Source organism: Silene latifolia, chromosome 3, assembly GCF_048544455.1.
Source record: "Silene latifolia isolate original U9 population chromosome 3, ASM4854445v1, whole genome shotgun sequence".
Lineage (NCBI taxonomy): Eukaryota > Viridiplantae > Streptophyta > Magnoliopsida > Caryophyllales > Caryophyllaceae > Silene > Silene latifolia.
In genome coordinates, this window is record NC_133528.1 from 14,932,701 (window position 1) to 14,983,527 (window position 50,827).

Here is a 50,827-nt window from a genome sequence, read left to right on the forward strand (position 1 = left end):
GATGGGCCCATTAACCGTGCCTGGGCCGGGCCAAATTTTGGAGGTGGCACGATGGGCCGGCACGCGGGCCGCCCAGCACGGCCCACTGCCAAGTCTAGATACGACCCGATAATCAGTGACTCGAACTCGACTCGATATGAACCCGACCCGTTATTAACCTGAATAGGTTGATGATGCAACAATGATTAAGCTTAAATTTGAAGTAATGTGATAAAGTAATAAAGTTAATAATGACCAATTCAACTGACTTAAAATGACCTAACCCGGTAACAAATCGACCCAAAATGGTAGGCTGATGAGCTGATCTAATACAATTCAAACCTGATATAATCTGGGTTGAATTAATCCGGTTCAAACCCAATTCGATTTACTGGATTACCACGTGTAATGTAAATAATAAAGCACCCAAATGAGGCAATGATATAGGAAGGAATCACGAGAATAGACATGTATGGCTATGCGTACTCTCTTCCTTTACGTCCGTGATCATCCGCACACTTCGCAACTCTTTCCTCCATTTTTATTAGCATCAATTTTACAAGAAGGTCCCTCATTAATTTCAACACTTTCTTCCTTCTAATCATCTTCTTCCGCGTGTTTATTACTCCCATTATTATTATTATTATTAATTAATCATCATTTGTCTTTTCAAATTATTGCATTTTTCTAATCCATGCACTGTTTTTCTTCTGATTTTTCTCCTTCATTAAACTTTTTTAAGCTTTTGGAATATCTGGGTGTTTGTGATTCTTGAAAATTTATTCAAAGGAGCAAACTTTCTGTTGATAATCGTTGTTATTTTATCTGGGTAATTGCTGAAATTTGTGTTTTTGGAGGGAAATTTATAATAATTTACTGAAAGGAGGAAACTTTCGGTTGATAATTCATCTTATTTTATCTAGATTATTGTTGAATTTTGTGTTTTTGGAGGGAAATTGTTTGAAGTTGTCTCCTGCTACATTCATCACACTTGAAAACTCTTTGGTATGGTTTAATTATGCTAATTATGATTTATGAACATGTTGCATTTTTATTCATGTTGTTTTGATGATTCATCTTTTTGTTAAGTTTATTCATGTAAAGGAATTTTTCCGTGGGTTCAATCTTGAATTGTTTCGAATGATGATTCATGTTAGGCTTTGTTCAGTGACATAGCCACATAGGGGTGATAGAGCCAAAATTTGAACACCTAATTTTGTATATAAATACTCTATCCGTCCTAATCATTTGTTTACGTTTTTATTCTTTATGAGGGGTATTTTAATCAAAGGTGAACACATGATTGGGACCGAAGAGAGTATTTATTATACTTGATCAATGAGTTGTGGGAACATTTTTGCACAAAGATATATATGGACTTAAATGTTTAGTGGGGGCACCAGCCCCCTCCCGACATAACTAAGGTCCTCCACGGGATTGGTTGCTGTTAGCAAGGGGATCATTTGTCTGTTTAAGTTGGCTAGTTATTGAGATTATTTTGTTCTAGTTTGCATCTGTGATTGTGATCATGATGATAATCCGAAAGCTTAAATTTAAGAGAGATGTAATTATGGATATTGTACAGTATAGTAAGCTTGATTGTGGCTGGTCTTTATGATTAATATGAGGTTTTTGTTTATGGGATGGTGATCTTGCTATTGAGTTTAAGTTGATGAGCTTGTAATTGATCTGTAAATTGTACTGCATGTTATTTAATTCTAATCATGGTGTTACAAGTAGGGGTGTTCAAAAACCGGTCCAGACCAAATACATACCGGACTTTATTGATGTCAATATTACTTAACACACGGGGAGTATATGGATTTACAAGAATTTAAGCATCTGAGGCTCATTGATGTCGATATTACTTTATTATAGTAATGTAAATTAGTGATGATCTTTGCTGATTAACAATGTCATTATAGTTATTTTCCTGACATTTATGTTCTTTGGCATTTGACAATTTCAGATGTGCGGAGTTAGTATGGCGTAGGAGTTTGCAAGGGTCTTGAGATGGACAGCAGGAGACAAAGATTTAGCCAAACTTGTCCAACTTGAATGAATATCAAATTTTGGAACATTTCTTAGGATCTTGAATTGCTTACATACATACTTTATCCTGGTTATTGAGTGTTGTTGTCGTTAGCTATGGCATTTCAATTAAGTTCTCTACTGTCAAGCAAGGAGGGCATGTTCTCCACCTCCGATCACGCTTCTGTGGTCTCAATGAATTTGTTCGTGGCGCTATTATGTGGCTGCATTGTGATCGGCCACCTTCTTGAAGAGAATCGATGGATGAACGAGTCCATCACCGCACTACTTATAGTGAGTTGTTCATTCTTTGTGTTGATTGTCTTCGTCAATCTTGAAGATTTTATCACGGCTGTGGTTAACTTGTGTCGTCTGGTTTTGATATTTGTAGGGTTTGGGCACTGGGGTTTTGATTCTGCTTATCAGTGGAGGAAAGAGTTCTCATTTATTGGTGTTCAGTGAGGATCTTTTCTTTATCTATCTTCTTCCGCCGATCATATTTAATGCTGGGTAAGTTGGTTTTCATTGTGAAAGCTAACTGAAGTACTATTGAAATATATGTTGTGATTCAGCTGTGTTAGTGGGAATTTATGTGTAGAGTAAGACTATTACCCTTAAGCATTCTTTTAAGTTTCGATGGGAAATGCATTTTGAGATGTGAAGTAAAAGTAGAGATAAACTTTTGTGCTGGAAGTATAGTTCTGTATTTTCAGTTATTCAATCAGATAAGGCAATTTCATGCTACATGACATTATGACTGGTTAACGGCTGATGTGGAAAACGTTGGTTGTTCGAAATCTCGATTATTAATGGACTATATTTGGCTCTGTTTCATGACTTGTTTGTATTTATTAAAGCTTTTCGTTTTTTCTCAGTTAATTGTTTCATTGAAACATTTCATTTAGTTATTGATTTCATTGAATTGTAAAAGACCTTATTACGGAGTATCATCTTGCTAAAGCGTAAATTGGCCAGTTTCCCCTTATGTACACATTTTTTTTCATAAACATTGTTCCGTTGCTTTAGTTGGTAATTTTTTATAAATCCGACATGAGTATGTCTACTATAATACTGACTCTTCAAGGAAGCTCTGGTTTTGAAGGTCAAATCTTTTTACTGACATGATTTACTTCCTTTGTTCTCCAGGTTTCAAGTAAAAAAGAAGCAATTTTTCCGTAATTTCATTACTATTGTAATGTTTGGAGCTCTTGGTACATTGGTGTCTTTTTTCATCATTTCTCTAGGTAAGTCTGACACCATATATCTGCTTTCTTGTAGTCTCATAGTTGCCTCTAGAACGTTTGCATAGAATAGCTTTCACTAATTGAAGTGGTAGGAACTATAATATCTTGTTTTTCTTCTTAAGAAGCCTCATATACAACTTCCTTAATATAAATCGTAACTCTTCATTTATTATGATTTAGCCGGGGAGTGTATAACTGTATACCTAAGAAAAACATGCTTTGTCTGAGCAGTGATAATTAGTAGTACTAGATGTGTGTTTAAGATGCTTACTTTTCACGAGTGTTCATTTGCGGTTCACGATGCAGGAGCTATGGAGTTGTTTAAGACGTTAGATATTGGCTTTCTGGAATTGGGGGACTATCTTGGTACTTTGCTGTCTGATGTTCTCGAACCTTATGCTTTCATTAAGTTAGGATTATATTGATTTTTGTACTCTCTTTTCAGCAATTGGAGCAATATTTGCTGCGACCGATTCTGTTTGCACATTGCAGGTGAGTAAATATCATACCTTTGAAAGAATTTGGAAGCACACGTTTATTGCATAGGAGTTAATATTTGCCTCTGATGGACCAGGTGCTTAATCAAGACGAGACCCCTTTGCTCTATAGTCTTGTGTTTGGTGAAGGTGTTGTAAATGATGCCACATCGGTGGTACTCTTTAATGCGATCCAGAACTTTGACCTCACAAATATTGATCACAGAATAGCATTACAGTTTTCTGGCAATTTCCTATATCTATTCTTTGCAAGCACACTTCTTGGAGCAGTAGTAAGTCTCTACCTCCTTTCATAGCTTTGTTAGTTTGTTACTCGTGAAATATCCTAGTTTCTACCCTTGAGCATTTGGCTTAGCTGTTCGGTACTTTTAGAGGTCTCAGGTTGGGGTTAAGACTGGGGAGGCCGGGAGGTAGAGCTTACCTGGCTTGAACCTGGGTTAAACCGGATGGTTTACACCCAACAAAAGTCTTTACTATGGAATAGTTTTTCTCTGGCGTGGTTAGATGATAGCTTTTTCATTTTGCAGACTGGTTTGCTCAGTGCTTATGTCATCAAAAAGCTTTATTTTGGAAGGTATGTGTTCCTCGTATTGTATCACTTATTCTCTCCTTACCTCATAAACTTCAGTGGTCTTGCTGCATGAGATTGAAGTTTGTTATCACTTTTGTAATGGTTGTCTATTAAACAAATGTCCTACATGTAGATCGTGATAATCAATCAGTTTCTTGGTTTCTCTGTGCATTTCTGACAGAAGCAAGAATCTAAACTTCAAGAACATAAACTTAATTGTAACATTTTTGCTTGCATGCCTGTATTACCAAATGCTGTATTATACTGAAGTTCATTCCTGTCCTTTATTGTTTAGTATCGTTAAGATACAAATTGTTTTTCCACCATCTGGTAGCATGTTCGTTTATTTCACTAATGAAAGAGGTATGCCAACCTAGCGTTTTATAAATTACCAGAAACCTTTTAATACAGTTAGATAGTTGTATGCTCGTACTTGACTTCAAAGTTAACTGTTTAAAACTGTCTTTTATGTATAAGGGCGATGAAGGAAAGTAATGCTTGACTTTCATTGATATGTAAAACGAGTATATATACAAACTACAAAAGATACGCTACGATATACTATCGAAATACTAGCCTAATTACATGGGCTATAACTAGCATACAATATTTACGAGATAATAAAATATTTGCATATTATATTCTAACACACCCCCGCAATCGGAACGGGAGGTTCACGAACGTTGAGATTGGTTCGAAAGTCATCAAAGAGGACCGAAGGCATGCCCTTAGTAAAAATATCAGCGATTTGAGAGCGAGATGGAACGTGATGAACCCGAACTTCACCTTTTGCGACCTTCTCACGAACAAAATGTATATCAAGTTCAATGTGCTTCGTTCGTTGATGTTGAACCGGATTCCCAGCAAGATAAATGGCACTAATGTTATCACAATAAACCAACGTAGCCTTGGGAATAGGATGGTGAAGCTCAAGTAAGAGGTTTCGGAGCCAGCAGGACTCGGAAACAACATTGGCTACACCGCGATACTCAGCTTCAGCGCTGGAGCGAGATAAAGTGGGCTGGCGCTTAGAAGCCCAAGAGATCAAATTATCACCTAAAAACACGCAATAGCCGCTAGTAGAGCGACGAGTATCAGGACAACCCGCCCAATCAGCATCAGTATATGAGGTGAGAGTGTCCACCCTTGACGGACCAAGCCATAACCCGTGAGAAAGAGTACCTTGGACATACCGAATAATTCGCTTGAGAGCATTCATATGGGTGTCCATGGGATTATGCATAAAAAGACACACTTGCTGCACCGCATAAGAAATGTCGGGACGAGTGAAGGTAAGGTATTGTAAGGCACCCGCAAGGCTGCGGTACAATGACGAATCAGGACAGGGAGTAGGAGATACCGAGCTCAGTTTGGGCTTGGTATCAACCGGGGTCGAGGACGGCTTACAAGAAGACATACCCGCGCGTTCCACAATTTCAGAGGCATACTTGGATTGTGACAGAAAAAGCCCGCGTCCATGACGCTGAACCGCAACTCCCAAAAAATAAGTCAAAGGACCAAGATCCTTCATAGCAAACTCAGAACTCAAACGAGACATAATCGATTGACGCAAAGTATCTGAAGATGTGGTTAGAACAATATCATCTACATAAAGAAGTAAGAAAGCAAGGTCTTTACCATCTTTGTAGATGAATAAGGAATGATCACACTTACTATGCGAAAAACCAATTTGTTTGACGAAATCAGCAAAACGAGTATACCAAGCTCGAGGGGCTTGCTTTAGGCCGTATAAGGACTTGCGTAATAGACACACATGATCCGGGTATCGAGAATCACGATAACCCATGGGCTGGTACATGTACACTGTCTCATGAAGAGTACCATGCAAAAATGCATTTTTAACATCAAGTTGACGGATGGACCAATTATGAGATAATGCAAGACTGAGTACCGTACGAATAGTGGCCGGTTTCACAACCGGACTGAAAGTCTCTCCACAATATTGTATGCTAGTTATAGCCCATGTAATTAGGCTAGTATTTCGATATTTACGAGATAATAAAATATTTGCATATTATATTCTAACAGGCGAGATTTAACAAATTGAATTATCTACTGTTAGTTAAACTAACTTAGTTTGATACTTTGCTACTAGCCTGCTACCTTCTGGCTGTGCCATCTACTCAGCTCCAGCCAAATTGGTATAGCTATGTTCAGCTGCTGGCTGGTTACGTGCTTACGTGCTCTGTAGGAAAAAATATGCTTCACAATTATGTGCTTACGTGTTCTGTAGGAAATGATTATCATCATATGAGCAGTTTCTAGACCTTTCATCCTCTCCTCTTTTAGGTGTCAATGAATATATCTTTGTAAGTAAGTCCTCTTTGTCTCTAACTGATACCTAAATTGCAGGCACTCCACTGACCGTGAGGTTGCTCTCATGATTCTTATGGCTTATCTATCTTACATTCTTGCCGAGGTGACCATTTTATTAGGACAAAAGTAGTGTTTTTTTTTTTGTCAATTGTCATTATGTCAGTTACTGATTATGCTTGTTTCCTGTAGCTATTCTATTTGAGTGGAATTCTTACCGTATTTTTCTGCGGGATTGTCATGTCTCATTACACATGGCACAATGTGACTGAGAGCTCAAGAGTGACAACCAAGTACCTTTCCTTATCTTTCTCTCTTTCATTTTTAAAGAGAACAAAAATTTATATGAGGCGATCTCACATGTGAGACCATCCCATTAACCCTGTCACTTGATGAGGAATACCGAATACATAATGATCCAGCTCATCCTGGCTGCAAGACGCACTGTTTAATGATAAACCTACTCAAGTATTCATTTATTTGTGTGATTATGGTTAATCAGATTTATGGATCCCTTGTTTTTCTAATTTCAGACATACTTTTGCCACACTGTCGTTTGTTGCTGAGACTTTCATCTTTCTGTATGTCGGTATGGATGCTTTAGACATTGAGAAGTGGAGATTTGTTAGTAATAGGTATGCGATTATGCGTATGTCTTAAGGGTGATTGAAATAATCTGCAAACTATCAGATCAGCTAACTGTTACTTTTCTGTTCTTTGGGTTCCTGATCTCGCTGCAGTCCTGGTACATCTGTGGCTGTGAGTTCCATCTTGCTGGGTCTTCTCATGCTTGGGCGAGCCGCTTTTGTGTTTCCGTTATCCCTCTTAGTGAATCTCTCCAAGAAAAACCCCAGCGAAAAAATCTCTTTCAGGCAACAGGTAACCTTTTTCCTTGTGTGTTGGAGATATGTTGGTTCTTATCATTTGATGTGAAAGTATTTACATTCCTCGCTCTAATTCTTCAAGGTGATCATATGGTGGGCTGGTCTCATGAGGGGTGCTGTCTCTATGGCGCTTGCTTATAATCAGGTACGTACGGTTCATATTTCAGCCTTCTTACTTGCTACTCTGTCCATATATTAGATTCATTTCATGTCCACGCGGCACATGGTTATAGAAAAGGGCAAGTGGGAAGCACATATTTGCCACGTGGATTGAAAGTGTAAGTGAGCGCGCGGATAGATTCTTGGGTTGTGGAACCAAAGACTTTTGACAGGCTTTTTTTGTGTTTTTCGCCTTTACGGTCAGAGTTCTCCAAAAGTTGAAACTTCCCGAGTTAGAAATATAGTGAACCTAAATGAATGGAGGAAGTATTATGGTTTGATTTTCGAAAGATTCCAAACGCGCAGTAAAGCTCAAATCATGAGACCAGTGCTGAGTTTAGTGACTTCCTTATGCAGTTTACAAGGGGAGGGCACACAGAGCTAAGAGGCAATGCAATCATGATAACAAGCACAATAACGGTAGTCCTCGTCAGCACAGTGGTAAGTTTTCATTGTTATTGTTGTTACTTTTATAATTTTCTCAGGTGATATTATAAGCTTCATTGATGACTGGTTAATTGCTTTGTATTGCATCTATGTGTTTATCTTTTCTTTTAAGTCATTCTACGCGTTTGTTCAAATTATGTGAAAATATTATGACAAAATTAAATTAGGTGGATGATGGAGGTACAACATAAGTGACGTGTTTATCTTTTCCTTTACGTCCTTGTTTTAGTACAAAAATCTTGCCTATCTCGTAATTCGATGCTAAAAATTCACATCTATTTAACGAAAGCAATTGACGCGAATTGTTACAAAATCAAGATTGATCATATATGGGACAACATTTTTACGTTGATCGCGAGATATATTTGGTAAAAAATCAAAAATGATATCAACTTCGACGCACATTAACCAAAACACTTGAATGCTTGTGTTTTCATATAGTCCATAGCCTTCATATATAAGTTTGTTCTTATTGTGAACAAAACATTAACACATTCACAACAACTCTAATAGAACTTTTCATTAGTACTAAATCATGGCACCTAAAAATCATCCAAAACATAACAACAATAGTGATGCGACTATCTTGGCCGATTTTCATCGCTTAAGCAATGCGATGATAAGAGATGCAAGAGAGCTGAAATTATATGATGGGGTGGATTCTTTCATCGTATTTCAACACCCACTGACTCGCAAGTGTGAGATGTGGCCAAGCGTTGCAGAAGCTGGACGCTTGGCCACTCTACACCGAAACCAAAAATATTTGAAAATCCGCAATGGCGAGGCATCCGTCATCGACGGAACAAATGGTGAAATGTAAGAAGAAAAATCTCTTTGTGAACAAGGATGAAGGCAAGCACAAAATTGGGGATACACATGTTATTTTAAAAAAGTAATTTAAAAAAATTATGAAACATGTGCTGATTATCCAAATTTCACAATAAAGAGTATACATTTGATATTTGATATATTATTTGTGTTTTTTCTTTCTACTTCAAATTTTAGTTGGTATATTTTAATGCCTATAATTCAATAACTGCATGTAAATAAAAATCAGGTAAAAAATTATACAAAATTATACACTGCATAGGGTAACATTTCACAACTTTGAATTGAATCCGCTAAGCTTAATATTGTTAAATCTAGATCGTGATAACATACTTCATTCCACAACCGGCCATTCTCTTCCTTTTGAAGTAATAAGATGGGGATTTAAGCTGGAACATTAGTTGGACCATTGTGGTTACATTTCATCATAAAACAAGAATTTGTATTCTTTTATTTTCTTTGATATCTTTCACTTTAAAAAAAATGGTACATTGTTTAAAGAAAAATAATAAACAATATAAAAGTTGAGAGGAAACAACTAGGGATGTCAGCGTGGCGGGTATAAGCGGGTACCAGCCCGCACTCGCCCCAATTGGGGTGGGTATGGGTACGGCTTTCGCGGGTGGTGCGACGGGTACGGGTACAAAAATTCCATCCGCCATGGGTTTTACGTCATACCCACTAAATACCCGCCTACCCCCCAATTATTAAAAAATATATAATACATTTGTTCCGGGTGTAATTCCAGAGCAAGTATTGTTACCACCCGTCGCTTGTTGAATGATGTCTTGAGGTGGATTCTCCTTTGGTCTTAATCGTTCCTCTCGGCCTCTCCTGCAACAATGAACGAACTGAGGGCTTGGCTTTGTGCCAAGCGTACCCACTCCGACGCCCAAGTCAGTAAACTTAAATGTATAAGTTGTATGCTAATTGGCTAGGAATATATTGTAGAGAGATAAGGAAGATATTACCAGGTGAATAGTGTATTTAGGTTTAGTTGTGGATTAGTTTGGATCCTTTCCTCAATGAAGGTTGAGGAGTATTTATAGGCTTTCACCTTTTGTCACGTAGTGGCCAAGTGGCTAGCAGGTGGAAAGACCGTTCTACCCTCGGCCGATGGACCTATGGCAGGCCGACCGAGGGTTCTTGGATATGAGTACGCGGATATGTGCCCCGGTTTACCGGGTTGTCATCCGAGACCAGCCGACAGCCGACAGTGCGTCGGTTAAATTTGTCTAAGTCGTTGACTTCTTTGTGGATATCTTTGACCTTGCTCAATATGTTGACTTGGTCAGCGGTGCAGAATATGCCCCATCAATTTGCCCCCAGCGTAGTCTATGCCGTGGTATGGGCTCCGATGTACGATTGAGCGTATATTCTGCGCAAGTAATTTGTAAAAAATTTTCTGCATCGGCTTCTTCTGCGGCGGCTTCTTTTACCTCGGCTTGGTCTTGCTTAGGCCGTACCATATCCCCCCTCCACATGGATGCGTAAAGGGCATCCGATGTGGAAAAGAAAAATGACGCTTGCCGAGACCGGGGTTGAGAGTGCCGGTAGTTTTTGATTGCCCCCGGCCGGCGCTGTCTAGCTTGGTTGATCATGTGGCCGGCGGAGAACAGATGTTTGGGAATTTGTTGAGGAAGGTGAATAGGCGGAGAGATATGAATGGGCGTGTTGAAGACGCTTGGTCACTGTTGCATTGATTGACGTTCAACTGTTGCAACGATTGACATCCCGTGGTTGCATGTCCGACACGTGTTTGCACGCTGATTGGATGACGCTTCATGGGCTGTTCTCTGATTGGTCCTTCTTTATGGGCTTTTCCCTATAAATAGGGCAGTTGCCCCGTGAAATTGGCCACCAATTTCATTCTCTCCAAAATTTTCTTCTCTCTAAACTTTCAAAGGCTTCTTTGTCTTCTATTTCTCAGAGTTGTTACTCCGGCGAGTGTTTTTCTTCAAGGTAAACAAACAAATTTCTTCACTTTTATTTTGTTAAATAATTATTGCTGTCATGTCTTCTGCTGACGCCGGGACTAGCACTTCTGCGGCGGGGGGTTCCCCGTCGCGTCTTGATGGGGAGGAGATACTAGACGCCATCCCGATAAGGCTTGGGGGCCCTATGTCTCCTTCTCCCGTAGTCGATCCACCAATTTTGGAGGGACGGGAGGATGAGGATGACGACGCTGATGAGGATGAGGGGATTCCTTCTGTCGGTAGGAGGTCGTCTATCCCGGATCATGGCGAGCCCGCACGATCGGTCTTGACCGTGCTTGGTCCCATAAGTTCGCCAGTTGTTCCGGCGAAACATTTTTCGGAGGCCATTTCTCCTTCGGTGAAGGGTACAAGATTGTTATCCCTAAGAAGGGTCAGGCGGTCTGTTGCCCTCCACCGGGTCACACCGGCGTGTACATCAGGCACCTGGAATATGGGCTCCGGTTTCCTTTGAATGAACACGTCGCGGCTATTATTAGAGCTATGAACGTTGCCATGGTCCAACTGCATCCGTTGGCAATGAGGACGGTAGTCGGCTTTGTGTGGCTCTGTCTTTTTAAGGGAGAGACTCCTTCATCAACTTGTCCGCCGACTTCATAGTCTTTCACGTCGATCGCCAGGTAAAGTGGGATGGTACGGCGTGCGACGGAGCCGAGGCTATGCCTCCGTGAACAAGCTTACTTCTTGCAAAGGCGCGGCGGCGATGGGTGTACGTCCAGTCTTGGGAGGACTACCCTTTGCCTCGGTCTTTCGAGCCCTGTTTACTTGCGGTGTGAACCGGGAAGAGTATGAGGAGTGTACCTCCCGGAGTAAAGTTAAAATGGACGCTTCGATGGTCTCTCTTGCGAGGACGAGAAGCGGGCGTCTGCAACTTTTTGATCGAGAAGGGATGGGCGCCCCGGCTCGGATCATTCTTCGGGATGAGAGCTCTGCCGCGTCGGCCTCATCCGGCCCTCGGCCCGGGGTGAGTGGGGTCGGTGTGAGGCCCGTCTTTGCCTGTTATGCTCCTGTTTTTAGAGCTATGTTTTATTTCTTTCATGTAATTCTTGTTTGGTTTCTTGCAGACCGGTTTGGCCAGGATCTGTCCGAGAGTACCTTGAAGAGGTTAGGCCTTGATAAGGACGGGAAGGTCGTTGAGCAGCATCCTACGGCTGAAAAAGGTGATCGTAGACCGGCTCCCAACGAGCTTATGGACAAACAGCTGAAGTCTCTGGATCTGACGGCGGCCCAGGCGCGGGTTCTAGGCGGCGTGCCGAAGAGAGCGAAGAAGGCAGCGTCCAGGCTGGAGAAGGCATCTGGGTCGACTCCCTCTTCGACCCCAGTGGTTCAGAAGGAGCCTGTGGAGGTCATTGATATTACTGGGGGTCGGTGACCGTTGCTAAGGAGCCACCGGTTGTTTCCACCGTTGTTGGGGAGAAGAGAAAAGAGCCTCCGTCTGCTTCCACCGTTGCCGGGGAGAAGACTGACTCAGGCGGCCCTCGAACGAAGAGGGTCCAAACTGGTACGGATTTAACTTGTGGTTCGGATTTAGCTGGTTCGCTGGACATCCCGGATGACCGGCTTTACGATGTGTCAACGCAAGGTGACATGGATGCTCTGTGTAAATTTTTTGTAGATCCTCCTTCGGCAACCGCCGTTCTTACTGAACGGCAATCAGGGAAGCAGCCTGAGAAGGCGAGTGGCAGGAACGTCATCGTTGATTCCTCAGCTCAGCAGACTCCTGCCTCCGAGCTTGTGGCGGAGGGTGTGAAATTGTATAAGAGGATGGCCAAGTGGACCCAACAAGCCTGCTCCTACATCACGGAGCAGGAGAAAACCATGGCCCAGGCTGCGCCACTGATCGCAAAGCTTAAACTTGACCTCTCTGCGCCGCATGGGGAAGCGCGAAGGCTAAGTGGATCTCTTCGGCGCAAGAAGCGCGTGGAAGATATTGAGAAGTTGCTAGCGGCCGAGAGGGCCAAGGTTGAGGAAACCGACGCCGCCACCGCCAAGATGATGGGGAGCGGGACGGTACAAGGACGGTTATGACGCAAGTGGTTGCGAGGGGAAAAGTGGAAGGATATGTTCCACAACCAGGCGGAGGCGCTCAGGGACGCGCAGGCTGCCCTTGCTCAAAAGGAGAAGGATATTGCAATGCTTCAAGATGATCTCCTCCCTAAAATGTGCGTCCAATTCCGGGACCAGGCCGAGGAGGCGACCAGGGAGGCAATAAGAAAGCTCGTCCCCGAGGGCTCTTTCCCGTGGGATAAATTTGAGCAGCTTTTGGATGAGATGGATGAGGCTGCGGAGGCAGCGGCTGCGGAGAAGGCGGAGGCGGCGAAGGTGGCTCAGGTTGCTGAGGACAAGGCGGCCTATGATGCCAAGGTGAAGGAGGGTGACGCGCTAAAGGCACTTGAGAGTGTCGAGCCCTCTTCCGAGCCAGCCACCGAGGATGCTGCTGCTGCTGATGGAGGGCGGCAACAGGCATAGGGAGACGGGCGGTCGTCACCAGACTCCCCTGGCGTCTCGGATAGCTTTAGCTGTTCGGGGGCCAATTATTGAGCCTTCTCTCCCTGCCATCTTTTGGCGCTTCAAATCCCAAGTCTGTAACCTTTTGTTTTTTTGTTTCCTTGCTTTTGTAAAGCTTTGGTAGGTAGAGTTTAGGCTATCCTTATGGGGACGGCCGTCGTTTGTACTCTCCTTGCAATCATTTTCAACAGTTTTATCTTTTCGGTCCTCGGCTTGGCCGGGACGTTGGTTACGATCCTTTACTTATCTTCTTGCGTTGTTAATTGAGTGCTTTCGTTTTTACCGTCGGCATGGCCGAGGCAGTTAGAATGCATATCTCAACTGTGTAACGTCTTTAGCATTTCTTCTAGCGTATCGGTCATTGTGTCCCCGTCGCTCTCGGCTAAGGCCGAGGTAATCGGGGTTATGGCTCGATAGCAATTCTTCTAGCGTACCGGTCATTGTGTCCCCGTCGCTCTCGGCTAAGGCCGAGGTAATCGGGGTTATGGCTCGATAACAATTCTTCTAGCGACGGTCATTGTGTCCGTCGTCGCTCTCGGCTAAGGCCGAGGTAATCGGGGTTATGGCTCGATAGCAATTCTTCTAGCGTACCGGTCATTGTGTCCCCGTCGCTCTCGGCTAAGGCCGAGGTAATCGGGGTTATGGCTCGATAGCAATTCTTCTAGCGTACCGGTCATTGTGTCCCCGTCGCTCTCGGCTAAGGCCGAGGTAATCGGGGTTATGGCTCGATAGCAGTTCTTCTAGCGTATCGGTCATTGTATCCCCGTCGCTCTCGGCTAAGGCCGAGGTAATCGGGGTTATGGCTCGATAGCGGTTCTTAGCGTCACGGTCATTGTATCCCCGTCGCTCTCGGCTAAGGCCGAGGTAATCGGGGTTATGGCTCGATAGCAGTTCTTCTAGTGACCGCCTGGTGGCAATTATGGAGAGGACAAACACTGATGGAAAACTTGGGTGATTCATTTGCTTGTCATGATCGTGCGTTGGGGTGCCCGGCCTCATCTCTTCCACCACTTTGTAGGGACCCTCCCAGTTGGCCGTTAGTTTGCCGTGAATATTTCCTTTGTTGGTGGCAGCCGACTTCCTTAGGACTAGGTCTCCCACTTTTAAGTCCCTTTTGTGGACTCTTCGGTTGTAGGCTCTTTTCATCCAGGTTCGATATCCGCCAAGTTGAGGCGTCTTCGTATCTCGGCTTTCTTCGACCAGTCTAAGGAAGCTCTCGGGCCTTCCTCGTTTTCAACCGGGTTAAAGGTAGCCGTTACGAACGTTGGCACCGTTGCTTGATTGGTAGGATCGCCGGAGCCGTAGACTAGGTGGAAAGGGGTGTACCCGTTGCTTCTTTCTCCGTGGTTCGAAGGGACCACGGGACGCCGGGTAGTTCATCGGCCCACCTTCCCGAGGTCTTCGATTTGTCTTCTTCAAACCGTTGAGGATTGTTTTGTTGGCCGCCTCCGCCGCCGTTGCTCTGTGGGTGGCGGACGGAGGAGTACGCAAACTTGATGCCAAGCTCCCTAACCAGTTCATTATCGAGTCGCTCCAAAACTCTCGGCCGTGGTCAAATACCATAACTTGGGGTAATCCAAAGCGAGTTATAACATTTTCCCAGCATTACCTTTCGACGCGCTGCTTTGTGGTCTTCGCAGATCGCTACTACGGCTTCAACCCGTTTGGTGAAGTAATCAACGACGACGATCAAGAACTTCCTTCCTCCGGAGGCCGTTGGGAACGGCCCTAGCATGTCCATCCCCACATGCACGAAAGGAAGGGGGCTAAGCACCGGTTGTAGGTCCCTGGAGGGAGCGTGTATCACCGGGGCATGCATCCGACGGTTCGTGCACTTCTTGGTCTTTGTTCGGAATCTTGAAGCATGGTGGGCGAAGTAGCCGGCTCGGAGAGCTTTGTGGGCTAGCGTTCTTGCCCCCATGTGGTGTCCACATATGCCTTCGTGAATCTCTGTCGATGCTCGATTCTGCGTCGTTACCGGACCGACACACTTCAAGAGTGGTCTTATTACGGATCTTACGTACGGTTCCCCTTCGAACACCAAGTACGGCGGCGATCCTTTTTATTTTGGCCGAGGGATTGCGGCCCTCCGTGAATGCACTGTAAGTTTGTATTTCATTATCGGAGTCATCCACGTTGTCTCGGTCTCTATGTTGCCCACCATGCCGACGGTCTCGGTGATGCTCTTCGCATTCACGATATCTACCAAAGCACGGTTGGTGACATTCTTGATGGTTGGCCGGCAAGTTTGGAGAGAGCGTCGGCCGGTTGTTCTCGGATGCGGGGACGCATTGGATTTGGAAAGACTTCAATTTCGCTATGTCGGTCTTTACCCTCTCTAGGTACCTTACCATTCCGTCGTCCCGAGCCTCAAACTCGCCTCTGATTTGGTTAGTAACTAACGGTGAGTCATCTTCAATACAATGTGCTCTGCTCCGCGCCCTAGCGGCTCGACTCGGTTATCACCGCCTCGTATTCGGATTCGTTGTTCGAGGCCGAGAAGGTGAATTTCAAGGCGTATTCAAACTCGTCCCCGTTTGGGCTGATGATAAGGATACGGCTCGATTTGTTCGTCGTGGAGGAGCGTCGGTGTAAACCTCCCAAATGCCAGGTTTGGCTCTTCTTGATATGTGCATTCGCCGGGAAATCGCAAGTGTACGCCCCTTTATCGAAGGTCTTGGTTTGTCTTGAATGCCGAAACCAGAGAGTTCCACCGCCCATTTAATGAGCCTTCCGGATTGTTCGAATTTTTCCAAAGCTTTTTCCAATGGCCGATCGGTTAGGGACCGTCACGGGGTGCGCGTCGAAGTAGGGTTTTAACTTCCTCGTGGCAACGACGACGGCGAAGGTCGCTTTTTTTCAATCGAGTGGGTAATTTCTTTCGGCGGAACAACAGCGTATGGCGACAAAGTAGATTGGGTGTTCTTGTTTGTCTTCTTCCACGATGATCATCGACCGACCGTGGCCGAGGTAATCAGCTGCTATGTATAAGTATAGCGTCTCCCAGATGTCGGCTGGACAGAGTTGGGAGAGTACGAAGATGAGCTTTCGATTGCTTGAAAGCCGTGCTCTGTTCCTCCCCACTGAAGTCTTTATTCCCTTTCAACACTTTGAAGAATGGGGTGCTCTTGTCGACTGACCGAGAGATGAAACGGGCGAGAGCCGCCATTCTTCCGGTTAGCATCATAACCTCTTTTCGATTCCTTGGCTCGGCAGTCTCAGGATTGCTTGGATTTTGTCCGGATTTGCATCGATGCCTCGCACCGACAAGTACACCGAGGAATTTACCCGGACACCGAAGTTGCATTTCGTTGGGTTGAGCTTCATCTTGTACTTCCTTAGTGAACAAAATGTTTCGTGTAAATCGGCCGGTGCTGTTGTCGGACTTGCTTTTCACAATAGCATCGTCGACGTAGGCCTCAATGTTTCGCCCTTTTTGATTTTGGAACACTTTGTCCACCGGTAGTGTATATGTTGCGCCGGCGTTTTTCAAACCGAACGGCATCATTTTGTACATGTATGTGTCGTTAGCGGTGATGAATGCGCATTTAGGCATGTCTTCCTCAGCCATGAATACCTGGTGATATCCCGAGAAGGCGTCTAGCAGGCTGAGCATGGTGTAGCCTGCCGTGGCGTCGATTAAGCTATCTATCCGAGGCAAAGGGTAACAATCTTTGGGGCATGCTTTATTAAGTTGGGTAAAGTCTACACACATTCTCCATGCCCCCGATGATTTCTTTACCATCACAACATTGGCTAACCACTCAGGGTAAGTGCAAGGCATAGTAAAGCCCGCCGTAAGTAGTTTATCTACCTCGGCTTTGATGGCCTCATCTTTCTCGGCTGAGGAGTTCCTCATCCTTTGCTTGACAGGGCGAGCGGTGGGGAGTACGTTCACTTGTGGATAATTACCTCCCGCTCACGCCGGCATCTCGGCCGCCGAGTAGGCGAAGACGTCTTTATTTTTCCTTAGCGAGTCCGGGAGTTCGGTTCGAATTTTGGTTCCGAGTTGACACCGACGGTTACGGTGCGGCCCGGGTCAATCTCCACCTCCTCGGTCTCTGCTCCTTCGACCATGCTGATGGTTTGGTCGTTCTCGGACCTGGGAGTGTGCTGTATCTGGAAGGATTTTAATTTTGAAGCGCCGGCTCTCACCCTCTCTAGATACCTCGTCGTCCTATAGTCCCGAGCCTTATACTCTCCTTTGATCTGGTTGGTCAATAAGAGCGAATCTGTTTTTACCACGACATGCTCTGCCCCGGCGGTTCTGGCTAGCCTGACTCCGGTTATCACTGCCTCGTATTCGGATTCGTTGTTTGAGGCCGAGGAGGTAAGTTTCAAGGCGTGTTCAAACACGTCTCCGTTCGGGCTAGTAATAACGATGCTGGCCTTCGAGCGATCCGTCGTGGAAAGGCCGCTGGTGTGTACCTCCCACATGTCGGGATCCTTCTCGCTCTTCGAGACGAGCTTATGTGCTTCCCCCCGGTCCGAGACGTATATCAATGTCAAGGCCCGGATGGATATTACGGCGTCGGTTTCACTCAAAGTGACCCTGCCTATGAGAACGTTGTGGGCAGACGTGCCGTCGATAACTATAAACTCAGACATAACATTCCTGGCTGCACTTCCCTCGCCGAACCTCACCGGGAGTCTGACCGACCCCAGGGGGACCAGGCCGACCCAAAAAAAGCTGTACAACGGGTTGGTGCAGGGGCTTAAGTCTTCGACTCTCAGGCCGAGGCTGAGAAAGCATTCTCTGTACATAACGTTTGTGTAGGCGCCCGTGTCAATCAGGCACCTCTTCACCAAGTGGTTGGCTATGTCCAGGTGGACCGTAAGTAAGTGGGTCGCTGTGAAGAGCGACGACTCCCTCGTAGTCCTTCTTCCCAATGGTCATGTCGGGGATATTGGAAGCGGGGGTGGTTTGTGTTGGGCACAAAGTTGATGGCCCGACATGGTTCATTCGGTGCCGTTTGTGCCCGTGAGCGGCCCCACCATTCTCGTTGCCCTCGATGATAGCATGGATTACTCCTATCCGTTCAAAGTCGGACTTGCTATGCGACCGCCGCAAGCATCCGGTTTTGGCCTCGGCGACATATTTGCCGAGGCTCCCCTTTCGGATCGGTTCCTCAATGGCATTCTTCAGATGTCGGCAGTCGTTGGTTAAGTGACCGGTGTGGCCGTGGTACTCACAGTACTGGCTCGTATCACCGTCACTCCTCGGCCTAGGGGGTCTTTCCCACTTCTGGCCCTCGTTCTTGCTCAATGCGAAGACTTCGGCGGCCGATATGGCTAGGGGGGTGTGATCATCGTACCGTTTTTTGTAGTACGTTCGAGCTCCCGGCATCCGCCGAGTTACATTTCTGGCAGACTTGTCCGACCGTGACCTATTATTCTCACGGCGTCTTTCATCGGACCGTGACCCGTTGTTGTCACGGCATCTTTCATCCGGGTTGTCCTCCCGGTGGCTCTTCTTTTCGGAGTGTTCGGCCTCGGCTGGGCCTACCCAGGTCTTGTGATAGTCTTCTACCTTGATGGCACAGGCGGCCATCCTCTGGCGGCATCCAAGTTCGAGGCCTCCGCACTTGATGAGCTCATTTTTAAGTCTCCCCTTGGGAGGCCCTTCATCGCCGCGAAGGCCGCCGATTCGGGATTAATTTCTCGAATCTGCTTTGGACCTTTCCGTCGAACCTCTTCACATAGCTTCGTAGAGACTCGCCCCCTCCTGTTTGATAGTTAGGAGGTCCGATGTCTCCACGGCCCTTCTCTTGTTGCAAGAGTACTGGGCTAGAAAGGCGTCTCTTAGGTCGGCGTAGTAGTATACCGAGCCGTCGGGAAGCCCCTTGTACCAACTTTGAGCCATCCCATGCAAAGTTGTTGGGAAAACTCGGCACCAGACCTCATCGGGCTGCTCCCATACCGACATGTAAGACTCGAAAGCCTCGGCGTGGTGGTGGATCACTATCTCCTTTGTATGATAGGGGTGGCAACTTGAGCTTAGTTGGCACCTGGACTTCTAGGACATAGGCGTTGAGGGGCTGTCTGACCACGTGTCGAACCACACGCGGCGATCGGCTCCTCGCATGCCTAATCCGGCTCCTCTCCTCGTAGCGGGAAGGACTCCTTCTTCGACTCGGGCTTCTTCTCCAACTCTGCTGAGTCGGACTCCTTTGGCTCCTTTGGGGTAAGCCTCGTTCGTGTTGCGGGGACGCTGTCCTCCCATGAATGCGGGGAGGACTTAGGTCTACCACGCCCACTTTGGGCTCCCCCGGCGACTTGGCTGGGTCAGCTTCTCCCAGTGCTCCGTTCAAATTTCTCGGAGTCACGTTTTGGGCCCTGGTCTCTTGGACGGTTTCCGCCGCTCTTGTCGGCGTGACAGTGTGAGCAGGCGTATTACTAATTAGGTCCAGGACCATTTTCAGTTTCGCTAGGTCAACCACATGTCCCATGATGGTGACTGGTTGGGCGCGCGTGTCCGTATTATTGGCATCCCGAACTCCGGTTGGATTACTCCGCCGGTGGAGGGCTGCACGACTCCAGAATTGTTGAAGGTATCATCCTGGTAGAATGGGGTTTCGTCGGTCACGACTGCGTCTTGTTGTTTCGACATCTTCTTAGCTTTTTGGGTGGGTTCTTGTTTTTTTTTTTTTTTTTTTTTTTTTTTTTTTTTTGGAATGATTGTGACTAGCTTCTAGTATCTTTCCCCACAGACGGCGCCAATTGTTCCGGGTGTAATTCCAGAGCAAGTATTGTTACCACCCGTCGCTTGTTGAATGATGTCTTGAGGTGGATTCTCCTTTGGTCTTAATCGTTCCTCTCGGCCTCTCCTGCAACAATGAACGAACTGAGGGCTTGGCTTTGTGCCAAGCGTACCCACTCCGACGCCCAAGTCAGTAAACTTAAATGTATAAGTTGTATGCTAATTGGCTAGGAATATATTGTAGAGAGATAAGGAAGATATTACCAGGTGAATAGTGTATTTAGGTTTAGTTGTGGATTAGTTTGGATCCTTTCCTCAATGAAGGTTGAGGAGTATTTATAGGCTTTCACCTTTTGTCACGTAGTGGCCAAGTGGCCAAGTGGCTAGCAGGTGGAAAGACCGTTCTACCCTCGGCCGATGGACCTATGGCAGGCCGACCGAGGGTTCTTGGATATGAGTACGCGGATATGTGCCCATTTGCGAGGTTGTCATGCCGAGACCCAGACGACAGCCGACAGCCGACTGGGCTTGCGTCGGTTAAATTTGTCTAAGTCGTTGACTTGCTGTGGATATCTTTGACCTTGCTCAATATGTTGACTTGGTCAGCGGTGCAGAATATGCCCCATCAACATTATTATTGAATTGAAAATCTTAAACTAAGATTATAAATACGAAAATTTACGAAAATTCATAGTGATTAAACTACATTTTATTTAAAAAAGTATCGTCAAAAATCATGACATAGGTGGTTGGTGGGTAAACGGGACGGGTACGGGTCTAGATTTTCATTTGATGGGACGGATACGGGTATGGAAATTTGTACCCGCCACGGGTGGTGGGACGGGTACGGGTATGGGAATTGCTTGGTGGGTACGGGTACGAGGGATCCTATATCCACTACCGCCCCGCCCCAACGACATCCGTAGAAACAACTAAGGTGACCACTTGCATGAGAGAAAAATGTAAGATCCAAAAGATACTCGAAAAAAAAAATTAAAGAAATGAACCAAAAAAAAGTGAAAGAAATTAAAGAAGATAAGGTATTATATTATATATATATATATGCACAAAATGAATTTTTTTTAGGGTTGCACAAAATGAATTTTGAACAAGGTGGGAAAAATAAACAAGCAAACATTAAGTATAGGATATGCAAGTATTTTTCTTTGAACAATGTTGAAAAATAAAAAAAAATAATAAAAGGGGTGGAACAAAATATATTTATTAAAACAATTTTTGGTTTCATATTCAATCCCTCACAAATTCTCATTTGTGACGGGTATATCCGTCGCAAGGGTCAAGTATTACCCATGTGGGGTAGATAAGACAAAAGCAAAATGCCTAGGGAATATCAATCTGTTTTGTCTTATCTAACCACATGAGTATTAATTGACCCGTTGTAAGCTTGTGACGGATATCCGTCACATGAGAGACTTGCTGTCAATCCCCAATTCCCTATCCTCTCTTATATCAGCCTATGCGCGTCATCATTACAATGAGTCAATGACTACAATAACATTATTCCAATGCCTCGGAGGCTCCCGCCTAATAGGGCAAAGGGAGACTGGTTTAATGAGCTATTTTGTTTTTCCACATCATATTCTAAAGCTAAATGCATCGGAAACACGAAACCTATCTGCCTCATCATGAACCAAAAAAAGGGAAAAATTTGTATCTGTTTTTGATGAGGATGATCATGATTCTTGCAGGTATTTGGGTTGTTGACAAAGCCTCTAATAAGGTTTCTGCTCCCTCATCCAAAACACTTCAATAGTGCAAGCACTATATCAACACCTGATCTGGGAAGTCCTAAATTACTCATTTTGCCGCTTCTTGAGAGCCGAGGAGACTCGGAAGTTGACGGGTTCAACCAAGATGGGAATGCTGATCGAGGCATCGGTCGGCCTGGCAGCCTCCGCATGCTTCTAAACGCTCCAACTCACACTGTTCACTATTATTGGCGTAAATTTGATGATTCTTTCATGCGCCCTGTCTTTGGTGGGCGCGGCTTTGTACCCTTTGTCCCTGGCTCACCAACCGAACAAAGCACCCATGATTTGACGCCAACAACTTAAGAGGATAAAAAAAAACCACCCGCGTCAACTTTGTATGAGATACAGACCGGTGGTTTGATCTATAGTGCAGGACCCCACGACCATGATCACAAGAAGCAAGAATCCGTGTTGATGGAATTCCTGCTGTGAGGATTTTGTACCATACTTCCTGTAAATATATATGGATTTGGGTTATGGTGACGATTATTTTAGGACTCCATAGAGCATGGTAGTCCAATGTATTCTTTGATGTAGCTATAGCAGCCGACTGTAGCTTGTCTAGTCGATTACTTGGTTGATGGTAACATTGATAAGCGTGTGTCCGTACTCCATATCTATCACCTGTATCTATCACTCGTACAGTTGTACCCTTTTTTGTACGCTTATTGCTTATCTAGGACTGTTTCCTTCACCAAATTCGCCATGTGGTGTGTAATGTAAAACGTCTACATAAAGCCTTAGTTTCAAAGTGATTTGTAGTCGGTTGACATGAGTCATGTTGTCGTAATTGTTGGAAGATAAGAGAATGCTCTCTCCACTGTGAAGTGTGAACTATCCAAAAGGGTAGTGTAGGTTATACGCTAAAAATAAAAGTATCAAAGTACAATCAACAAGCACCAGTGGTCTAGTGGTAGAATAGTACCCTGCCACGGTACAGACCCGGGTTCGATTCCCGGCTGGTGCATTTCAAAGCTATGATGATTCCTGTGCTTTCAGTGCCACAATGGGTTCGGCACTCATTCATCGCTCATCGATGAACCAGCGCATCTGAGCTTTATCTTTTTATTATTTTTTTTAATCATGTTTTTATTGATTAACTACACTAAAATATTTCTTCTAATACACACTAGACGCGCGATTTTTTTTATTTTTAGATCATTTCTTATAGGAAACTTAACAGTTAAATAAAAGTATTTTAACTGTATTTTGAATCTAATATATGAACCAGCGCATCTGAGCTTTACCTTTTTATTTTTTATTTTTAATTTTTCTTAATCATTTTTTTTATTGATTAACTACACTAAAATATTTCTTCTAATACACACTAGACGCGCGATTTTTTAGATTTTTAGATAATTCCGTATAGGAAACTTAACAGTTAAATAAAAGTATTTTAACTGTATTTTGAATCTAATATATAATCAACAATTTTAATGTTTGGGATATTCTACATGGTACCCCTCAATTTTTTGACTTTCTACATGGTACCCCTACACTTTTTAAAACATACATGGTACCCCTAATTGTTGTCATTATCACTAAGTCTACCCCTAAACTTTATTTTCCGTCAATTAAAATCAGTTTTAAGCGTTAAATAATTACTTGGACGCGTAACCAAGCTTGTCATTTATCATCCCATGACATAAGGACTCTATTAAGCTCAATATCCATCTTTGGACGCGATAATTTAGCAAGGGATCAATAAATTTTCCGTAAAAAATGTTTTAGCCCATATATATCAATAAATATAAGGATCGAGATGGATATTGAGCCTAATAGAGTCCTTATGTCATGGGATAATAATTGACAAGCTTGGTTACCCGTCCAAGTCATCATTTAACGCTTAAAACTGAGTTTAATTGACGGAAAATAAAGTTTAGGGGTACACATAGTGATAATGACAACAATTAGGGGTACCATGTTTGTTTTAAAAAGTGTAGGGATACCACGTAAAAAGTCGAAAAATTGAGGGGTATCATGTAGAATATCCCTTAATGTTTAGTAGTGAGAGGTCGAAAATAGAAATTTGTCAATTTTAGCCCCAATAAAATTGACAATTTAACAGTTTTTTTTTTTAAAAAAAAATTATTCATAAAAAATCAGACTTTATGTTTAACATAAGCAACTTATGATTCTTTTTTATCCATATAAAACGTTTTACTGAAGTGTATAACTATTATTGTAGTTTTAGTACAAATATACGTAGAAAGTGGTATTTTAAAAACTTATTGTGAGAGACAGTCTCTCAAGAGTGTTCGTTACCGAACAATATATCCCAATAACTTTGTAACTTAGACTTCCGATATACATAAACATAGATTTATATGATAGTAAGAGTGCTATGTCTGTTTGACAATTATTAGTAGACATCGGTTTTTGGTAAAACTCAAGTCTTTTAGTAAGACCGTAATATTATTTTGACATCTATTCTTGTAATTGTCAGAATTTCATAACGCAAAAAAATACTCTCTTATATCAAGTCGATCATTCTACGCTTTTGTTTGAATTATGTGAATTTTTTTTTGAACAAATGTATGAAAATTAGGTGAAATGATGGCGTACACATAAAATGACGTGTTTATCTTTTCTTTTACATCCTTCTTTTAGTACAAAAATCGTACTGTCTCATAATTCGATACCAAAAATTCACATCTATTAAACGAAAGCAATTAACGCAAATTGTTACAAAATCGAAATTGATCAAATTTTGTACAACCATTTTTAGGTCGATTGCGATATATATTTGGTAAGAAATAAAAAATGATATCAACTCCACCTCACATATTACCAAAACACTTGAATGGTTGTGCTTCATATAGTCCATAGCCCTTATATATAAGAAGTGTTCTTATTGTCAACAAAACATCATCACAAGTTCAAAAAAATAACTCCTTCAACTTTTCATCAGTACTTCGTCATGGCACCGAGAACTCATCGAAAACACTCCAACAATTGTGCTACTACCTTAGCGAATTACTGTCGCTTAAGGAACACTTTAATAAGAGATTTAATTGAGCTAAAATTATGTACTGGGACGGATTCTTATACTATTTTTCAACACCCAATAACCCGGAAGTATGAAGTGTGGCCAAGTGTTGCAGAAGCACGACGCTTGGCCACTCTACACCAAAACGAGAAATACTTGAGAATCCTCAACGGTGAGGTAACCGTTGTCGACGGAGCAAATGGTGAGTTGTAAGAAGGAAATCTCTCCGTGAACAAGGATGATGATACACATGCATGTTATTTTGAACTATTTTATATGAAACTTGTGTTATATATCCAAATTTCACAATAAAGAGTATACATTTTATCTTTTATATACATTGATTGATTTTTTCTTATATTTTTTGTTGGTGTTATATGAGACATAATACCAGTACAATGTAGGTAAATTTGGCAAAATTGACGACCCGGTCCAATACCCGAACTCAAGACCGGAATTTGACCCGGACCCAAATTGACTAGATCCAATACAACCCGACCCGAATATTTATTATTGCAAATGGATATTATCCACAAATAACTTGATAATATTTGACCCAAAATGACTCGGACTTGAATTGACCTGACTCGACCCGGCCTCGACCCATTTACCAGGTCTAAATATAGAGAGACTCAAGTCGTTCGACCTTCTCAAGAATACAAGTCAACATCGCGCGTAGAGTGCATACATTCTATGTAACACCCCTGTGAACCCCCGCAATAATACCAACGTAAAACAAGTAAAAGTAAAGCGGAATTTAGGAAATTTTTGAAATTTTTTAAAGTTTAAAGCGCGGGTTCAATAAAACCTACAACAAGGTAAAGTATGTGGAAATGAAAATTAGGTCCATGCAGACATGATAGTCAAAAATGGGGAAAAGATATCTCTCGAATGACAAGACGATAATGGGTGAGTCTAAGCAATCCTACTAAACAGACTACTAAGCCAAGGTGCTCGCTAGCTCACACGTCTAAGCCCCACACATGCAATCTTCACAAATCTGTCATTCATGTAAACATGAAAGTCACAGTCATTGGGGAGTAACTCAGGGTTCTCCCAGCCACAATATGTCAAAATACACATAACAAGGAACTCAAATATGTAAATCATATGAGGTTTTACAAATGACATGAACATCAAAAGATCTATAATTAAACATATCAAATTAAATGAGGGGGGAACAAGAAAGATCAATATTAGCATATTAGAGCATGCGCAATGGTGGGACTCCCCATATTTTATCTCTCCTTTTCTTATTCGTCGACCACATTCTCCACTAACTTTTTCATTTACCCTCTCCATTTTATAATATCATGTCCGCAACAATGAGGTTCCCCAACAAAATTAAATTACTCACAACATTTTGGGAACCTCCCCAAAAAAATACAAAAAAAGCTTTGCATTTTCTTGGGGACCTCCCCTAAAAGTAGAGGAGCCCCAAGTGACGGGGAGGGTAATGCAATAATGGGGTGCCCCATATGATGAGAGAGAGGGTATATGGGGAGGCAAATTTCCGCCTTTGCGGATGCTCTTAAAGACTCAACTATTCATAAGCATAAGTAGATAAGATAAGGAAGCAAATAATAACATAGGCATGATCACTTAATCGCGAGCTCGAATTCTAATGAAATATGACAAATGCAAATTATCTAAACCATGCAAGACCTTCACTACTCAATCCAGATAACTCCCTTGGTAGGACGACAATAATGATTACAATGATTCAGTCCTAGTCTAAATCTAGCCAGACTCTCGGGACATAATAGTTCCCGATTTGACATGCGACAGAACAGTCCGCATCCAAGTGTGACACCCCCATACTCCAAGTGCCTTACCAGGACCACTAAAGGTATGAGAACGCCACCATCTCGGTTACCCGAGGCAATGATAATCAAATAGACAATAACGAAACGTACTTAAATGATTACAAAGTTTAAGTGATACAACTAAACTCCAAAACTGTTAAAAGAAAATACAACTGTTCTCAAATGTTAAACCAACTAGCTAAAGAACAACGTTCGACACAGCGGAAGACTTCTAAAACAGCTCGTGATGACTCAACCCAACTATTCCATGCGCATCAACCAAACCTGCTCAATAAATGCTCACCACCCCCGAATGGATCACCACAGTTTTTAAAACATTTAAACGGGGTCAGTACTAATTACACAAAAATAAATACCGTAAAGGAACAATATCACAAACAGCACAAACAGCTCAACAAACCCCAGTTTCCATCTCAAATCTCCACACAACTGACTACACACTAAAGTGTGTAGCCCTGCCAGAGTACCCATCGCAACAGATACTCCACACCGCCAGTGGGGGATCGCAGCCGTTCCCACCTAAGCCCCGCTCATCTCCATCGAGCGATAAACCCATGTTCATTAATGTGCACATCCCTCCTGTGGCGGGTTCCACAGGAGGCGAATCAGGGCGTGAAGCCACCTCCCGCAAGTGACTCCACTCAGCCAGGGACGCACCCCGAAGATCACAGACAGATACAACAACAATCAACGATATTAATCAACAACCGTCACAAACACCAGCAGTATACTTTAACAATAATCACAACCGTCTAAATCAATCAACAATATGAAATCACAACCGTCTAAATCAATCAACAATTACTAACTACAGCACAATCACCACACATTATGTAATTAATACCGAGTAGGGAAACCCTACCTGGAGAAGCAACCACCATAGACGATCTAGCAGCTAATCAGAATTCTCCTCTACGAATCCTCCTCCTATAACATGTATACATTCAATTACTACCACACACATACAAATCACCCAAAATCCTCAAAATGAGGGTTTTAAAGAAACTCAACCAAATGCTATAAAAATTATACAAGGAACTTACCCTTGACACGATGATCACAACGACGTAAAGAACAAGATGATCCGACTCTCCTAGCCTTGGGGATTTGCTAATGATGCGATGAATCAACTTACGTAACTTCCTTCTCTCAATTTAGGTTTTTCGAATGATAAAACGATTTAAGAAAAGCGACGGAACTTATTATATATTAATCTTGCATAATTAACAAAACCCGTCAAAACTCAGCCCGTAAACTCACTTACTCGATCGAGTAAGGCACTTACTCGATCAAGTGCCCCATACTCGATCGAGTACCCAACTTACTCGATCGAGTACCCTACAGACAGACTACTGTTTTGCGTCAAAAACTACTTACTCGACAGAGTAAGCCCCACTCGATAGAGTACCCATAGACTCATAAAACCGTAGTATTACAGTCTTCCCTCCTTAAAAAGAACTTCGTCCCCGAAGTTCAACCCATAAACAAAAACAAAACATACTAACTCAATCAAGACATAACAACGCAAATAAGAACTCAAAACAAAACTCCAACCCATCAAACATGGACTCCCAACACCAACTCCACCAACTATGTCTACACCCACAACATGACTCACGATATCATATCCACCACATTATAGCCTATCTCGACACTAACTCCATACACTAGTAACTACCCTCCACAAACGCCGCTAGCTCCGTTTCACTAACATATATCCAATAGAAAATCCAATATCAAGACACTCATAAACATCAAACGGAATGTTACATTCTACCACCCTTAAAAGGAACTTCTTTCTCGAAGTTTACTCACACTTATAAACATCATCATCCAACTGCCAAAACTATGGAACTCATAATCATCATCATCCAACTGTCAATACTATCGAAATATTCTCACACTCCTAAGCATCACACTACTACAAGCACAGCCATGGCCCTTTTAACAATATCAACCACAATATATACAAGTCCATTCATTATGCTACATCAATACTCTACTTCCAATTGTACTACAACATGCACAACTAACAAACTCTCTTGTATCTCATCCTACTCTTCTTAAGATAAATGTTACGTCCTCGTAACTCACTATACTAAATCCTAGCTGTATCTTCTCATTATCCTTATCACCACTGCATGTCAAACATAACCGCCTGATACGTGTCTATTATATGATGTTTTACACCTCATTCTACACGCGTTTCAGAGCTCAATTAGTAGTTTATTCTACTATTTTTCCTATTTCCGTCTACTTTTGTGTTTTTTGTGTGATATTGCAGAAATATGAAGATTTCAGCGGAAAATAAGCCAAATCCGTCCCTAAGTGTTTAGCATAGCATTTGACATGAAGGAAAATCTTGAGTAATGAACTTGGCGCGCGTTTCAAGGCCTAAAGATAGCAAAAGCATGAGTGCGTACAAGTTACAAGCATTTGACAAGCAAAGAAGCACTTTACGATATTATAGCCTGTTTCAAATGGCTATATCTCGAGTTTTAGAGCTGATAATCAAGTGATTCCAATTGAAGGTGAAAGCTTATCCTCTTAGCTTTCCAACTCCGTGAGAATCGCTTTATTCCGATAAGTAACGAAGAAATGGCTGCTGTTTTAATATCGGCGCGCGCTGTAGAATTCGTCAGAATGTATTGCTGTACAACACGTTTGGTCGATCGACTGGATACATTGGTCGACCGACCAAGTATACTGAAGCACGAGATTTATTTTTTGTCAGAAGCTACTGTTACCCCGACATTTGGTCGGTAGACTGATACATGTGGTCGATAGACCACTCCACAATCTGACGAGAAACTAAAAGACGTGATTTAAGCCCATTGTAATTAGGTTTAGTGAGGAGGTGTTACGTGAAAATCTATTTAACGTAACTCAATGCTTTGTAATCAGTATCAAGTTATTTCATCATCCTTAGTTTAGACCTAGAAAATAATAATCTAGCTTACGTTTCATTCACAATAAAGGTTTACTGCTTCCGGATCTATTCTTCACTTGTTCCAATTTCGGTAATCCTTGTTCTTATTCTTCAGTTTAATTACTGTTTTATTAGTTTAGAAATTGCTAGTTTAGATCCCTTGAACCCTAGATTAGTTTATGCGTTATTATTGCTGCAATTATTCGATCATGTCTTTCTTTATAGTTTTTACGAATTTCATTGTTGTTATTATCGTTATTATGTCTAGCTAAATCACCCCTTTCTAGGATGTAGGCGAACTTAGCGTAGATGACACTAGAATAGTTACCCTCGGATTAGGGCTTGGTCGACCGACTGACTTATCTGGTCGGTCGACTGAGTCGGTTGGTCGGTCGACTGGGGTAGCTGGTCGATCGACCACCTTCGTGTCTGATTTGCTTCGTTTGAATCATTAAGTGCAATATTTATCAATGAGACCTAGCGGAGACTTGTTAGATGCTTAGTTTTGACCAACCCGTAGATCGAAATATAGGGAAGGACTTAAATTAACGAATTAAGACGGCTAAATTGCTAGACTGAAAGGTAAGTGATTTAGGCATTAAGATTACTAATCAAGAACGGAAGTTAGTATTAGTGAGACCTAGGGACTAGTAGCATAGGCCGAAAGGAGCTACTAGTTAATTTGGACCGAGAGGACTTGTCATACCCATCACCCACGACTGTATTTTGAGACCTACCTAGACTTATGTGCCATCGAAGCTGTAGTGACCCGATCATCCTAGCCCCTTTTATTATTGGTTTACATCATTTTCTTTACCGCTTTTTGTCTTTTATTTGCATTTAGTTTTTAATCTATTTGCCTTAGAATTAGTTCCAAATCAAAATCCCCCTCATTGTTACCCTAAAACTAGAATATTGAACAATAGAAACTCCCCCGCCTCTTTGTGGTTCGACTCTGTTACCACTAACTTCTGTTAGTTTTAATAGATATTATAAATATTATTTTTGGTGCACACAACGACAGGCATCAAATTTTGGCGCCGTTGCCGGGGAGGCAGCGCTAGTTTTTATTGTTTTATTATTTTAGTCTTTTTCTTAGTTTAAGGAGCTTTTGTTCCTTAATCTTTTCTCATTGTTTTTGTGTAGTTTTATCTTATGCGCAGGTCTCAACAAGGCGAATTATTTCCCCTTGATCTCGAGCTAGATAGGACTTTGCGCGTGAAGAGGAGATTATTTCAAGAACAACAGTCAGAGGAAGAACCTGGTTCTCATTCCAGTTTTTACGAGAACGAATTATTTGAGGAGAACCCACCATTATCTCCAGTTTCTTCAACCGACACCGTTACCTCACCAGATTTTCTAGAGATGGCCGAAGAAGCTAGTATAGCCAGTCACTCCGAGCCAGCAACTGCGAATCTCTATAAGGGATTCGTATTACCAGGGACGGAAAGAAAATTTGAGCCAAAACCGTCTTATATTAACTTGGTTGAGAGAAACCAATTTGGGGGAGCTGCAAATGAAGATGCGGCAAAACATATGGAGACATTCATTGATTACTGCTGCTCCATACCCCTACCAGCAGGTGTGACCCAGGACCAGGTAAAGGAGATGATGTTTATATTCTCACTCCGTGATGCTGCTAGGGAGTGGTACCGAGACCTGGACCAAGCTGCTAATGGGATCACTGATTGGAATTCGCTGGCCCTAGCATTCTACAAGAAATATTTCTCTGCCTTGAAGACCAATGCCATTAGAGCTCAGATCACGAGCTTTAAACAGGGTCCTGATGAGAATTTTCATGAGGCGTGGGTCCGTTTCAAGAAGCTGGTGCAAACTATTCTGCACCATGGGATCGAGCAATGGAGCCTATGCAATCAATTTTATAATGGGCTTTACGACGATCAGAGGGCTATCCTGGATGCGGCAGCTAATGGCAGATTCCAGGAGAATGTTGGAGAAACTAAGGGGTGGAAAATTATTGATGATATGGCCACCCATAAAGCTGATCATGGAAATTCCAGGGGAAATCAAAGGAGAGCTGCTGAATCCCCTTCTGTAGCTGCATTAGAGGCTCTTACGGCGAGATTTGATAAGTACGAGTTGGGAGGAGCTTCAAAAGGAGGGATTTATCAAGTGAATGCTGTGTCAGACGGTCCTTTCGTCTGCAAGAGATGTGGAGGAGAAGGACATGTTGCAGATTTTTGTCCTAATTCTTATGAGTTTTGTGCTGCTTTTCAACATTATAGGCAGACAAACACTTATTTTGAGTCGAATGTCCATCCAAACTTGAGGTGGAGTAGCCAGAATGTCCAAAATCCGACTCCACCTTCGCAGCAGCAGAACTATGTACCTCCACATAAGCAACAACAATAGTTCCAAAAGCCTCCGTATGTGCCCCAACAACAGCAACAGCAGTCCCAAAATTCCGACTTCACTGAGTTGAAAAATTTGTTGCTGAAGGAGTCTCAAGCTAGAGAGGTCGGGATGAAAATGTTGGAGTCTCAGATTGCTCAACTAGCTAGCAAGAGTGCAACTCGAGCTACTGGGCAACTACCATCGCAACCGGACCAAAAGAAGGAGACCCTTAATGCTATTACTACCAGGAGTGGGTCTACACTTGAGGGTCCTACAGTTGAAAATGCTAAAGGAAAGAAAAAGGCTGCTGAAAAGGGGAAGAAACAGAAGACGTATAGCAGCACTGTCAGTCGACCGACCGTCCCAAGCAGTCGACCGACCACCTCCACTGTTCCAGAAGTGGTTTCTGATGTTTCTGAAAATTCGGGTAAAATTAACCCTGGTCGACCGACCGAGGAGGGTGGTCGACCGACCACCCACGCTGTTGATTCCGAGTTGTTTCGTCCCTCTATACCCGATAACTTGAGGGATTTTCTGTTCCGGAGTGAGAGTACTCCGAGATTCTTGAGGCGAGCTCCAAATGCGGATGGTTCCATTCCAGTCCCATATCTGGAGAGGCTAATTCCGACCAAAGAACAGGTATCTTTCGATAAATTCAAAGATGTGATTCGTAGTTTAAATGTTCAGGTACCTTTCCTTGAGTTGGTCAATCAAGTGCCTGCTTACATGAAATTCATGAAGCTGCTTTTAACTAAAAAGCGGTCACTTGAACCTGTCCAGTCCGTAGCATTTACTGAGGAGTCCAGCTCCTATTTGACCCAGACTGTCCCCCGAAAGTTAGCTGACCCAGGTAGTTTCTCTGTCCCATGTTCTATTGGCACCTTTCCCATAGAGAAAGCCTTATGTGATTTGGGGGCTAACATTAGTGTCATGCCCTTAAGTCTAGCGAAGAAATTAGGCCTGACCAAATTTGTCGTGACCAACATGACTGTTCAGATGGCTGATCGCTATGCGGTCCAGCCAATAGGAGTTTTAGAGGACATTCCTGTCCAAATAGGGAAATTCTTTTTCCCTGTTGACTTTGTTGTCCTAGACATGCCCGAGGACGATCATATACCTATCATTTTAGGGAGACCATTTTTGCACACTGCTGGTGCAATAATTGATGTTGGGGAGCGGATCTTGACCTTTAGGGTGGGCAAACAGTCCATTGTTTTTGCTCAAACCGCTAGAAAGAAGGATCCCATGTGGGCTGTTACATGCAATGCTATTTCTGCTAAACCGTCTTATGTGGTCATTTCTGATGTTCCTACTTTATTGCCTGTACCCATTATTCCTGCTGTTGTGACACCTCCGCCCCAGATTGGGAGCAAATTGGAGGACGATTTGTCTGTTTCATCTATTGCAGGAGCTGGTTTGGGGAAGGATGAGCTGCCCGTTACTCCAGTTGAGCCTATTGTTCAGAGAGGTGGCCTAGGATGCTTGAGCTATGGCACTGACGAGGAGCCTGAAGAGGATGAGCCGGCCAAAGTTACAGTTTCTGACTTGGAGCTTGAGGAGTCAGATGACAAGTGGGAGGATGCGTCAGATGTAGATCCGTCAGACGATGTTGTGGATTGGAGTGCTGAGAAGATAACCACCGTGGAGGGTACTTCGTGTAGCCAGAAGCCATGGTCGGAGATTTTCCGCATTTTTCGCGGATAAACATTTTATTGCTTGAGTTTTTAAGACAATTTATCGCATTTAAGACTTTTTACTGTTTTTGGTTTGCGCGAGACTTCGCTTTGTTTGGTTTGTTTTAGGATTTTTAAGACTATAGACTACTTTTATTGGGTTTGCGCAAATTTTGGGCGCGTTTATATTGTGCATTTGCAGGTTTGTAGACCGTATTAACTCAATCTATTGAGTTAAAATCGAAGAAAACGAGTTCTGCTTCAGGTGCAGTGGTCGGTCGACCAGTCCCATCAGTCGACCGACCGGACCGCAGCTTCCAGAGAGTACTGTTCTTCACGACACATGGTCGGTCGACCACACCCTGTGGTCGGTCGACCCTTCTTGCTGTTGTTACCTGTTTTAGCGATCATGCTTGGTCATCTCGTGAAGCGTGAATGGGCATTCTAGGGAGTTTTTCTCTCTATTCTTTCCCTTTCACTTTTGTTTTCGTTTTCTTCTACTTTAATTCCATGCACATTTTTCTCGCCCAAATTCCTTTATTTCCGAATGATGTTTGCTTTTCTGTCTTTCAGGTATCTATTGGTAGCACTGTTGGCTACCGAAACCTCCTAAGTCGCGCTGGTTTGGGGAGGTTTCCGTTCGCGCATGAAGTCTTGTGAGTTCCCGACATCTTTTTTCTCTTATGTCTTATTTAGTTGTAGTTCTTTAAATGCAAATTCCCATTTCCTTTTTCACTTCTTATACATGATTTTGCACAATAGGGACATTGTGTGATTTGGTTTGGGAAAGGGTTTTGCATTATATAGCATTCATATGTTTTTGCATTCACGTTTAATTATTCTGTTTGCATTGTTATTCAATTTCTCCATATATACAAAAATTCAAAAAAATTGAAAAATTTCAAAAAATTCAAAAAATTGCACGTTTATTTTAGCATGTAGGTCGAGTCGGAACGGTAGTATTTCAATGATGACATTGCATTTGCATCTATTTATGCCTAAGCCTTGCTTAATTGACATGTTATTAGTAGAATCTTTTTGCATAGTCTACGAGTTTTCGTAAAATATCTTGCTGAGCTTGAAACTTGACTTAGATTTTTGGCAAACTACATCATTTTCTGAGGTTTAGAGCCTATAACTGGTGTCATCTGTGACCGTTTTATCTAGGATTGTGAGTAGTTACTCCTTATGAGACATGTTATATCAATATGCATAAGTATGAATTTAATCTGCTTAATACCTGTATGCATTCGGTTTGTGGTTTGTTGACACATGTGGTAGAGGTTTCCCTTTATTCATTTTACCCATGAGCCCCTCATAGTCAAAAATAGCTTTTGTCCCTTTTACTACATCCTATATTCAGCCTGCCTTTGTCAAGCTAGTAGTATTAGTCTTTGGGAATGTTCTTATTATTTTTGGTTGCATATGCTCTTATTGAGTTAATGTTGGATGAAAGAATGAAGGAGGAAAAAGAATTGAAAAAGTTGAAAAGAAATAGAAGGGAAAAAGAAGAGAAAAAAGAGATTCGAAAAATTTCAGTCTATCGACCGGCTACATTGGTCAATCGACTGAGTACTGCAAAGAAAAAGAAAATTCGAAAAATCACATGTTGCAATTGTTATGAGTTGGTGATTTTATACTCCCATGTATTATTTCTAATTATTGGGGAGTTTAGTTGTTGTTAGGTTGTGAGTTTAAGTGCTTGATAATTAGCACTGGTTTTATTGAAAATCTTGAGCAAGAAGTTGGATGTTGTCATATGGTTTTGTTTAGGTACTAGCTTGATCACCTATACCTCCACATTCCCATAAATGTTTTGCCTCTTCTTACCCATTACCTCACATATCCATATTTACCTCGGCATGTGTCATGGTCATTTGTTTGGTTGGAATGCATATGTACGGTTGTAGAGATCATTTTCATATTAGATTGCAGACATGTTCTTATAGGTCGTAGTTAGGTGAGTGTCATTACAAAATTATTTCTTTCTATCTTTACATATATTCACCTGTGCTTATGTGTGATATGAGCGACCCGTGAGAGTCCATAATGATAAGTCTCTATAGTTGACGGTTCAGCAGTTTTTAACGACTACATAACTCGTTTGCATGATTCATATTGCTAATTGATTGTTGATTTGTAGCATTAAATTGGTTTAAGCTTTACTTGTTGCATTTCGCTCTGAGATTGAACTCGTTCCATTAGGTTCTAAGATCGAGTCTAGTTCTTGCTTGGGGACAAGCAAGGGTTTGGTTTGGGAAGTTTGATGTGTGTCTATTATATGATGTTTTAAACCTCATTCTACACGCGTTTCAGAGCTCAATTAGTAGTTTATTCTACTATTTTTCCTATTTCCGTCTACTTTTGTGTTTTTTGTGTGATATTGCAGAAATATGAAGATTTCAGCGGAACATGAGCCAAATCCGTCCCTAAGTATTTAGCATAGCATTTGACATGAAGGGAAAGCTTGAGGAATGAACTTGGCGCGCGTTTCAAGGCCTAAAGATAGCAAAAGCATGGGTGCGTACAAGTTACAAGCATTTGACAAGCAAAGAAGCACTTTACGATATTGCAGCCTGTTTCAAATGGCTATATCTCGAGTTTTAGAGCTGATAATCAAGTGATTCCAATTGGAGGTGAAAGCTTATCCTCTTAGCTTTCCAACGACGCGAGAATCGCTTTATTCCGATAAGTAACGAAGAAATGGCTGTTGTTTTAAGATCGGCGCGCGTTGCAGAATTCGTCATAATGCATTGCTGTACAACACGTTTGGTCGATCGACTGGATACATTGGTCGAACGACCAAGTATACTGAAGCACGAGATTTATTTTTTGTCAGAAGCTACTGTTACCCCGACATTTGGTCGGTAGACTGATACATGTGGTCGATAGACCACTCCACAATCTGACGAGAAACTAAAAGACGTGATTTAAGCCCATTGTAATTAGGTTTAGTGAGGAGGTGTTACGTGAAACTCTATTTAACCTAACTCAATGCTTTGTAATCAGTATCAAGTTATTTCATCATCCTTAGTTTCGACCTAGAAAATAATAATCTAGCTTACGTTTCATTCACAATAAAGGTTTACTGCTTCCGGATCTATTCTTCACTTGTTCCAATTTCGGTAATCCTTGTTCTTATTCTTCAGTTTAATTACTGTTTTATTAGTTTAGAAATTACTAGTTTAGATCCCTTGAACCCTAGATTAGTTTATGCGTTATTATTGCTACAATTATTCGATCATGTCTTTCTTTATAGTTTTTACGAATTTCATTGTTGTTATTATCGTTATTATGTCTAGCTAAATCACCCCTTGCTAGGATGTAGGCGAACTTAGCGTAGATGGCACTAGAATAGTTACCCTCAGATTAGGGCTTGGTCGACCGACTGGCTTATCTGGTCGGTCGACTGAGTCGGTTGGTCGGTCGACTGGGGTAGCTGGTCGATCGACCACCTTCGTGTCTGATTTGCTTCGTTTGAATCGTTAAGTGTAATATCTATCAATGAGACCTAGCGGAGACTTGTTAGATGCTTAGTTTTGACCAACCCGTAGATCGAAAGATAGGGAAGGACTTAAATTAACGAATTAAGACGGCTAAATTGCTAGACTGAAAGGTAAGTGATTTAGGCATTAGGATTACTAATCAAGAACGAAAGTTAGTATTAGTGAGACCTAGGGACTAGTAGCATAGGCGAAAGGAGCTACTAGTTAACTTGGACCGAGAGGACTTGTCATACCCATCACCCACGACTGTATTTTGAGACCTACCTAGACTTATGTGCCATCGAAGCTGTAGTGACCCGATCATCCTAGCCCCTTTTATTATTGGTTTACATCATTTTCTTTACCGCTTTTTGTCTTTTATTTGCATTTAGTTTTTAATCTATTTGCCTTAGAATTAGTTCCAAATCAAAACCCCCCTCATTGTTACCTTAAGACTAGAATATTGAACAATAGAAACTCCCCCGCCTCTCTGTGGTTCGACCCTGTTACCACTAACTTCTGTTAGTTTTAATAGTATTATAAATATTATTTTTGGTGCACACAACGACAGGCATCACCGTCTATACTCTAAACACTCACCATTCCTATATCCAAGGCTCTCTTACTTAAACAGTTCTCATACCTCAATTCACTCGGCACACCACCTAACCTATACCACAAAATCTTTAGCTTAACCAAAATGTCAACTGTTCCCTATTACCGCCAAAACGACATAGTCCTGTATACATGCATCTATCTCCATACTCATAACTCACGATCCACAATTATTACACACACTCACACTAGATCCTCAAGTTCTTTTCTTTCACTACCGCAAAACTCATCCATAACTTACCATGATACTAATTTCCAACACTCTATACTCACTGTCCCAATAAAAGATTATGAACCACTTGCAGTTTTCAGATCAGTACAACACATGTCCCACCATTCACTTGCCATTACTAAGTCCACCAACGCCTCCTCTAAAAGAACATCACAAGTATTCCAACAACCTCTCGCAACTGTGTCCCGTCAACAGGATGTCACTATGCCATGACAACAACGAAAACAAGCACAACTCTCTTCCATAACATACTCTACCCTTACTCCCAAACTAAAACTGGTAAGAAATATCAATAAACAAAACAATCATCTATATGTACAACCCGAAACTCACATAAAGCAACATCAAACAAACAACAATCTATGTATATCTGGTATGTACTTTCGAAACTCGAATCGTAATCATCCCGCCTACTACACCACAATAGTGACGACATCGCAACACTGCCACCAACAGCCGCACCGCAGCGCGAAAATACCCGCATCACAACACGAAGTACCGTGCCCGGATCACCACCCGAGGCACAACAACTACGTCAATAGACATCACAACCACATACAATTCTCATAAACACTGACTCAGTATAACTTTCCGAACAAGAAAATTTACTCAAAACTGCTTTACTGGCTCATAACACAACATATTATACGGAATAAACAAACAAGAATCTCATGAATATCATCCATACCTTTTTATGAATAAACATATATCAGGAATACACATACAAGTATAACTAGCCATGCCAGATTACCCAAACTATCACTTTTGAACATCATACCATTAGTTTACCGTATCCAACATATATCACAAAACATTCATATAACAACTTTATAACTATCACACCATACCATCTCTCGTGAGGTCAGAACCTCACACAAACATTTATACACATCATAGACCCGTAATCACATACAACTAGTCAATCCTGATCACGTAAGTTACCACCTGATAAAGGTTACCTCTCGCCCATAACACATTCTTCCATTCGCATAACCATCATCCCCTGCCAAATATAACCATACAACTAATACTCAACCACTAGCAACCGCCTCTTAAGACCACATCTTATACTTCCCCACAAACGTACATACAATCCGGCCTCTACCAAATCAACCTCTTTAGAATTGCTATCTTTCTAATTGACTATCACCCTTAACCACTAGTGACAACACCACAATACCCTCACTGCTCGTATAACAACCCTTTTACACTCATCTCTAAACATCACAGTTTCTTTCCTACCTTTGGTTAACATCCCAAATAACGAACATCAAATCCATCAACAAAATTACCCCAACACTATTTCCAATTCCATCCTTAATTGCATCGTCACCCAACTCACCACCAAGGTCTCATATCGTGTAAATTCTTTACCCGACTTCTTACTTTCCTTAATTCCCCGAAACTCATGACTAATCATGTTGTCCTGAAACTCCTATATAACCCTTAACTAACATCCTCATGATAGTATCATAAATCTCGATGATTCCTTACTTCTATATCACATAACTCTGGTCAACATTTTTCTCAGCTTACTTTTATCCTTCTTTTCTCTTTACACTCAACAATACCAATTAATAGTTCAACTCCTTATTCCTTCTACCTAACTCTTTAGTAATCCAGTTACCCTTTTGCTGCTCCAAAACTCAAATTCCATTATTTCATATTAGTACCATCTCAATCTTTCTTACCATCGATCTTTTCTTATCCTGCTATTACTCACACTTAACATAAATCAGTCCAGACCATCTCTTGCTATTACTCACACTGATCTCCAATCTCTCCCTTTTTTTTTGTCCCAAAACTCATTTCATAACGTTACTTGCCCAAGAAAATCACACATTAGTTTCACCTCTTGATAATGCAAATTCCCAAACTCACTCGCTATCTGCAAATCCACGTCGCGACATGTCTCCATTAAGTTCACTATATACCACTCTTCTCCATCCCTTTAAAACGACCTTTCACTACATATATTCTTAACCCACACGATTCCTAACCATCTCCCTCCATAATTCTTTACACATCTCAAGTTGCCACTATCCACATTCTTCCTTTCAATCTTTTCATTCTCACGTTCCTTAGACTCACATCATCCCTTGCCCACATTCACTTACTTTTACATTACTCAACACACAATCATATCACTCATCTCATCTCACAAAACATGCTCCATGCCTTAATAAGTCTTACCAATCTTCCTTTTCTTTTCCACTACCTATCACAACCGCATATAACTCATGTCCTCCCCCACCGAACTCATACTCACCACAGGTGTCACTCCTTACATCATAAGATTGGGTAACTTACGCATCAAGACCAACACACATATAAAGCAAAGCATAAGGAAGCCTAATAGGGCAAGGGGAGACTGGTTTAATCAGCTGTTTTGTTTTTCCACATCACATTCTAAAGCTAAATATATCGGAAACACGAAACCTATGTGCCTCATCATGAACCAAAAAAGGGAAAACTTTGTATCTGTTTTTGATGAGGATGATCATGATTCTTGCAGGTATTTGGGTTGTTAACAAAGCCTCTAATACGGTTTCTGCTCCCTCATCCAAAACACTTCAATAGTGCAAGCACTATATCAACACCTGATCTGGGAAGTCCTAAATTACTCATTTTACCACTTCTTGAGAGCCGAGGAGAGTCGGAAGTTGACGGGTTTAACCAAGATGGTCGACCTGGCAGCCTCCGCATGCTTCTAAATGCTCCAACTCACACTGTCCACTATTATTGGCGAAAATTTGATGATTCTTTCATGCGCCCTGTCTTTGGTGGGCGCGGCTTTGTACCCTTTGTCCCTGGCTCACCAACCGAACAAAGCACCCATGATTTGACGCCAACAACTTAAGAGGATAAAAAAAACCACCCGTGTCAACTTTGTATGAGATACAGACCGGTGGTTTGATCTATAATGCAGGACCCCACGACCATGATCACAAGAAGCGAGAATCCGTCTTGATGGAATTCCTGCTGTGAGGATTTTGTACCATACTTCCTGTAAATATATGGATTTGGGTTATGGTGACGATTATTTTAGGACTCCATAGAGCATGGTAGTCCAATGTATTCTTTGATGTAGCTATAGCAGCCGACTCTAGCTTGTCTAGTCGATTACTTGGTTGATTGTAACATTGATAAGCGTGTGTCCGTACTCCATATCTATCACCTGTATCTATCACTTGTACAGTTGTACCCTTTTTTGTACGCTTATTGCTTATCTAGGACTGTTTCCTTCACCAAATTCGCCATGTGGTGTGTAATGTAAAACGTCTATATAAAGCCTTAGTTTCAAAGTGATTTGTAGTCGGTTGACATGAATCATGTTGTCGTAATTGTTGGAAGATAAAAGAATGCTTTCTCCACTGGAATGTTCAGCACAAATGTGGATACTGACTCTGAACTATCCAAAAGGGGAGTTTAAGTTATATCATAAACAAACAAAGTATCAAAGTATAATCAACAAGCACCAGTGGTCTAGTGGTAGAATAGTACCCTGCCACGGTACAGACCCGGGTTCGATTCCCGGCTGGTGCATTTCAAAGCTATGATGACTCCTGCGCTTTCAGTGTCACATTGGGTTCGGCACTTACTCATCAATCATCGATGATAACCTGCGCATCTGAGCTTTACCTTTTTAATTGACAATTTAACAAATTTTTTTATTTTAAAAAAAAAAATTATTCATAAAAAATAAGGCTTTATGTCTATCATAAACAACTTATGATTCTTTTTTATCCATATAAAACATTTTAAAGGAATGTATAACTATTATTGTAGTTTTAGACTTTTAGTACAAATATACGTAAAAAGTGGTATTTCAAAAACTTATTGAGAGAGCCTCTCAAAAGTGTGCGTTACCGAACAATATATCCCAATAACTTTGTAAATTAAACTTCCGATATACATATACGTAGATTTATATGTTAGTGATAGACCTTGCAAACAGATTATGTCGTGTCATGTTCGTGTTCGTGTCAATATTAAACGAGTCACCACTACCCCAACCCTAACCCGACCCAATTACATAATTGGGTCATTTGTTTCAACCCTAACCCGACCCATTTAATTTTTCTATAACCCAACCCGACATGTTTAACCCATTTAACTTTAAGTAGGTCATTTTAACCAACTTAACCCGTTTAACCCAATAAACTAATGCAATAAACTACGCTTTATAATCCTACTAGATTTTGTCCCGTACGTTGTACGGGTTATAATATTGATTCGTCTCTAATTGTATCTTCGCAATTGAGAAGTTATGTTTACTTTCTTAACATTAGTTTTCTCGTGAGAATGTGAGTATATACAAATACATTAAAATATTTTTTTTAGAATATGAGTATATACAAATAAATTAACCTTTTTTTTTTTTATGATTTGTGTATATAAAAGTTATAATCGCTATGCACGAGTAACTAAATAGTGTTCTATTTGTAAGTGAGCTTGTACAAATGTAGTTTTTTTTGCATCTGGAAAATGTAAGTTTTCCTTCGTAGAATAAATAATTAATGAGTTAAATACAGGCCTGACTAACTCAATATTAATTGTTATATGTTATATTTGAAGAATAATTAGAAATTATTATTATTTTAAATATTTTAAATTACAAAAATAATTGAAAAATCAAGTTTATATATTTTATTAAATTAATATAATATTTATAAATTCTTCACTATAAGTATGGTAAGTAATATTAATTATAATATTATTATTATTGAATATGATTGCTTTTGACAAATAAAATATACCATACGAATCTATATTTTGACATGTATTCTGATTCTACCTCGACCCGTGACCCGTATAAGCCCACCCATATTTAGTCTGACTCGTATTCGAGTTTAACATGTATGAACCGCCTCAGCAGCCGACCCATCCAACCCGTTTGAGTGGTCTAGCAAACCTTGCATCAAAGTCATGTGGTAATTATCTAAATTTTGTAGTCTGACCCGTATTCGAGTTTAACATGTATGAACCGCCTCAGCAGCTGACCCATCCAACTCGTTTGACTGGTCTACAACTGTATTAAAATTCTTATCATTTTAGCTTTTTACTTTGAAAGTTGGGATCTCGTGAGTTTGGTTCTTACGGTGAGTTGTGAGTTTGAAAAATCTCAACCATTAAATATAAGAAAATAGATGGCTGAGATTGAACCATATATAATAACAGCTAACACAATGAGAAGATACGCCATCTATTCTTTCGGCCGAAAAACCTGAGAAGTTTGTAATTGGATTAACGAAGTAATTAATACGCTCGTGTTCACCACCAACAACCCATCTCCGCTGCCTAATTCACGCACCACCACAAGCAGCCGCCCCTTCTCCTTGCAACGCCACCATTGAAGACCCGAAACCGCATCAGAAGTAGCCAAGGTACTGCTCCAAATAATTTGATTGAAATAAAGAACTGAAGTGAAGGAATGGGATCAGTGTTGGGCTCCGTCCGGTGCAACGTCGTCAGGCAAGGTTCAATTGGACTTCAGCCGGTGCATTTCTAACTCGGCCGGCGTATCTCATTTTTTTGACTTTTCTTCTATGAAGTCCGTGATGCGTAAATGTTGGGCTTTGCTGGGATCTTTTGTTTTGTTCCCAATGGTCTTATTTCTTTACATTGGAAAGTTACTTAATTGCCCTTACTAATACTCCCCATATAAATACAACAAAACCCCAAATTAGAGGGGGGTCTCGATATTGGTTTTTGTTCTGGATAGAGGCAGAGAACGGGAAAATGGGAGGAGCGGTAGAGTAGCTTTAGGGTAGCTTTAATTATTGTTCATAGAAAATCAAAAGTACTAACATAGCAACCACCAAGTCGTATTAGTCCAATTGATGGAGTCGGGTTCGGAATTGAGCCTTGTTAGTTGCTCGTTGCGGGTTGGCTGAAACTGTATGATACTGTCTTCTGATTGATATAAGACTCAATACTTGCTGCAGAGTGAGTCGTTTATTAAGATTTTTAGAGCCCGAGAAGTCCTGAATACTCGAAGTGAAGCCCTTACTTTTGCCGTAGAAAATGTGCCATTGTTCGAAGAAGATAAAATACAGTACCAGACAATACCTCAGTGGTAGTGGCATAATCATCTGCATATTGTGCTTGATAGTATATACTATTATCAATCCCAGGAAATTAGTTGATTCATGCGGTTTGATACCTCTTAATTTCACTGTCTGGTTCATAATAGGGGCAGCTTCCTTCATCTTTGCTGGAATTCCGGAGGAATCTCGGCTCTTTTGCAGAAATGGCTTTCTTTGCACTTAGTTATTTATAGCTAGTTTAGGGTAGGTCCGTTAATGTTGGCTATTTTCAGGTTGTATACGCGCATATTATGTTGGTTTGCTACATAATAATGGTTTATTAAGCTAGTTTTAATTTAATTGACAGTCGCTGCTTTTGCATTTAGTTATCTATCAGGTGCAAAGCTAGTTTTCTTGCATCCCACATCACTATTTTTGGTTAGATCATGAATAGGACAATGACAAAGAAATGGCAGCATTTGGTATGGTGAAGGGATCAGGTCAATGACCTTGGTCTGTCTTTTGTTTTGGATCTCGTACATTTCCTCAAAATTTGTTCAATTTGTTACTTAGACCCGCTTTACTTGGTTTGCCTCGATCCATCTTGCTTAGACGATCTTCCTTTCATTCACGAACTCATACCTACAAAATTAAACGCAAAAAACATTGACTTGGTGTCTTTTGTCATTTATTGGGCAGGAATAACATTACAATAACACCAGAATAACATCACAATAACAAGCGGTAAAAAAAGAGGAAAAAAATCAAAGTAGTAAAAAAAAAATCAAAGTGACACTGGAATAACATCACAATAACAGCAGAATAACAGTAGAATAACAGCACAATAACACGGGGTAAAAAAAAAAAAGGAAAAAAAATCAAAGTCGTAAAAAAAATCAAAGTGGGACCGGAATAACATCAGAATAACGGCACAATAACATGCGGTAAAAAAAAGAGTAAAAAAATCAAAGTAGTAAAAAAATCAAAGTGACACCGGAATAACATCACAATAATAGCAGAATAACAGTAGAATAACAGCACAATAACATGTGGTAAAAAAAAGGGAAAAAAAAATCAAAATCGTAAAAAAAAATCAAAGTAACAGCAGAATAACATCACAATAACAGCAGAATAACAATAGAATAACAGCACAATAACACGTGGTAAAAAAAGAAAAAAAAAATCAAAGTCGTAAAAAAAATCAAAGTAACAGCAGAATAACATCACAATAACAGTGGAATAACAATAACAGCACAATAACATGTGGTAAAAAAAAAAGAGAGAAAAAAAATCAAAGTCCTAAAAAAATCAAAGTAAAAAAAAGCACAATAACAGCATAATAACACGAGGTAAAAAATAAGAGAAAAAAATTCAAGTAAAAAAAAATCCGGTACAAAAAGAAAAAGAAAAAAAGGTAACATAATGAGTAAATTAAAGAAAAACATAAGAGAAAACAAAAATCAAAGTGGTAAAAAAAAGCATAATAACACTAGGTAAAAAAAAGAGAGAAAAAATTAAAGTAAAAAAAAAAAGTAACATTAGAAAAAAGAGAAAATAAGTAAATGACAATGGTTTTATATGACATGTAAGATTTGATCTTAGCCACTCATCTCTAATATAATCTAGTGGTTGAGATTCCCCCAACTCACAACTCACCATAAGAACCAAAATCACCAAATTCAATCTCTCTCTCTCTCTCTCTCTCTCTATATATATATATATATATATATATATATATATATATATATATATATATATATATATATATATATATATATATATATATATATATATATATAGAAATAGGATCCTATAAGTCCTACCTTTTATGTTGAGTCCCTAAGTCCTAATACTAGCCATTGGATTAAGTTTAATGGAGGGCTAAGATTAAATCAAAAAAAATACCACCCAACTAACTAATCATGTTTTTTAACACCCTTCATACCCCACTTCCCCATACATGTAATTACCAATGACAATGTCTCCTATTAACTCCCATTTTTAAAGAATAATAATAAAAAAAAAAATCCTCCCATATTCATTCATCTGCCAAATGATTTTCTCCCTACTTCTCTTTATCTCTCTCTAAAAATTGTGCTTTATCCAAATTTCTCAATTTGTACACGATTTTTTCTCTTGATTCAATCTAACAAATCTCTAAATAAAAAGAAACACAACTCAACTAATTAATTAGACGTTGTTTGCCATCGACGAGCACCATATCCTCCATCGTCTATCTAGTTTAATGTAAGTTCTTAATTCATTTTCTCTCTATTTTTGAGTGTTTCCCTCCGTTATTTTGATTTAGGGTTTTTTAAATTGGGAAAAAATTAGTCATATTGTGATTTAGGGTTTTTTAAATTCGAAAAAAAAAAATTACCGACCAGTACTAAAAATTCGAAATCTTAATGGTACACAAAAATAGTACCATTGCAACGGGCTCGAAAAAATAATAAATTTAGAATTTTGTTTCGCCTTAATCGGAGTCCGTATGAAAATTTACGAAGCATTTTATGAAACCGCTTTTATTTTACGCGGAAATGAAAAATTCAGATTATAAAACAATTATTTTACTTTTTTTTTACTCTAATTGAATATGAGAGTACTATCATATTATTAGTGGCTAGATTTATTTTGAACGTACTAATATACTTATATTTTCTTGTTAAATTTTTGTTGGATTTTGTTGAATTCGTTGCTTAGTTATTTAAAATGATTTGATAATTTGAAATATATTGATTTGTATGATAGTTTTTTTTGATGAATTATATCTACATTTTTTAATAATTAATTTTAGTTTTTTTTATGATGATGTTGATGGTGACGACGATGATGATGATGATGATGATGATGATGATGATGATAAGTCTTTGGCGATATAAATTGACGATGAAGATGTTGATGAGTCTTTGGTGTTATAGAATGACGATGAAGATGTGAGATTTGGATTGATGATTGACAATCAAGGTTGTAATTTCAATTATATAGTGTCGTAACTTTATTTTTGTAAGAGTGTAACTTCAGGTATATAGTGTGTAACTTCAGTTGTATATCATGTAACTTCAGTTTTGTAAGGATGTAACTTTAGTACTTTACGAGTGTAACTTTAGTACTTTAGGTGTGTAACTTTAATCTTTTACGAGTGTAACTTTAATTTTGTAAGGTCATTTTGTATATACAAATTTGAATATTAGTAATTTGAATATTAGTAATTTGAATGTTTGTATATCATGTAACTTCAGTTTTGTAAGGGTGTAACTTTAGTACTTTACGAGTGTAACTTTAGTACTTTAGGTGTGTAACTTTAATCTTTTACGAGTGTAACTTTAATTTTGTAAGGTCATTTTGTATATACAAATTTGAATATTAGTAATTTGAATGTTTGTAATTTTAGCACAAGTTTATGTAACTTTAGTACTTCATGAGTGTAACTTTAGTGCTTTATGAGTATAACTTTAATTTTTCACGAGTGTAACTTTAATCTTTTAAGGTAATTTTGTATATAAAATTTTGAATATATTAATTTGAATTTTTATAATTTTAGCACATGTTTATGTAACTTTATTGATTTACGAATGTAACTTTAGTGCTTTGGGAGTGTAACTTTTATCCTTGACGGGTGAAACTTTAGTCATTTAAGGTCATTTTGTGTATATAAAATTTGAATTTGTGTAACTTTAACACATGTTTATCTAATTTGAATTATTGAAGGTGTAACTTTAACAGGTGACGTGTATAACTTTAATAAAGTAAGTGTATAACTTTAGTCCGTCCCACCACTCTCACCTCTTATTCGGACTCCAATTAATTATATAAGTAAATTAATTAAGTAGGTTCAAGTACAAATAGTGTAACTTCAAGCGGGTATGTTTTTATTTTCAAGCAAATACGGTGTAACTTCCGAGTAATTAGCAGTACTCAAAATTTCGAAAATTCAACGGTATATGAAAATATTACCATTGCGTCGGGCTCGAAAAAATAATAAATTTAGGATTTTGTTTCGCCTTAATCGGAGTCCGGATGAAGATTTATGGAGTCTTTTACGAACCCGTTTTTATTTTACGCGGGTATGAAATTTCGTTTTTTAAATCTTATATTTTGATAAATGAAATATAAATGATAATATATTAATATAATAAATTAGTTGATAAGAAAGAGAAAGTAATTGATTAGAAAAATTGGTAATTGAAATTATGAGAGACAAAGCATTAATTGCATGTTGGGTGAATGTTTTTTTTTGTTTTAATCTCAATCATTCATCTTGTAAGATCAAATGGTAGAGAGGAGGACTTATGGACTCAACCAAATTTGTGGACTTATTAGAACTCTTCTCTCTCTCTCTCTCTATATATATATATATATATATATATATATATATATATATATATATATATATATATATATATATATATGCGAGTGTAAACTATGGGGATAAGCACAAATGGGACAAATCCTGAAACAGGCAAAAGAGCAATTTTCAGGGAATGCAATAAACTTGGGGATTTTTTATAAAAATAGTAAATGACCTTGAAAATTCATGAAACTTGGTGGTAATTTAGTTAAGAGGGTAAACTAAAACTGTGCCAATTCTCAGGATTTTACACACACTCCAAGTAATTTTAATAAATAGAAAACCAGACTGAAACAACTGAATTCTCAGACAGTTTCCTTAGAAGACTCTTGTGACTGTTTTGTGATGTTTTCTGGACACAAAGGAGGATATAATTATCAAATTTACTCTCAAGCAAGCACAGAGATTAAACTTAATAATTTAGGAGGATTAAGAATGAATTGTTCAAGCAAGCATTTAATCAATCCAAACTTAACTGACAATGCACTTAAAATAGCTCAAGCAAGCACAGACCTATTCTAAGTAGCACCACAGATCCTTAATCACCTTCTAAGCAAGCACAAGAAGATATTAAGTCTGACTTATAACTAAGACTCAGCAAAGTTAAAAGATTTTGCAATATTTTGAGAGAAATCTCAAGGTTTTTCATTAATCAAAGTCTGAGTACAACAGACTGAGAAAGGGTCCTTATATAGGCCTTTCTGTGCAATGTTCAGTACATGATAAACCCTAGACAACTCCATCTAAGGGCCAGGATTAAACTTAGGAAGCAAACAAGAGTAGTGGACTTATTTTACAACGGATACAAAGGAAATTAAGGCAAACTGAACAAGAACAAAAGAGCTGGCAGTTGATAGTGACATGTTGTCAGTTCTTTGAAATCTTTGGTCTGGTTGTTGTGGGTCAAATGGCTTTAGTGCAGGCATCTTATATGGCTCAAGGCTCTATAAAATGAGTCTTTGAATAGGCCAAGTTCTTCTTTGTTGAGAGTTTTCCCTTGTTTGGCCAAAAATGGCAACTTTACTTTATCCGATTTACCCCCGCAACTTATCTTTTCGCCCCGATTTTTGGTGTAATGCTTTAGGAATTTGGCCTGGCTCCTTAGGATTAATTTGTGACTAGTTGAACAAGGATTCAGCTGGCCAAGGTGGCTGCTGGTGGCTAGCCCGGCCGCCGCTCTTGTGGCTCGGTGAAGTTGGACCGGTAGTTGAGGTTGCTCGAGTGGTGTCACCGGCTTGAATTGTGCTGTCATAAAAAGGGTGTTGGCCTGGTTATCGCTCCGCCGCAACCCCCTTGTTGAACAGGGCTTGCCCTCAAGCCTGGATCCTCCTCTCCCTCAGAATCTTCATAGAATGGACTTAGATCACCCACATTGAATGTGCCATGAACCCCATATTCCCTCGGCAAGTCAATTTTATAAGCATTTGGACCAATTCTTTCCAAGACTTCAAATGGCCCATCTGCTCTAGGCATAAGCTTGTTCTTTCTTTTGGAGGGGAATCTTTCCTTCCTGAGGTGCAACCAAACCATATCTCCTGCCTCAAATTCCTTCTTTTTCCTAGGCTTCTTGGATTGTTTTTTATACAACTCGTTGGACCTTTCAATTTGCTTTCTCACAGTTTTTCATGCAACTTCAGTAGAGTTGTTCATTGTTCTCTTGGCATCGGGATGATCTCTTCCTTTGGGACAGAAGATAAGTCCAAGGGCATAAGTGGATTAACCCCATAGACTATCTCAAAAGGATGTAACCGTTGCGAGAGATGGTGCTCTGTTGAATGCAAATTCAGCTGCAGCTAGCTTTAAATCCCAATCCTTCAAGGTTTTGCTAACTAGGCACCTTAAAATTCTCCCCAAAGTTTTGTTAGTGACCTCAGTTTGCCCATCTGTCTGTGGGTGATGAGAGGTACTGAACAAAAGCTTTATCTTTAGCAGCTTCCATAGGGTTTTCCAAAAGCAGCTCATAAATTTTGTGTCCCTGTCAGATACAATTGTCATAGGAACCCCATGGAGTCTCACAATCTCCTTAAGGTATAGCTCAGCAACACTAGCAGCATCCTCAGTCTTCTTGCAGGCTATGAAGTGAGCCATCTTACTGAACCTATCCACAACCACCATGATTGAGTCTTTACCTCTCTGTGTCCTTGGTAATGCCACAATGAAATCAAGGCTCACACCTTCCCAAGGTTTATCAGGGACAGGCAGTGGGGTGTAGGGTCCTGCTTGGAAGGAACTCTTGCCTTTCTGACATGTTGAACACCTTCTAAGGACTGCCTGAACATCACCCATCATTCTAGGCCAATAAAATTGGTCTTGTAAGATATCTAGGGTTTTCTGAACACCAAAATGTCCCCCTAACCCTCCTGAATGGACTTCCCGATCGCAAATCCTGTAGGAT

At 40.7% G+C, this 50,827-nt stretch overlaps 1 protein-coding gene and 3 non-coding genes across 5 annotated transcripts; all 4 read left to right on the top strand.

Moving 5' to 3' along the window:
* Window positions 1-425: 425 nt before the first annotated feature.
* On the top strand, window positions 426-22,699 carry LOC141647280 (sodium/hydrogen exchanger 2-like). 2 transcript variants are annotated; one of them, XM_074455403.1, is made up of 15 exons: window positions 426-984; window positions 1,949-2,304; window positions 2,402-2,520; window positions 3,157-3,254; window positions 3,561-3,620; window positions 3,700-3,746; window positions 3,829-4,023; window positions 4,279-4,325; window positions 6,696-6,762; window positions 6,849-6,949; window positions 7,190-7,291; window positions 7,397-7,535; window positions 7,623-7,685; window positions 8,057-8,140; window positions 21,886-22,699. In XM_074455403.1, the coding sequence occupies exons 2-15, from the start codon at window positions 2,128-2,130 to the stop codon at window positions 22,249-22,251; spliced, it is 1,665 nt and encodes a 554-aa protein (XP_074311504.1). In that variant the 5' UTR covers window positions 426-984; window positions 1,949-2,127; the 3' UTR covers window positions 22,252-22,699. The 2 variants fall into 2 exon arrangements, with proteins under 2 accessions (XP_074311504.1, XP_074311505.1); XM_074455404.1 differs by having other exon boundaries at window positions 450-545; window positions 21,886-22,647.
* A 145-nt stretch (window positions 22,700-22,844) lies between these two features.
* On the top strand, window positions 22,845-22,915 carry TRNAG-GCC (transfer RNA glycine (anticodon GCC)). Its single transcript has one exon. It is a non-coding gene; the product is annotated as a tRNA-Gly (tRNA).
* Window positions 22,916-41,527: 18,612 nt separating this feature from the next.
* TRNAG-GCC (transfer RNA glycine (anticodon GCC)) lies at window positions 41,528-41,598 on the top strand. Its single transcript has one exon. It is a non-coding gene; the product is annotated as a tRNA-Gly (tRNA).
* Window positions 41,599-41,603: 5 nt separating this feature from the next.
* Window positions 41,604-41,691, top strand: LOC141650407 (small nucleolar RNA snoR114). Its single transcript, XR_012546445.1, has one exon. It is a non-coding gene; the product is annotated as a small nucleolar RNA snoR114 (small nucleolar RNA).
* Window positions 41,692-50,827: the final 9,136 nt, after the last annotated feature.

Bases quoted from the DNA above. Each gene is read 5' to 3' on its own strand.
- LOC141647280 (XM_074455403.1), top strand. From the start codon at position 2,128: ATGGCATTTCAATTAAGTTCTCTACTGTCAAGCAAGGAGGGCATGTTC. The intron at 4,024-4,278 runs GTAAGTCTCTAC...TTCATTTTGCAG, and splicing joins GCACACTTCTTGGAGCAGTA to ACTGGTTTGCTCAGTGCTTA. The intron at 6,950-7,189 runs GTACCTTTCCTT...TTCTAATTTCAG, and splicing joins AGCTCAAGAGTGACAACCAA to ACATACTTTTGCCACACTGT.